The sequence below is a fragment of the Hordeum vulgare genome, chromosome 7H (assembly GCF_904849725.1).
Source record: "Hordeum vulgare subsp. vulgare chromosome 7H, MorexV3_pseudomolecules_assembly, whole genome shotgun sequence".
NCBI lineage: Eukaryota > Viridiplantae > Streptophyta > Magnoliopsida > Poales > Poaceae > Hordeum > Hordeum vulgare.
This window is the reverse complement of record NC_058524.1, coordinates 89,720,457-89,792,545: the sequence shown is the minus strand read 5'-3', so window position 1 is coordinate 89,792,545 and position 72,089 is coordinate 89,720,457.

Below are 72,089 nucleotides of genomic sequence, written 5' to 3'. Positions count from 1 at the left end.
ATCTATCCGATGTAATCTTCTTTGGCGGTGTGTTTGTCGAGATCTGATGAATTGTGGATTTGTGATCAGATTATCTATGATATGTATTTGAGTCTTTGCTGATTTCTTATATGCATGATTTGATATCCTTGTAAGTCTCTCTGAGTCTTGGGTTTTGTTTGGCCAACTAGATCTGTGATTCTTGCAATGGGAGAAGTGCTTGGTTTTGGGTTCTACCATGTGGTGACCTTTCCCAGTGACAGTAGGGGCAGCAAGGCACACATCAAGTAGTTGCCATCAAGGGTAAAAAGATGGGGTTTTTATCATTGGTTTGAGATTATCCCTCTACATCATGTCATCTTGCTTAAGGCGTTACTCTGTTCTTATGTACTTAATACACTAGATGAATGCTGGATAGCGGTCGAAGTGTGGAGTAATAGCAGTAGATGCAGAAAGTATCGGTCTACTTGTTTCGGATGTGATGCTTATAGAAGCAATCATTGCATAGATATCGTCACGACTTTGCGCGGTTCTATCAATTGCTCGACAGTAATTTGTTCACCCACCGTCTACTTTCTTTCATGAGAGAAGCCACTAGTAAACACTACGGCCCCCGGGTCTATTCACATCCATCGTTTTCACCTCCGCTTTTACTTTGCTTTGTTACTTTGTTGCTTTCAGTTCTCACTTGGCAAACAATCTATAAGGGATTGACAACCCCTTCATAGCGTTGGGAGCAAGTTTTTGTGTTTGTGCAGGATCTTGAGATACTCCTCCACTGGATTGATAGCTTGGTTCTCAAACTGAGGGAAGTACTTACCACCGCTACGCTACATCACCCTTTCCGCTTCGAGGGAACACCAACGCAAGGCTCCAAGGACACAGGGGAAATCCTTTGCATACTTGCCTAGGAAGTCCCTTAAGGCGTAGCCGCAGCAGAAGGATCAAGCCAAGTATTCTCCCGTCGACGTGCCTATTTCTGGCGCCATTGGAAGGTCTTTTGTTGAAGTAGCAGCCCTCCCCGAGGTTTTCTTTTCTTTTTATTATTTCAGTTTTTAACAGAAACTTTGACTGTTTATATCTTTTGATCTACAAGTCCAAATCACTTGATTCTTTTTTGCATTAGGTTTGTATTGAAATTCTTTACAACCTGGTAAATTTTGGTATTTTTCCCACACTCATAGAATTTCTGGTTAATAAAAAGGTAATGAGTTTTATTTTTCTTTTGCTATTTCAAATATATTTTCAGAGGGAAACTTTGGAGACCAGGAGTATTTGAACAACCCCACTGACCAAGGCAAGCCATTATATCCATGTGGTGTAGTATTGCATAGCATGGCATATACTTTCATGATGATGATGATGATTATTCCTTTGACAATTAAAATTAGCTTATTAAGTCAATGATGATAAATCTCTACTACCATGATTCTTAAGTTGATAACACCTAGCTGGTTGATCAGAGTCACCTGTCCGGGCATTATCGTGCAACCACATTCTACCGGTATGGGACGGGTGTGTCTTGAGCTGATTGCGTGATCGCTCTCACCGGTACATCCAAAGAGGGAGGGATATGCACACGTGCTACCCTGATCAGGTAGGTGGTGATAACCCTGTGAGCCCAGTTGAGATGATAGGGCCCGTCCCCGATTGGGACAAGTTTAGTTTGGCCATGACGGTGGCAGGTGTCATGAGGACACAGGGCCACCCAGGGCAGGACTCCAGAGAGGGAGTGGTTGCCGGAGGTACGATGAGGGGTTCACGATTCAGGAAAGTCTAGTGGAGTAATGCTGGTCCACCCGAATGGGATCACGAGGTCAGTGCTCCAGAGTGTGGGTAAAGTTTGCAACCTTTGCAGAGTGTCAAATCTATTCGAATAGCCGAGTCCACGGTAATGGACAGCCGGAACAGACCTCAATAGTGGGTCAACTCTGTTGATATTAGTAGTGATGGAAGAACTCTTCATGTGGATGAATGTAAGTAAACTGGGTGTCGTGTGACAGCCCGGTCCCGAGTAAGTTGATCTTTGGTTCATTTGATACATGACCATGGTTGTTATGCTTTGTTTGCTGCATTACTTGGTTATTGTGAGCTTGCGAGTACGTTCAAAGTACTCACCTGGCGTATCATGCCAGATGCAGGAGAAGCCGCGGACAGAGGTCCCGATGGTTCGTTCTAGGAAGTGTCCACAGCAGTGTCCCTGTGTGTGGAGTTGCCGCTACATTACGTTACGTCGTAGAAGTACTTAGTAGTTTCGAGGCCCAGGATGATGTTCCATAAATAATGTAGAAACTGTTGCAGCATCGAGAGTGCCTTTGGCCTCGCCAGTATTGTAAGCTATGTATGTGACGCTATTAATAAAGTTTGCTTGTTTCTGTATCAAGTTGTTGAGTGTTTCCAGAAGACATGATCTCTGGGTTGGAAACACTGGTAAACCGGTTCTGTGAATCGGGCTGCCACAGAGGTATACAAAGACCGGAAAAATTATAAATCATCAGCAAATCCACAATATTGTAGCAGTAGCAGCTCACAGCAATGATGTACTCTTCTTAATGTAAGAGACAATAACAAGACATACAAATGTTGCACATATGATATTAATTAAATATGTGTATTTTGCCTTAAATACCATACTACACTACAATGACGAGAAAAAACACAACCACATGGCTAGGCGTTTCTAAAAGACGCCCGAAGGTGAACAAAATCAAATATTCATTCCAACAAGTCAATTATTAAGGTAGACCATGCATCTTTCATAGCGTCACATACAAGATCAGTAGAACGACTACATACCCATTATCGACATACACATAAAAAACTTACAAAACCACCTAACTAAGGTTACGAGGTCATTAGTAGTATACTCATAACTAAATTGGAAGGAGTATATTAACTACTACGCCTATATCCAATGCATATAAATCTGGAAATGGCTATACATCTATGACATGAAAAGCGAGGTCATAAATAGGATATTAGTGTCGAAAACTTCCACGGAAAAGGGAGTCAACAGATCCCACATCATTAAAAGCCTCAAAACTATCGGATAGAGATAATATGCTAGCAAAAACATTCATAATGGTAAGGGACAGATTCAAAGAAGGTGACTCTTATGACGTCAAATTGAAAATAATCAATAAATGGCAAAGAGATGCCAACCAGTCTAACATGCAATCAACATCTAAAAAGGGAGCACTCGTTGTCAATGATACAGCAGAAAATAAAAAAGGGCATGGCACCATTCTTCCACACGAAGACATGAATCCGAAAAGAATATGCGAGAACCATCCAAAAATCCTAGAAATGCAATATCCGTTACTATTTCCCTATGGCCAAGATGGGTATGGAGCAAAATACTACACATATTCAAAGAAGGTGATACAGGCGAAAGAAAACATGGCAAAATGCTCGAGTATTATGCATAAAGGCTACAAAGGCACAACAATGAATCGATGCTTTTGTTATCACGTGGAGAACGAACAGTAAAATATGTCATCCATGCCCCCGCATGCGTATAGTGCAGGCTTAACTAGAGCAAGCGACAGAAAGGACGCCTAAAAATAGATCTATAATTCCTAGGAAATAATAAAAGATTTTGAAATAAGGGCGGAGAAGATTTGTTGATACAGAGCCGGTCCAATTTTACAATTGATCCCATATTATACATCCCAAAGATCATACAACCCAGATAATGGTATATGATGAAGAAACTAACAAGAATGAGATGCTCGAAAAATAATGTACAAAGGTTGTTATTTTTGGGAAGGTAAGATAAAGATGTGAACTCATTGGCATTGTTCAAAATTCCAATTTTCATTATTTTAGTGTTTGCTAAATTAGATATATACGAACAAAAGCTAAGATTTCTCATTATTTGCATACTTTCTTGTTACTATCATCTATTGGGTATACGTGGGCTGGGATGGCTAAAAGTTGAGTAGGCAAAAACACAAATGTTTCTAAAAAACATCAATCATACAAAACATGGACAACATATATAATCTGCTATGTTAAGTTTATTACAGTAGTCCAACCCGATAGGGCCTTCATCACCATGTCATCATATTAAATATGTAGAATCAAGCAGTTATTAAAGTTTAATTCGCCTTTGTGAAAAGAAAAAACTATGATTAATCACGATGATGCTTTAGGGAGGTGTAACACTGCCTATGTCGGTCCCAAGCCCTAAAAAAGTCAACGGTGCATAATCAAAGTAATATCTAACACTAACATGGAGTACCTCAAGTAATTATATTTATCATGTGGAATTGCTTGCTTGGGCGATCCGGGAGAAGCAAATGAGAAAGGGATCAAGTGATGTCTCATTTTTATTTCTCCAACAAAGAAACAACCGTATGTATGTTTTTTCCCTTTGACATGAAAGACGTGTGCAAGTAAGCAGAGACTTTTTTGCATGTTCCGTATTGGCTAAAGCCCAACTGATCATTCCAAAATAAAACGGATACTACTTTCACAAGTAAATCATGCCGTTAATATATTATATGTTGCGACTTATAAGCGATATGCACATGAGCCCACATTATAGGTAACTATTTCATACGATGAAAATAAACAAAAAAAATCTTATAGGTGGAAAACGGATTAGTCTAAATTATATAACTTATACACTCCGATTTATTTGAAAAACGTGCGAAAATGTAGTACATGACAAGGAGAAGAAAAACTCTAGCCTGTACAAAACACTCATATTTGAATTGTACATAATACATGGAGCTGCCATTTCATATCAATCTCGCACTATAACAGTAATACTATCGTGCAACCACTGAAGTCAAGCCTACACCCACTGAAGTCAAGCCTACACGTTAAAGCAAATCACCACCAAAAAACAATGTAAAATGAATTACTCCTACTTAGAAAATAAATACAAAGTATATCTAAGAGTGTGAACAATGGGAACTATTAGATATAATAGTGCTCGCCCTCGCATTTGCAAGGGCCACCTTGCTAGTTTGTTTAAAATAATGTTGATTATTGACATCTGACTATGATGTGGAAAATAACTTGATGAAAACTTGGTTGTATGGAATATCCCGAAGGTTGGTTCTACCACCTGGATTTCGCTTATTTTATTATGCCATTTCTATGTTCTCGCTGAAACGTCCGTGTTGGGGAACGTAGCATGGGAAACAAAAAAATTCCTACGCACACGCAATACCTATCCATGGTGATGATCAAGAGGGGAGAGTGAATCTATATACCCTTGTAGATCGCTAAGCGGAAGCGTATATAATGCGGTTGATGTAGTGGAACATCTTCATGATTCAAATCGCAGCCCTCATGCGATCTCATCACGATCCGTCCCGTGATCCCATCACGTTCCATCCCGATCTAGTTCCGAACGGACGACACCTCCGCATTCAGCACACGTACAGCTCGATGACGATCTCCGCCTTCTTGATCCAGCAAGAGGGGCGAAGAGGTAGATGAGTTCTCCAGCACGGCGACATGGTGGTGGTGGTGGTGGAGCTATTCCAGCAGGGCTTCGCCTAAGCACCGCTGGAACTAGACTAGAGGAGAAACATATCTAGAGAGAGAGGGCAGCACGTGGCTGCTTTTGTGTGTCTCAAAAACCCTCAAAACCTCTAGTATATATAGGAGGGAGGCAGGGGAGGAGGCAGCCTCAAACCCTCAAGGTTTTGCCAAAATTGGAGGTGGAGGAGTCCTACTCCAATTATACTAGGAGTAGGATTCCTCCTTTCCACTTGGAAACCCTTTCCACCTTTTCCACCTTTGGGTTTTTTGCCTCTCAAAATTGATGGGCCTTAGTGGGAGCTTATGTCAGCTCAATAGGGGATGGTTTGTATCCTCCCACACCCCATAAGGCCCCTCGGGGCGTGACACCCCTCCCGATGGTCTCCGGTACCCTCCCGACACTCCCGATACACTACAAATGAGCCCGAAACTTTTCCGGTGACCAAAATAGGACTTCCTATATATCAATCTTTACCTCCGGACCATTCCAGATCTCCTCGTGATGTCCGGGTTCTCATCCGGGACTCCAAACAGCTTTTGGTTACCAACAACTATAACTCAACTATACCAAAACATCACCGAACCTTAAGTGTGCACACCCTGCAGGTTCGAGAACTATGCAGACATGACCGAGACACCTCTACGGTCAATAACATATAGCGGGACCTGGATGCCTATATTGGCTCCTACATATTCTACGAAGATCTTTATCGGTTGAACATCTATGTCAAGGATTCATTTAATCCCGTATGTTGTTCCCTTCGTCCTTCGGTATGTTACTTGCCCGAGATTTGATCGTCGGTATCTCAATACCTAGTTCAATCTCGTTATTTGCAAGTCTCTTTACTCGTTCCATAATAGAAGATCATGTAACTAACTCCTTAGTCACATTTCTTGCAAGGCTTGTTGTGATGTTGTATTACCGAGTGGGCCCCGAGATACCTCTCCGTCACACGGAGTGACAAATCCCAGTCTTGATCCATGCCAACCCAATAGACACCTTTGGAGATACCTGTAGAGCACCTTTATAGTCACCCAGTTACGTTGCGACGTTTGATAACACACAAGGTATTCCTCCGGTGTCTGGGAGTTGCATGATCTCATGGTCATAGGAACAAATACATTGACATGCAAAAAACAGTAGCAATAAACTGACACGATCATATGCTACGTTCATAGTTTGGGTCTTGTCCATCACACATTCTCCTAATGATCTGATCCCGTTAGCAAGTGACAACACTTGTCTATGGCCAGGAAACCTTGAGCATCTTTGTTCAACGAGCTAGTCAACTAGAGGATTACTAGGGACAGTGTGTTGTCTATGTATCCACACATGTATTTTAGTTTTAAATCAGTACAATTATAGCATGGATAATAAACGATTATCATGACCAAGGAAATATAATAATAACAATTTATTATTGCCTCTAGGGCATATTTACAACAGCCCGACTGTGGCGAGTATTTATCTTCTTATGCCCTTTGTGTGGTGTCGCTGAGACACCCGTCTATGGCGAGTATTTATTTTATTATGCCCTTTCTGTGATGTCGCTCGGACTCCCGACTATGGCGAGCATTTATTTTGTTATGCCCTTTGTGTGGTGTCCCTGAGACACCCAACAGTGGAGAGTATTTATTTTATTATGCCCTTCTGTGGTGTCGTTGGGACGCCCGACTGTGGCTTGTTAATTTATTTTTAAGCCATGTATGTGGTGTCACTTAGATGCCCAACGGTGGCCATTAATTTTTACCTGTTAACCTTTCGAGGCGTTGCTTCAGATAGTAGATCGGTGCCCTTTTTATTTTCTGATATTTCGGGAGGACTACCGCCAACTTATCACTATAACTCAACTTATTGTTAAATTTATTTACCATGATAATTGTGATAACTAACCATGTATATGAATTGTTGCATTAATCTTATCTTTTGTGCAAATTTATTGCGAGTACTTTCAAAGTACTCACTGGTTTGTTGATGTGGCCAAATATGCATGAAGGAGACCTCATGGACAAAAAGTACGACAGTGAGTCTAACGCCTAAAGGAGTCTCAGTCAGTCTTGGAAGCATGGAGTCCATCTTTGTATTATTTCACCGCTTCTGCCATCACGAATAAATCGTCAAGCCTCACTCTGACGCTTGATGCGTGGTAGTACTTAAGCCATGTCGCCTCACTATGATGTGACATGCCCACCTTTTATGCGAGCAGCAGAGTTACCCCATGACCACTCTGGTATATCTGCCCTTATGCTAAAATGGGTGTGTTTGTAATAAAATATTGAGCGGCCTCCGCTCTAACCTTTTTAATATTAAGTACTACTAGTTTTCTATATCAAGTTGGTCTACGAGTGTGAATTATTTTCTATGCTGGATGACATTCATAGCTGATTTACGATAATTAAGATTATTTGGAAATCGGTCCTGATAGAGCCTCCTCAGAATGTCAAGGAGCTTCGAAGCTTTCTTAGACTTGCAAGCTATTGCAGAAGATTCGTTGAGAACTTATCCAAGATTGCTAAGCCGCTGTCCAATCTACTTCAGAAGATCGTAAAATATGTCTGGTCTCTCGAGTGTTATTTGGCTTTCAACACACTCAAGGATAAGCTCACCTCAGCTCCGGTTCTAAAGCTTATACCTCGCGTCAGTTGACGCCAAGGGATAAAAAACTAACCCACTCACGATCTTGAGTTGGCGGCAGTTGTCCATACTTTGCTTACTTGGAGACACCTCTTGTTGGGAAGACATGTTGAAGTCTACACTAACCACAAGAGTTTGAAATATATCTTCATTGAACCGAATCTCAATCTTCGTCAAACACATTGGGTGGAGATGATCCAATATTACAACCCATGCATTAACTATACTCGAGGCAAAGCAATTGTGATTGCAGATGCTTTGAGCAGAAAGGCTTATTGCAAGAATCTCATTCTCAAGCCATTCCAGCCTGATCTGTGTGAGTCTTATAGGAAGCTCAACCTTCAAGTATTTCCTCAAGGGTTTCTTACAAACCTTCAAATTTCTCCTACCTTGGAAGACCAAGTCCGCCAAGCTCAACTTCTTGATGCTATGGTGAAGAAAGTGAAGATAGGCTTGGCAAAGAGCATTCCAAAGTATAAGTGATTTTGTGTTGATGACAAAGACACTTTGTTCTTCGAGGACCGTCTAGTGGTTGCAAAAGGGGAGCTCAGAAAAGTTATATGGGCGAAGCTCACAATTCTCTCCTCTCGATACAACCAAGCATTTGTAAGATGTATCAGGATCTTAAGAGAACCTTCAGGTGGACTCGCATGAAATGTGAGATTGCTTAGTTCATGAACGAGTGAGATGTGTGCCGCAGAGTGAAGGCGGAACATCAACGATCAGCAGGTCTTGTTCATCCTTTGCTTATACCTGAGTGAAAATTCGATGACGTTGAGATGGATTTTGTCACTGGGTTTCCAAAGTCCAAGAAGGGCAACGGTGTCATCATTGTGGTCATTGACAAGCTGAATAAAGTTGCCCACTTCCTTCTAGTCAAAGAATCTACTTTGGCATCTTAGCTGGCAGAGCTGTACACTTCAATGATAGTTTCTTTGCTCGGTGTTCCTAAGCTTATATCTTCATATCGAGGCAGCATCTTTACTTCCAAGTTTTGGGATTCCTTCCAAATTACAATGGGCACCAAGGTCCATTTCAGTACAGCCTTCCATCCTTGGACTAGTGGTCAAGTGGAGAGAGTCAATCAAATTCTTGAAGAAATGCTTAGAGCGTGTGTTATATCTTTTGGCATGAAGTGGGAAGACTACCTCCCGTTTGCCAAATTCTTCTACAACAATAGTTTTCAAGCAAGTTCAGGCAAGGCCCCATTGAAGATTCTCTATGGCCGGAAGTGTCATACCCCGCTCAATTGGTCTGAAACAGATGAGCTTCAAATTCTTGGGAATGACATGATCACTAAAGCAGAAGAAATGTGTCGTGTCATTCGGGATTATCTCAAAGCTTCTCAATCCCGTTAGAAGAGTTACTATGATAGCACACATCGTGACTTGGAATTCCATATCAATGATTTTGTCTATCTCCGGGTATCTCCCATGAAGGGTACTCAAAAATTTGGCATCAAGGGAAAGCTTGCACCATGTTTTGTGGGTCCTTTCAAGATTGTGGGCAAAAGATGTGACCTTACTTATCAAGTAGAGCTTCCTCCAAATTTCTCCAATGTGCATGATCTCTTTCATGTATCTCAACTCCGGCAGTGTTTCAAGGCTTCTGAGAGCGCCGTTGACTTCCAAGACATTGATCTCCAGCCAGACCTTTCTTATCATGAGCATCCAGTTGCTATTCTCGAAGAGACAAGCTCAAGACTCGCAACAATTCTATCAAATTCCTCAAAGTTGAGTGCTCACGCCATTCCAATAAAGAAGCCACTTTGGAACGCGAGGACCTTCTGTGTTTCGAATAGCCCAAGCACTTTCAATCCTAGATCTCGGGTCGAGATCCTCTTGTAGTGTGGAAGATTTGTAGCAGCCCAAGTGCACTTTCCAAACCTTGTAATATTTCCATGTGTGAACCTTCCATGTTATGCCACCTTGTGGTTTCAAATAATAATATTTGCATCATGACTTCATTGCATCATAACATCATATCATCATGTACGCAACATTTTATTTTCTCCTTTGTGTACTAGTAGTTGAATTGAAGTATGTTGGTGTGATGGGGTGCTTTGCATCCAAGTGTTGCTTGTGATGTGAAAAAACCTCCTTTCAAATGCTTTCGTATCTCCCTCTCTTTAATTCAAAATCTGGTGATATGGTGAAATATTGCCTTGGCCAACACCTTCTTTAAAATGTCGCAAAATATGTAATAATTCTATTGGTAATTTAGAAATAATTCTCAGGTTTGCTCTATTTTCCTGCTATTTTAGAACTTCAAAAAACAGTGCTAGATGGTCCAAAGTGGCATTTATTTTTCTGTCTCCAAAATTCCCAGACCCATTTTATTAAATAGGTCATAATTTTGTGAGTTCAAAACATATTTTATTTTCCTAAAACCCTTGCAGTTTCTATTTTTTAAAGGGGAAAGGGATTCCCTGGGAGACAGAGAGCCAACCTTGGCTACTCCTCCATCATGACCAACCAACTCCCTCAGCATGCAACACCAGCCCAGTGCCCCGCGCGGCCCAGCAATCCCTCCACACGCGAGTGACATTGTCCCTTTGTACGGCAGCACATCCAGTGACACAACGTCGAAGGCTGGTTGATACGGTCGACGGTGCCCCTAGGCTCCTATAAAATGTATCACTGATGCTCTAGGGGCTCCCCTTATCCTGTTCCTTCCCTCTATTCCCACTTCTGCCGTCAAGTAAGCCTCTCCAATATCTCGCCAACGCCGTGACCATGATGCTCCGATCGAGCCTCTGCTCGTGCTCGAGGTGACCTCATCGCCTCGCCTCCGACGCCCTGGTGTCGCGGGAAGGAATCCTCATGGTGCCTTCTCGTTCCTCGCCATCCCGAGCAGCTCCAAGGCGCATATCAATGATGCCCCGGCCGTCTTCTTCCTCTGCTTTGCAAACCAGGGACATCGCCGCGCTCCGTCAACGTCTCCATCAGCCTTCCGGCCACACCTACATGTCGAGTGGACACTAGGTGAGCGTCTCCTCCCCCCTGCCCTTTCTTGTGGTCTGATGTGCCCTATAGACGACGTTACGTCCATGCCATCTGCGTGCTCCCGGTGCTTCGGTCTAGGTTCTTTTTTCCTATTGGTTCTTGTCGTCGTAGCCCCCTAGTTGCTCGTTCCGTCCTCGCGCTCTCCCCCCTTTGCGCAATAACCCGCAGCTCCGCAGCCTCGCGCCCACTTTTAGCCATCGCCACTGCCAGACCGCACTACATGGCCACGCCATGGCCGGGAGTGACATTCTCATCGTGCCCCTGCCACGCCGCGCTAGCCCCGGGAACAGGTTCCTCGAAGGATTCCACAGCCCTGCCGCTGGTCACCAGATCCTGTGATGGCCGGAGTGCCCGCCGTGACGCCATCGTCTTCCCTGCCGTAGGGAGGAAAGAGATCTCACGTCGTGGCTGGGTCAATAGACCGAGCCCCCGTAGACGAGATGGTCCGACCAAGCCGACGCGACCGAGAGGACATGAGTTTGATTCCTCCGGTCGCACCACTAAGCTCCCTTTTCCCATTGGGGAACGCTTTCTATCTATAGTCCGGTATGAGGGCTTCGTCAGACCTGTGGGCTGCCGTGGGTTCTATTCCAATCTCACAGTCATAGATACGTCTTATCCGGTTGCTTAAAAAAATGTCGGCTCACCTAACACCCGTGCCCTCCACATGTAACCCCTCCCCTAACAACACGCATGCAATCCCTCCCAGCTTCCACCTGATTTCGCTTCCTCATTCCCATCGTTCCAAAATTCAATCCAGGAGAACATGTCAACAAGAGAGGTGAACCAGGAGGCGAGGTAGAGTAACAGGCTATGGAGCTACTATTGTACCTCGCCTTGTCCAAGCAACTTCATGGAGGCAATTATTTCCTCTTTCATCCTTATAGATTCCTAGTTTCCTATCCAGGGGAACTTCTCCGATCACCATCCACAACACAAGCAGGTAAGGGTTCTCCTCCCTGTATTCATGTATGATTGGGATGCTTCTTAGAGATGTGTCTGTTGTGGAATTTTTGGTTCATGAATTGCATGTCAAAATTTTCCATGTCATATAGATTCAAGCCTGATCAGATTAAACGTACTATCCATGCATTTTGTTTCTCGTATATTGCACATTGGTTCGATACATACAGTTGTCAATCATGCATGTGTATTTCTCACATATGTTTCTGTTGTAGACCACCACAAACAATCTCAAGTGGTTGCGGCTATTTGTGCATTGTTTGTGATGAATTATTTTGCTTCAACGATTTTGGTTGACAGGTGTATGCATCAACCATTTCAACATATGATTCTTGTGGTGAATTATTTTGCTTCAACCACTACTTACCATGCTTCACTATGTGTGAATGATGTTTTTGTAATACATACATTTTTGCAGCAAAAATTTGTAGCTAGGCACACATCAAGGATATTGAATGATGTCTAGAGCATAATGACCAAGATGAAGCGCTACACTTTGTCGAGCGGATTCCTTGTTGGTACAAACTAGAAAATATGCAGAGCTCTTCAACAACATTGATACAATGCTACTAGATTGGACTGAAAATAATGGTGTACGCTTTTTTTCTTGTTTTTTGTTGCAAAAAGAATTGTCAGTGGCCATTTTTTGTACTTTGCGGAACATATGTCATAATTGTAACAGGGTTACAATTTTTCACTTTTGATGATAACAAATTGCTATTTGGTTGGAAACAATTATGTAGTTGATGTAAAAAAGAGAGGGATGCTTCTGAATTATTTTTCTCTTTGATGGAAGCAGACTACTATTTGATTGGAAGCAATTTTCTATTTGGTGGAAACAAGAAGTAGTGTTTTCTAAGAAGGTGGAATTGTTTTTATTCTCCACAAAAGCATACTAATATTTTACTGGAGGAAACTCTCTAGTCAATGCAAACAAAATGCAATTCTTTCGAGGCAAAATATTTTGTCGGGCATAATTTTTACTAATCAAACATACTTCATTCACTATGGAAATAAAATCTCCGGTTAATGGAAACAACATTGCTGCCTTACATATGATTCCTTGCTTCATGAGTACATATAGCACCAGTAGTTGCTTCCTACCTTGTATACTGATGTATTGCTTAAACGTTGTACCAAGAAAACTGCAAGCATATCACATGGATCATATATGAAAAAAGGAAGCACACGAGACATGATAGTGCGTCATAGAGAAAAATATTCTAAATTATGAAGCGGGATTTCTAATTCTGCAAGCATAAATTTTATAAAATGGACACAACTACAGAATTATGAAGCACTAATTCAAGTGTCTGGAAACATGCCTTTCATATGATGGAAAAAAACGTATAAAGGAAGCATTGTGTCTAGTAAGGAAGCTAGCTTGTACTGCCTCCAATGGAAGCAAACATGATTATAAGGAATCTGATCTTTATTTGGCGTGAAAATCGGAAGCTTTTTGGAATGTGATTAAAAGGTGGTTGATTTGCTTTGTAAACCTACAATAAAGTGGGCCGGAATTTTTGGGGTTATAGGTCCGACGGAAAACAATCAATTAATGAAGCACATCAAGGAAAGCTCGTGCGGCCAAACTAACAAATCTGACGACCATCATGCTTTCGATCGGACGGCTTATGACTAGTGTGATAGGAAAGAAAATTTCAGTTGTCTCATGTCTAGTAGTCCCCTTTCCCATTTGTTTGGGAGCGTACAGGTGGTCCCCCTTGTCATTCACCCATGGCATAAGTGCCACTTGCTAGTGGGCCCTGAGAATTTTCTTTTTATTTTATTTATTTTGTTGGAGGAATAGTCTTATTTCCTATTATGGTAATATTCCATTTAGAGTAATTCCATTTCTGTCATTGTCCATATAAGGAATATGCCAAATTTGGCATATACTAGGTTATACCTAGTGAATTGTATTTTTGTTTGTGGTTTGTGGTTAATTTTTCTACTGAAACACATGCGTATGATATAAGAATTTCGGGTAGAAAAATCCAGGGAATCCAATGGTGGCATTAGTTTTGTCTGTTGAGCAAGTTGATGTGCATGCTATTTTACACCATGATCCCTAATTGTTATTTTTGCGTGGAGCAATCCTTGCACCCTTTGTCAAACTTCCCAACATGAAAGTTGTAGTGTTTTGGGAGTGCTAGAACCTGGTCATTTTACTTGCCATGAAAACCTTGTATATTTGTGGCTTTCGTGCTGAGAACTTTTCATCTCTATGTTGCTGATTTGGTATGTTGAAATATGACTATGTGTGAAAACATTTTCAAGTAGTTCTGTTTCCATCATGATTCCCAAGCATCTACATCGGGTAGTTAGGTCTAAATTAATAAGCATATTGCCTTGTGTTAAATTGTGCCATTACTTTGCAAAATAGGTTTTGTATCTTAGCTATTCTTCCTGTCAAACATGCCATGTTGATGTAAACTGCTGTGAATTCACCTTGTGAAATTTGGCTTAGTCTTAGAATCTGTTTATGTCATCTTGCCATATTGGGTGGATGATATCATTGATTATGTCCACTATTATCTCATGGTTAGTGGGAGTGAATTGATGTATTTGTTGCCCAATATCACCCTGTTTAATTTCATGCCATGAAAGTTATTGTAGCATAGTCTTAAAGCTGTCAAAATGCCATCATGATAAATGTGCTTGTGTAAAACTGGTATTTTCACTAAGTCCTATTCTGCTATATTATTGCTATGATGTGAGCTTAATTGCCATTGAACCAAGATGATATATGTGTTGTTGTTCGTTTGGGGTTGTAGTACTCCTTGTTGACTTCATACCATGTCTTGGTTGAAATTCATAGGTGGTTGTAGCTGTTAGTTTTAATATGTGCAAAGTGACATGTTGCTTTTTTGGGCAGATTGCTTTGTGCGTTGTGAGAGTTGAAACCCTTTGTTTTGCATGAACTTTAGGACTATTTCACATAGAATTTAGTTTCCAATCCAGTGGCATACTTCGGATGCCAAGGAATTGCCCACGACCTCTCTCAAATGTTGTTTTATCAGCATAGCCTTCCGTACCTTGTAGTGACAATTCTAAGAGATCCATAACTCGGTTTGCGACGTTTTTATATGAATTTGTATCATTTTATCATGATGCATTCATTTTTTTTCATGTTCATGCATATCCAACCAATTAATCTTGAGGTTCTATCCATAAAGGTAATAACTAAATAATTGCATGAGAAAGATGACTAGTATAGAATTGTCATGCATCATTCACATCATATTCATGCATCATATTGTTTGAGCATTGAGCCTTGCATGTGTGTTCATTGGATGCTGTATTATCTTTTGGGTGGTGTCAGTGCTGAGTATGAGTACGAGGATCCCGTTGAGAACGTTCTTGAAGAGCAAAAGTTTTATCCTTCAGAAGAAGTGGCATGCAAGATGATCGTTGACCTTGATATTGTTTCTAAATTGGTATGCTTAGTTGCCTCGTTTCAACCATTTATTATCGCTGCCTACCACCTGAATTTCAAGCCTTCAGAAATTCCATGATAAAACATATAACCCTCCACATCCTAGCAAAACATTGATTGGCTAAGATAGCGCTTTCTCAGCCCTTCTTATAGCATTTTAGTTGGAGGTGCAGGTTGATCCATGTGTTGACATGGATATTTTGAATATCATCTTAATATTGTTATTTAAATTTCGTGCACTTATATACTTGGTAAAGGCGGAAGGCTTGGCCTTTTGCTTGGTGTTTTGTTCCACTTTCGTCGCCCTAGTTTTGGGATGGGAGAGATGATGAAAGAAGATAAAGGAGTGTCAAACGCTCAAGCTTGGGGAGGCCCCCATGCACCCCAAGAAATATTTAAGGAGACTCAAGCGTCTAAGCTTGGGGATGCCCCCCCCCCGTGCATCCCCTTCTCTATCAACAATCACCAGGTCGTCCATCTCCATGCTATATTTTTATCACTTCATATGATATGTGCTATGCTTGGAGTGTCCAATTATTTGCTTTTTAGTTTGTTTTAGTTTTGCTTGTTGTTCATAACAAGTCAGAACACAGCCTACCTTGTTTGGGAGAGATACACGCTCCATTCCACTCTAGAACACAACATAGGTTTTCATGCTTATTCTTTTTGTGTGTTCTTCATCTTTTCGTAGCTACTATCATGCTTAGCTCTTAGATTTCATGCTTATCTTCTTAAGAGATTTTACTTAGGTTGATTTTGGAACTCTCTTAAGTTATCATGCTTATCTTGTTTAGAGAGTTGGCTTGTTGCACTGAGTTGTGTGTCTTGCATAAGTAGGAAATTCAGGTTGCTATTTAAGTATAGTAGTAACTTGCAATAGTTTTGAGGTATTGATTTGAGTAATGTTTGGACTATTGGTGCCAAGAGCTTGAGACTATTAGTGATAGGTGTCGTATTTTGGGAAATCCGTGTGATTTTCAAAAATAAAAAAATTAGTTGAGAACTCTAGCTACTAAATTGATCGCTAACCTCTGGAGGGGGTGGAATATATAGAGTGCCCTCACGTTACCATGAGTCGAGGATGCGCAAGGATAACCAAACCCCCAAACATTCCTCCTTGTGGTACTTGTATTTTTGTGAATTTCCTAACTAGATAGAGAGTTACCGACAATAAGTGTATGAGTTCTTCAGACTAATGTGAGTATTTGATTGTTGGCACTTCCACCATCCATATTTTGCTAGCCTCTTCGGTACCATGCATTGCCCTTTCTCACATTGAGAGTTGGTGCAAACTCCGCTGGTGCATCCAAACCCATGACATGATACGCTCTGTCATACATAAGACTCATTATATCTTTCCTCAAAACAGCCACCATACCTACATATTAAGGAATTTCCATAGCCTTTCCGATATACATTGTCATGTAACATCCATCATCTCATGACTTGATCTTCATGTCATACATGCTTTTGCTTGATCATAGAGCCGCATGCTAGTTGGGCCTTGCCCTCTTTACTGCTACATGACGCGCTAGTATCATTGCATATCCTGCTACACTGGCAGATTGTTGCCCTTAAGAGAGGAAAATATCCCAAAGAGGACAAACAAAAGATCCCAAAGAGGACAAATGATAGATAAAAAGAAAGAGAAAAAGAGGCCACAAAAAGTAAAAAAGAAAAAGAAAAAAAAGAGAGAAGGGGGCAACACTACTATTCCTTTTGAAAGATCCACAGTGGTAATCCATTACTATATTGGTACTACATAGAGATTATCATTCATGCATAACTATGTGGGGATCCTTACACTATAGAACTTGGTTCGCATATTCCAATGATGAGCCTCCTCAAATGAGGTCTAGGTCTTCATGAGCAAACAAGTTGGATGCACCCCTACTAGTTCCATTGGAGAGCTTACCTTAGCTCATATGTGCATCCATTACATGGCAATCCCTACTCCTCACATCATATCTATCATTTGGCTTTCTCTCGCCTATGGTTGTCCTCATTGATGTGAGCCTTTCACACCGTTTTGTCTTCCTTCCCCATGATTATTATATTTTCCATCCTAAGTTCCAACATATCTTGCTTATGCTCATCCATTGCATGAGTGCTCAAAGTCGAAAGGGAGAGGATCATTTTGACTTGTTCGTGACAAGTGGTCTGGGGATGAGTCAAAATAAGATTCCAAAGGAGACTAAGTTTCAGTTTTAGTAGATTGACTTCTCAATTAAAAAAATATTTTATCTCTAAACCCATCTCCCACTTCTTGCACGCAAACACCATTTGGAGACATTCGAGTCACGGACAGTGAGAGCTCTTGGACCTTTATGTTCTTACTTTGCTAAATTCAATACTAGATATAGACTCTTGCTTGTTATTGTCTTGACTTGAATTGCATATCTCACTTGCTTTACTTTGAAGTTCTTATATGTGTGTTAGCATGTCACCACAGAAATTATTGTGTTATCATTTATCTACTCGAGGACGAGCAGAAATTAAGCTTGGGGATGTTGATACCTCCCAAACGTATCTATAATTTCTGCTTGTTCCATGATCTTCTGGGTGACATTGTTACATGTTTTGCTACACATTTATATCATTTTACACATATTTGACTAACCTACTAACTCAGTGCACCCAGTGCCGGTTTATGGTTGCTGATGTCTTTTTTGCAGGGGCTTTTACCCAATTTTCCGAAGCCCGAAAAAATCCAGAAAAATATATCAAAAATCAGCGAAACACAAGCTTCGGGATCACCGAAGGAGGGCCAGGAGCCTCCCAGGCGGTCTGCTGCCACGACCAGGCCTTAGGCCGCGCCAGGAGGTCGCCTGGGTGGGCCCCACCTCCTCCGGTGCCCTTCTTTGTCCTATATTTAGTGTTCCGGGAGGAAACCCTCACAGACAGTCAGGAATCGCGAATTTCTCCATCGTTCTGCCGCCACAACATTTCCGAGATCGGGAGTGTCAGGAGACCTCTTCCCGGCACCCTATCGGAGGGAGGATTGACCTCCGGGAGCTTTTCCATCGCCATGGATGCCTCCCGGATGTACCATGAGTAGTTTCCCTTCGACCTTGAGTCCATGACCAGTAGTTGTGTGATGTATTCTCTCCAATCTTGTGCTTCAATGGTTAGTCCTTGTGAGCTGCCCTACATGATCAAGTAATCTATGTAATTCTCTTGCTATTGCTATGCTCAGTTTATTGGGATCCGATGGATTATGAGATTATGTTCAGATTTTTATGAGTTATATATTTTATTATCCTTTTATATTATGTTCCTTAGTGATTCATGCATGTTCTCCGTTGCTTTTTATTGCTTTGGCCAAGTAGTACATCGTAACTCCAAGAGGGAGCGTTATGCATGATTGTGGGTTCGGGCCTCTCGATGTCTAGCTTGAGTGACAGAAACATGAGACTAGGGGATGTGCTTGTTGCCACCAGGGAGAAAACAACGGTGCTTGTGACCAAGGTTGCAAGGATTGTTTACCTTACGCTAGTTCGCTAATGCAGTTGTCCATTGCTTTTAGTTTACACTTTGAGTGGGTCTCGCAACTTAATACCGGAGAGATGTTCTGGATAGATATCTCAAGGTGGATGATAAGTAAGTAGATGTTGATGAATAAACGGTCTACATGTCTTGGCGTATTGTCCATTACTATTGAACCTCTAACTATCAAGGAGCATAATTAGCATTGTGGTGCGATCATAATTCCATCAATTGCCCAGTTGTGATTTGTTTACCCTAGCATAGTTCTTTATCGTCTTTTGGGACAGAGACATCACTAGTGAACTTCATGTGACTCCGGTCCATATCACCATCATTGCTTACACCTCCACTATTTATCGCTTTATTTACTTTTCCGTTGCAATCACTATTACCTTCCCGCTTGTGTTTTGATCCTTTGCAAACTACAAGGTCGGAGAGATTGACAACCTCTCTGTAATCGTTGGGAGCAAAGTTGTTATTTGTTGTGTGTGCAGGTCCACGTCTTCTGCTAGCGCCAAGGTGGAAGACACCTACTTGTTGAGCCTAGGAGACCTCTTGGTTCAATAAACCTTACAGTCTCCGTGTAAGGGAAATTTGCTGCTGACTACATCTCCACCTTCTACTTGGGGTCCAACAAGGGGAGAGAAGGATATACATCACCTCGTCATCAAGCGAATTTCTGGCGCCGTTGCCGGGGACTCCACTCTTCAAGATAGGGGAGTTGCACACTATCTTTTACCTTTGCTTTTTAGTCTTGTTAGTTTGCTTTCTAGTTTTTGCTTTAGAGTCCTATACCAAAAACCACAAAAAGAAATTAGTTGCTTTGCTCTTGCTAGTTGCTGTTGCTATGGGTTCCACTCAGAACACCAAGTTGTGTGACTTCACTAGTCACAACAACAATGACTTTATCTGCACTCCTATTGCTGCTCCCGCTAGTGGAGCCACGTCCTATGAGATTAAACCTGGTTTGCTGAACCTAGTTATGAAAGATCAATTCTCCGGTGCTGGAGATGATGCTGCTTTGAACTTGAACAATTTTGTCGAGCTCTGTGATATGAAAAAATATAAAGAAGTAGATGGTGATATTGTTAGACTTAAGCTTTTGGGATAAGTGCAAAGATGCTTTTATTAGGAAGTATTACCCGCCTACTAAGATTATCCAGATGAGGAGTAACATTATGAATTTTAGGCAATTGGATAATGAACATGTTTCCCAAGATTGGGAACGAATGAAATCTCTTGTTAAAAATTGCCCTACTCATGGTTTGACTACTTACATGGTTATCCAAACTTTCTATGAATGATTGAACTTTACCTCGCGGAACCTGTTAGACTCGGTCGCGGGAGGAACCTTTATGTCAACTACACTTGGTGCTGCACAAAACTATTGGATGAGATGATGACAAATTATTCTCAATGGCACACCGAGAGAGCTCCAATAGGTAGGAAGGTAAACTCTGTTGAGGAGATTTCCTCCCTTAATGATAAGGTTGACATGATCATGACTCTACTTACTAAGCAAGCTCCTATTGATCCTCATGATGTTCCTTTAAATTCTTTGGTTGCTCAAGAAATAGAGAAAGTGGATGTTAATTTTATTTCTAGGAACAACTTCAATAACGATGCTTATAGGAGTAATTTTGCTAGCAATCCTAGACCATTCCCATCCAACAACTATGGGAATAGCGACACTCCTAATGATAGAAGAATGCCTAGTTATGAGAAACTTTTAGAGATAGAGAAGGCTACAAAGGATTATATGCACACCCAATACGAACAAAACAAAGTCTTCTCTAGACAATTAGATGAGCATACTTGTATTTTGCAAAACATTGGAAGACAACTTGAGAGCTTGAATAGTGAGATTTCCAACCTCCAAACTAGACTTACCACCTTGGAGACCCAAGTTTCCAATATGTCTCACACACAAGCCACTTTGTTAAATCAAATGGCAGCCAAACCCGATGTGATTGTACCTCTAGGAGAGGAAGAGAGAATTAAGAGCCTTCCTACAAACACTACCATTGCTACTATACAAGTTGTTGAGGATCTCAAAACTTTTAGATTACAAGATGAATGAGAATAGCTCAATCGATGAGCATGTGCTCAGATTGTCTGGGTACTACAAACACTTGAATCAAGTGGGAGTTTATCTTCCACATAAGAGAGTGATTGAAATAGTTCTCCAAAGTCACTGCCACCAAGCTACTGGAGCTTCGTGATGAACTGTAACATATTTGGGATGGAGATGATCATCCCTGAGTTATTCGCGATGTTTGACACCGCGAAGGTAGATGATACGTCTCCATCGTATCTACTTTTCCAAACTCTTTTGCCCTTGTTTCAGAATCTAATTTGCATGATTTGAATGGAACTAACCTGGACTGACGCTGTTTTCAGCAGAATTGCCTTGGTGTTATTTTTGTGCAGAAATCAAAGTTCTCCAAATGTCCTGAAAATTTACGGGGAGCAGTTTTGGAAAATAAGAAAAATATATGTGCCAAGTTCCACCTCAGGGGGTGGGCTAGTGGGCCACAAGCCCTGGCTCCGCCACCACCGCCCTGGTGGCGGTGGGCAGGCTTGTGGGGCCCACACAGCTCTGCCGCCCCCAATCTCAGGTCTATAAGATCCCTTTCATCCCAGAAAAAATAAAAAGAGAAGTTTTCGTCTCGTTTTCGATACGGAGGCGCCGCCACCACCTGTTCTTCATCTGGAGGGCAGATCTGGAGTCCGTCTTGGGCTCCGAAGAGGGGAAATCGTCGCCATCGTCATCATCAACCTTCTTCCCTCTCCAATTTCATGAAGCTCTTCGTCGTTCGTGAGTAATCTATTCGTAGGCTCGCTGGGCGGTGATGAGTGACGTCAGCTGTGCTTCCCCAGCAATAGTGCGAGAAAAATGTTGATCCTGCAATCTCGATTGTTAGCTAGACGAATTCTTATGACAACGAACCTTCTCCAGTAACAGCGCCAGAAGAATGCTGATAGCACTCCCCGGTAATGAAACTAGAAGAATGTTGTTGCTGGCCCACCAGCGCGTGGGTTCACAGCAGTTTTCGAGGGTAGAGTATTCGACCCAATTTGTTGGTTTACCAGTCGGGAGGTGAGAGTATACTCTCAAGTATTAGCAACTGAATTTGTCAGATTCAACCACACCTGAAAGATTAGTATCTGCAAGCACAGTAGTAACAGCAAAGTAGCGAGTAACGGCAGTGTAACGAGCAATAGCAGTGACAAGGAACATCAGTAGTGATAGCAGTAGCAAGTAGCAACAGTAGCAAGCGACAGTAGTAGCAGCAGCAGCAGCAGAACAAGACAAGTAACAGCAGTAGCAACAGTAGTAGCAGCAGCAGAGCAAGACAAGTAACAACAGTAGCAACAATAGTAGCAGCAGCAGCAGAGCAAGACAAGTAACAGCAGTAGGACAAACTAGTAGGCAATGGGTCGGTGATTTGTTTAGATGATATTCATCATGAAACAGCTATAACACGGAGAGATATGTGGCTAGCTCCCGTTCGTCAATGTGATGTAGGCATGCATTCCGTGTGTCATCATACGTGCTTAGGGAAAAGAACTTGCATGACATCTATTGTCCATCCCTCCCGTGGCAGCGGGGTCCAAAAGGAAACTACGGGATATTAAGGTTCTCCTTTTAATAAAGAACCGGACCAACGCATTAGCACTTGGTGAACACATGAACTCCTCAAACTATGATCATCACCGGGAGTGGTTCCGTTTATTGTCACTCCGGGGTTGCTGGATCATAACACATAGTAGGTAACTACAAGTTGCAAGATCGGATCTAAAACACACATATATTTGTGACAACATAATAATTTGAGATCTGAAATCATGGCACTCGGGCCCTAGTGACAAGCATTAAGCATGGCAAAGTAGTAGCAACATCAATCTCAGAACATAGTGGATACTAGGGATCAATCCTCATCAAAACTAACTCGATTACATGATAGATCTCATCCTACTCATCACCGCCCAGCGAGCCTACGAATAGATTACTCACGAACGACGAAGAGCTTCATGGAATTGGAGAGGGAAGAAGGTTGATGATGACGATGGCGATGATTTCCCCTCTCCGGAGCCCAAGACGGACTCCAGATCTGCTCTCCAGATGAAGAACAGGTGGTAGCGGCGCCTCCGTATTGAAAACGCGACGAAAACTTCTCTTATTATTTTTTCTCGGACGAAAGACAACTTATAGAGCTGGAGTTGGGGGGGGAGGTGCCTGTGGGCCCCACAAGCCTGCCCACCACCACCAGGAGGGTGGTGGCGGAGCAGGGGCTTGTGGCCCACTGGCCCACCCCCTGAGGTGGAACTTGGCGCAGGTATTTTTTATATTTTCCAAAACTGCTCCCCATAAATTTTCAGGACGTTTGGAGAACTTTGATTTCTGCACAAAAATAACACCAAGGTAATTCTCCTGAAAACAACGTCAGTCCAGGTTAGTTCCATTCAAATCATGCAAATTATAGTCCAAAACAAGGGCAAAAGAGTTTGGAAAAGTATATATGTTGGAGACGTATCAACTCCCCCAAGCTTAAAACCTTGCTTGTCCTCAAGCAACCCAGTTGACAAACTGAGAGAGAAAGAAAAACTTTGAGAAACTCTATTTGATCTTGTTGTTGCAACTATGTCTAACTCATAACGAGAATTTCAGCAAGATCACAAGTTAACCACATAAGAAAATGACACAAAGGTCTCACGGTAAACAAATATCAATGGCACAATCAGCTAACGAGCAAATAATAATGAGTTTCAAATACCAACACTTCAATCAAAACAAGCATGAAGCAATATGAAGAGGTGGTATCTCGCTAGCTCTTTCTGAGACCGCAAAACATAAATGCAGAGCACTTTCAAAGATCAAGGGCTGACTAAACATTGTAATTCATAGCAACGAAGATCCAGTCATACTCATACTTAATATCAATCAAAAGCAAAGCATAAAAATGATAGAGGTGCTCTCTAATTGGTGCTTAAAGAAGAGGAGGATGACTCAACAGGAAAATAAATAGATAGACCCTTCGTAGAGGGAAGCATTGATTTGCAGAGGTGCCAGAGCTCAAGCTTTGAAAACAGAGATAATAATTTTGGGTGGCATGCTTTCATTGTCAATGCAATGACCAAGAGTTCTCAATATCTTCCATGCTACTCATGCTATAGGCGGTTCCCAAACAGAAAAGTAAAGTTTTAACTCCCCCACCACCAATCAATCACACTCCACGGCTAGCCGAATCCACGGGTACTGTCCATACTAACATCAATCCGGGGAGAGTCTTGTTTTACAGTTATGTTTTCAATTTAAGCATGGAACTGGGCATCCCAAATACCGGCCCCTTTCTCATGAAGGACCGTCAATAAACACATGTCGAGGATCACACTCCTAGCATGGAAGATACCAATAGCCCTCTGTCACGACATGAGCGGTTCGGGCATGCAAAACAGATTTATTTCTTGAAGGTTTAGAGAGTGGCACATGCAAATTTACTTGGAACATCAGGTAGATACCGCAAATAGGTAGGTATGGTGGACTCTCATGGAAAAAAATTGGGTTTATGGAAGTGGAGGCTAACAAAAGACTGGGAAGCGACCAACTAGAGAGCGACAACGGTCATCAAGATGCCATCAGTTTGACTAACATTGAATGCAAGCATGAACAGGATATAAATCACCATGAACACGAACATCATAGAGGCTATGTTGATTTTGTTTCAACTACATGCATGAACATGCGCCAAGTCAAGCCACTTGAAACATTCAAAGGAGAATACCATCCTGTCATACTACATCATAGTCATCTCAAAATCTATGTTGGCAATCAAGACAAACCATTATAAGCTCTCAGCTAAATAAGCATGGCATCAGAAACTATGATCTCTAAGTTGTCATTGCAAACATGGTTCTCTCATAACAAAGCTAAATCTGGGTCGACAAGCTAGTCATATTTACAAAAACAAAATAGATAGAGTTCATACCAGCTTTTCAGTCTCAGTCACTTCATCATATATCATCATTGTTGCCTTTCATTTGCACGATCGAACGATGAAAACGATAATAAGTGCATTGGACTAAGTTGAATCTGCAGGCAAACACAAAGGAGAAGACAAAGTAATATGGCTCTTTGAAAGCTAAACAGGGAAGCATGTAAGAACCAGTAAACATTGTAACCAATATCTTCTACCTTGACACAAAGAAAAAGAAAGCTATTTACACGGGAAAGCTCCCAACAAGCAAAAGAAGAAAGAAAAATCTTTTTGGGTTTTCTCAAAAGGACACAAAACAAGAAAACAAAAAGAAACTAGCATGGATAATACAGTGGCAAAGTGTAAACACCGGCTAACAAAGTGAAAGCATAAGCACGAATGTAAAGTCGGTGAGAACACGTACTCCCCCAAGCTTAGGCTTTTGGCCTAGCTTGGTCTACTCCCATGGTGGGAAATAACCAGCTCCAGGATACTCTCGAGCAGACTGTTGATGCCACTGCTGTGCAAGCTCCTCTAGCTCCCACTGATAAACTGGCGTGTGGTACTCGACTGGCGGCTCGGGCACGGGCGCCTGTGGTTAGGCCAAGCCCCAATATGCGTAGATGTCTGCGGGCATAATAGTATACCTTCCTGCATGAAGATAAAACAAAGAAGGAGCAGGCAAAGTAATAGTCTCTTGAGTACCATGACTAAACACCAGGTTATAAATCATCTGTCTACTAGCATCTCTATCCAGAAAATCATGGCGAACCATGCTATCATAATCCAGATATCTCTCAGGGAGGAGCATCTCTCCTTCCTCTCCCAGTCTAATGGGTATCTCAAAGTGTCTGGCAAGACGGTAGCATAGATACCTCCATAGACAACACCCTTAGAACGGTTCAGGTTCAACCGTTGAGCTAGTATAGCGCCCAAGCTATAAGTCTTATCATTATAAAGGCCTTCACGCAGAATCGCAAGGTCTGGAGAACTAAGCGGTCCAGCCTCCCCACGGCCAATCAAACATTTCCCACAAGTAGTGAGAAGTACCAAAGCACAGGAAAATGCATGCTAGCAATTCTAGCGCGAGACACTCCTCTCTCCTCTCCAACAGCAATAGAACCAATGAAATCCTCCAAGTCCCGTGGACGAGCGTCACGGATATCCCCAACATAAGGTAATTTGCATACATTGCAAAAATCCTGTAGCGTCATGCACTGGGGAACATCGTATATCATGAACTCAACCATGGGAGGATTGTTCCTCGGATAAAAGTTGAAGCTTTGAACGAAAATATTGGTGAGGAGGAGATATTGTGGGCACTTATCTTCAACGAACGCACTAAGACCTGCGTTCTCCACCAAGTAATAAAAGTCTTCATAAAGTCCGGCGGCGCGCAAAAATTCATCACTTGGCCACTCGCACGGTCGAACTTCTGTGACTCGAGGGACTGCATACTTGGGGTGATTCTTCTCGTCCTCCTTGGGGTTACGGCTTGAAGAACCTCTCAAGAACCTCCTCATCTCTTCCTTTTTCTAGCTCTGAAAAATTCTGAAATTTTTAGAGACTTCGAAAGAAAAGTGAACAAGGATCAACCCAACTTGTAGCAACTACTCCTACTAGTGCCTAGAGACCGTATCACGCGCTAAAACTACTTGGGACCAGCTCAAATCTACATTTATAGCTCAAGAACAGGGTAACCAAGGTAGCAAGAATTCGCGAAGGATAAAGCACTAGAGAAAAAACTAATTGGACCAATGGGGGAGTCACTTACCAAGGAGTAATTTCCCCAAAACAGTTCAAAGAATGGTGCTTTGAGCAAGGAGATCAAAATGACAGCCAAATGAGCAAGAACACGGGTTTGAGCTGCGAAACAATTTTTTCTGGAGTTGGAAGAAGAGGCTGAGAGCTGGAGTGAGTGGAGGGGGTGCCTGTGGGCCCCACAAGCTTGCACCCCGCCACCAGGGGGTAGGTGGTGGTGGGGGGGCCTGTGGCCCACTGGTCAGCCCCCCTGACCAGCTATCAGGCCCAGAAATTTTCAAAAATTCCATAAAAAATCATACTAAATTTTCAGGACCATCGGAGAACTTCTATTTTCGAGGTATTTTTCTCCAGGACGCTAAAACAGAAAACAGGAAAAGCTAAACTAATTCCACCATTTTTCTTCTAAGCAACAGAAAAGAAAAGCTCAAAACAGAGGTATGTGACTCTTTGATTAATCCGTCTCATGGTCATCGAAAGAAATCCATCAATGGGGTTGATCAAGTCCTTATGACAAAACCTTATCGAATCGCAAGAGAGAACGGAGAATTTTCGAATAGCCACTAAGTCACCTTTATGGGGATATGGATCTCCCAGACAAGCAAATCATATTTCATCTTGACACAAGAAATAGGGCATTCAAAGCTCCCAATGAGAATAGATGAAGTCTTTTCGATAGCACTGATGCAATGTACTGGATATCGTTTCCTCGGGAAGTGCACGGTGTGCTCATTACAGTTGACATGGAAAGTGGCATTGCCTTTGTTGCAATCTATAACAGCCCCTGAAGTGTTTAAAAAGGGTCTTCTGAGGATGATAGCCATGGCATAGTCCTCGGGAATATCCAAGATAACAAAGTCTGTTAAGATAGTGGTATTAGGAACCACAACAGGCACATCCTCGCAAATGCCGATAGTGAAAGCAGTTGATTTGTCGGCCATTTGCAGAGAAATTTCAGTGGGTGTCAACTTATCCAACTCAAGTCTATGATAAAGAGAGAGCGGCATAACACTAACACCGGCTCCAAGGTCACATAAGGCAGTTCTTATATAGTTTCCTTTAATAGAGCAAGGTATAGTGGGCACTCCGGGATCACCAAGTTTCTTAAGTTCCACCTTTGAAAGTGTAATTGGCAAGCATGGTGGAGATCTCAAGATCTGGTATCTTCCATTTATTAGTCACGATATCTTTCATGTACTTGGCATATGGAGACATCTTGAGCATATCAGTTAACCACATCTGCAGAAAGACGGGTCTTATCATCTCAACGAAGCGCTCAAAATCCTCATCATCTTTTTTCTTGGATGGCTTAGGAGGGAAGGGCATAGGTCTCTGAACCCATGGCTCTCTTTCTTTACCATGCTTCTTAGCAGCGAAGTCATTCTTGTCGTATCTCTTAGGTTGTGGATTATCAGGATTAACCGTAGGTTCAATCTCCACATCCTCATCATTGCTAGGTTGAGCATTATTACGAACATCACTGTCCATATTGTCACCAGGTTCATGTTCATCACCAGATTGTGTTTCTGCATCAGACGCAGAAATATCATTAGGTTCATCAGGTGTGAAATTATTTGGTGAACTGGCATACAGGTTTCTATCATCCTTCTTCTTCTCCTTAAGATGACTGGGTGTATCAGTATTGAGTCCTTGAGAATCTTGATACAAAGGTTTCTGAGTCATTTTGCCTCCTCTAGTAATGACTCTGACAGAGTTGTCATTTAATTCATTGAGCATGTCATTTTGAGCTTTTAAGTACTTGTTCTACCTGAGTAGTAATCATAGAGGCATGTTTACTCAGAAGCTTCAGAGCATTGACATTTCTGTCTACACAAGCACTTAAATGGCTAAGCATACGAGTACTTTGTTCCAAATGTCTGCTAACATAATCATTGAAACTCTGTTGTTTGGCAACAAAGTTGTCAAATTCATCAAAGCATAGGCTAGCAGGTTTATCAAAAGGAATATCACTCTCGTCAAACCTACGCAGAGAATTCACTTCTACTACCTGTATAGGGTTATCGAGACCATGGATCTCTTCGATAGGTGGTAGATTTTTGACATCTTCAGATCTAATGCCTTTCTCTTGCATAGATTTCTTGGCTTCTTGCATATCTTCGGGACTGAGGAATAGAATACCTCTTTTCTTAGGAGTTGGCTTAGGAGGTGGTTCGGGAATAGTCCAAGCATTATCGTTGATCAAGAGGTTATTCAGTAGAGTCTCAGCTTGTTCTACAGTTCGTTGCGTAAAAACACAACTGACACAACTATCTAGGTAGTCTCTAGAGGCATCGGTAAGTCCATTATAGAGGATATCAAGTATCTCGTTCTTCTTAAGAGGGTGATCAGGCAAAGCATTATGTAGCTGGATGAGCCTCCCCCAACCTTGTGGAAGACTCTCTTCTTGGAGTTGAGCAAAGTTGTATATTTCCTGCAAGGCAGCTTGCTTCTTATGGGCAGGGAAATATTTCTCACAAAAGTAATAGACCATCTCCTGGGGACCACACACACATCCAGGAGCAAGAGAGGTGAACCAGGCTTTAGCATCATCCTTTAGAGAGAAAGGAAACATCTTAAGGATATAGTACTGGCGGATCTTCTCCTCATTAGTGAAAAGGTTGGCTATTTCGGATAGTTTGGCAAGATGGGCTATGACCGTCTCAGACTCGTAACCATGAAAAGGATCATATTCGACTAGAGAGATTATCTCAGGGTCGACAGAGAATTCATAATCCTTATCGGTGACAAAGATAGGCGAAGTGGCAAACTTTGGGTCATTTTTCATCCTAGCTTCACGAGATTTTTTCCTTCCACTTGAGAATTAATTTCTCAGCGTCATAGGTATCCTTGCACGCAAGAAAATCCTCAGCTATCTCTCCCTCCATAACGTAACCCTCGGGTATATCAGGCAATTCATATCTAGGAGAGCTAGATCTAGCAGGAGCAAAAGCAGGTTCTATCTCAATAGCATCGGCAATTTTAGAAGCATCACGAGCATTGGCAGTAACTCTAGCAATATGAGCATCAAGGAACACTCATAGTGGAACATCAGGCAAAGGAGTATCTCTAGCAGTATCAAGCATAGCATCATTAGGCAAAATAGCATCTCTAGCATCATCAGGCAAAGCAGTACCAAGCATAGAATCTCTAGCAGTATCAAGCATAGCATCAAGCATAGCATCATCAGGCATAGTATCAAGCATGGCATCTCTAGCAGTAGTATCACAAGCATCATCAAGCACAGGCAACAAATGAAGATTTCTAGCAGGAGGTGAAGTCGCAAACTTACTCATAACTGATGGTGAATCAAGTGCAGAACTAGATGGCAATTCCTTACCTCCCCTCATAGTTGAGGGCAAGACTTTGGTCTTCGGATCCTTTAGATTCTTCATAGTGATCAGCAGATATAAATCCCAAGTGACTCAGAGAATATAGCAATAGCTCCCCGGCAACGGCGCCAGAAAAATGCTGACGTCAGCTGTGCTTCCCCAGCAATAGTGCCAGAAAAGTGATGATCCTGCAATCTCTAGTGTTAGCTAGACGAATGCTTATGACAACGAACATTCTCCTGTAACAGCGCCAGAAGAATGCTGATAGCACTCCCTGGTAATGAAACTGGAAGAATGTTGTTGATGGCCCACCAGCGTGTGGGTTCGCAACAGTTTTCGAGGGTAGAGTATTGGACCCAATTTGTTGGTTTACCAGTCGGGAGGTGAGAATATACTCTCAAGTATTAGCAGCTGAATTTGTCAGATTCAACCACACCTAAAAGATTAGTATCTGCAAGCACAGTAGTAACAGCAAAGTAGCGAGTAATGGCAGTGTAACAAGAAATAGCAGTGGCAAGGAACAACAATAGTGACAACAGTAGCAAGTAGCAACAGTAGCAAGCGACAGTAGTAGCAACAGTAGCAGCAGCAGTAGCAGAACAAGACAAGTAACAACAGTAGCAACAGTAGTAGCAGTAGCAGAGCAAGACAAATAACAGCAGTGGCAACAGTAGTAGCAGCAGCAGAGCAAGACAAGTAACTGCAGCAGGACAAACTCGTAGGCAATGGGTCAGTGATTTGTTTGGATGATATTCATCATGCAACAACTATAACACGGAGAGATATGTGGCTAGCTCCCGTTCATCAATGTGATGTAGGCATGCATTCTGTGTGTCGTCATACGTGCTTAGGGAAAAGAACTTGCATGACATCTATTGTCCATCCCTCCCATGGCAGCGGGGTCCAAAAGGAAACTATGGGATATTAATGTTCTCCTTTTAATAAAGAACCGGACCAACGCATTAGCACTTGGTGAACACATGAACTCCTCAAACTATGATCATCACCGGGAGTGGTTCGAGTTATTGTCACTCCGGGGTTGCCGGATCATAACACATAGTAGGTAACTAGAACTTGCAAGATCGGATCTAAAACACACATATATTGGTGACAACATAATAATTTCAGATCTGAAATCATGGCACTTGGGCCCTAGTGACAAGCATTAAGCATGGCAAAGTAGTATAAACATCAATCTCAGAACATAGTGGATACTAGGGATCAATCCCCATCAAAACTAACTCGATTACATGATAGATCTCATCCTACTCATCACCACCCAACGAGCCTACGAATAGATTACTCATGAACGACGAAGTGCTTCATGGAATTGGAGATGGAAGAAGGTTGATGATGACGATGGCGACGATTTCCCCTCTCCGGAGCCCAAGACGGACTCCACATCTGCCCTCAGATGAAGAACAGGTGGTGGCGGCGCCTCCATATCGAAAACGAGACGAAAACTTCTCTTTTTATTTATTCTGGAACGAAAGACAACTTATAGAGCTGGAGTTGGGGGCGGCAGGTGCCTATGGGCTCCACAAGCCTACCCACCGCCACCAGGGTGGGAGGTGGCGGAGCAGGGGCTTTTGGCCCACAGGCCCACCCCCTGAGGTGGAACTTGGCACAGGTATTTTTGATATTTTCCAAAACTGCTCCCCATAAATTTTCAGGACGTTTGGAGAACTTTGATTTCTGCACAAAAATAACACCAAGGCAATTCTGCTGAAAACAGCGTCAGTCCAGGTTAGTTCCATTCAAATCATGCAAATTATAGTCCAAAACAAGGGCAAAATAGTTTGGAAAAGTAGATACGTTGGAGACGTATCAATGAGTAGGATGAGATCTATCATGTAATCGAGTTAGTTTTGATGGTGATTGATCCCTAGTATCCACTATGTTCTGAGATTGATGTTGCTACTACTTTGCCATGCTTAATGCTTGTCACTAGGGCCCGAGTGCCATGATTTCAGATCTGAAATTATTATGTTGTCACCAATATATGTGTGTTTTAGATCCGATCTTGCAAGTTGTAGTTACCTACTATGTGTTATGATCCGGCAACCCCGGAGTGACAATAACCGGAACCACTCCCGGTGATGACCATAGTTTGAGGAGTTCATGTGTTCACCAAGTGCTAATGTGTTGGTCCGGTTCTTTATTAAAAGGAGAACCTTAATATCCCGTAGTTTCCTTTTGGACTCCGCTGCCACGGGAGGGATGGACAATAGATGTCATGCAAGTTCTTTTCCGTAAGCACGTATGACGACACATGGAATGCATGCCTACATCACATTGACGAACGGGAGCTAGCCACATATCTCTCTGTGTTATAGCTGATGCATGATGAATATCATCCAAAAAAATCACCGACCCATTGCCTACGAGTTTGTCCTACTGTTGTTACTTGTCTTGCTCTGCTACTGCTGCTGCTACTACTGTTGCTACTGTTGTTACTTGTTTTGCTCTGCTGCTGCTACTACTATTGCTACTGATGTTACTTGTTTTGCTCTGCTGCTGCTGCTACTGTTGCTACTACTGTCGCTTGCTACTGTTGCTACTTGCTACTGCTGTCACTACTGTTGTTCCTTGCCGCTGCTACTGCTCGTTACACTGCTGCTACCTGCTACGATCTTCATTCGTTGATCGTATACGGGAACTGACAACTTCCATCAACGAGGCAACTTGGCGCCATTGATACAATCGTTAGGAATAGTCTGCCGTCAACAGATCGTTTCTGACACCGTTGTTATCATACTACTTTGCTACTGATACTTTGCTTGTAGATACTAATCTTTCAGGTGTGGTTGAATCTGACATATTCAGCTACTAATACTTGAGAGTATCCTCTCACCTCCTATAGGCGAATCAACAAATTTGGGTCGAATACTCTACCCTCGAAAACTGCTGCAAACCCACGCGCTGGTGGGCCATCAACAACATTCTTCTAGCCGTTGCCGGGGAGTGCTAGCAGCATTCTTCTGGTGCCGTTGCAGGGGAAGGTTTGTTGTCATCAGCATTCGTCTAGCCATCGCCAGAGATTGCAATCAGTAGACAACAAGAAGGATCATCAAGTGTTCATGGTTAATACAACCACTAGTTTCAAGAAGGGTAAGGGCCCAAAGGGGAACTTTGAGGATGATAAGCCAGTTGTCGCTCCAGTGAAGACACCCAAGGTTGAACCCAAACCCGAGACTGGGTGCTTCTGTTATGAGGGGAGTGGTCACTGAGAGCGGAACTACCCGAGATCCTTGCAGATATGAAGGCTGGCAATGTCAACAAAAGCATATTTGATATACATGTTATTGACATGTGCCTTATTAGTGCTCATTGTAGCTCCTAAGTATTTGATACAGTTCAGTTGCTAATCTCTTATTTACTAATTGGAGGCACCTTTCAAGACTTCTAATTAATCCACATCATTAAAATTAAGTACATTGTTGGATTGTAAAATTAACGTCCAAGATAAGAAAAAAACTTCTGTGACATAGATGGTTCCAGGCGTCCAAAAATATGGAATATGACACGGCCAACTTTATGAAGAAAACATCCATGTGGTCTTTTCAAAAAAAGATAAGACTTTCGTAACAATACTACATGATTCAGATTTGTGAAAGTTTTTTTTTTACATGCAGGATCCGTGAACCCCTTCTACCAATTAAAAGAGGAAATACATATGTAACATCCCAAATTTTCAATTTGGAATGTTATACAATAGATCATCATTGCATATCATATTTTATTGCATTCTTGGTTGATCCTAGAAATTCTACGCAACTCAAGGACCCACGGAGAGAGTTGGGAATTTCGTTATTTTCATAATTGAGTTTTCCCAATTTTTGAAAAGCGGATCATTTGGTTTTAATTATTTTCTCTTCAAGTATTTCTAAATATAAAATAAAAGAGAGGGGATAAAATGACTTCCCCAAAATAAAGAAATATTGGAGGAAAAATATTAAAATCAAATAAGAATTTTATTCCGAGTTTTATTGCTATTTTATTTGAATTAGGAAAAATGTGTTTTTTCAAAATTGCATTAGAGACCCAAATAAATGTTCACCTTGTCCGGCATATTTTTAGAGGACGGGGAAATTTTATTTCAGGATTTTTGGAGTCCGTTTGATATTTCTTTTTATTTATCTTCTGCGTGTCAGAATTATTTATAAAAAAAGTCAAACCGTTTAAACGGGCCATGTCTGACCGGGACTCTATCCCGTCGGCCTTTATAAGCCCAGCCGGGGCGCCCCAAACCCTAACCCTAGCCGCGCCCAACCGCCCCGCCGCCTCACCGCTCAGCCGCCTCGCCGTCGACCCCGCCCCGACGTAACCGGCCGGTTTTTCCCCAAAAAAACGATGTTTTTTTAAAAAACCCTAGATCTTTTTTCAGGTCGGTTTTATTATTTTTTTGGTTTATTTAATTAACGGACGTTCGTCCATACATTCGTTTTAACGAACGTTGTTCATCCGTTAGTCACACACAGCGAACGTTCGTTCGTTAGCCTGTTCGTCAAATTTTCTTCTTCCACGGATTTCCCACGATTATTTCCGATCGCGATTTCTACCCTCATCTTCATTTTAGTTTATCTTTTCGCTCGTTTATCGGAATCAGGTGATTCAAACACCCAGATCTTCGTCTCGAAACCCTCTTTCTGTTTAACCAACTTGAACAAGATTTTAGTACTGTAAAATTTGACTCCAGTTCAAATTAGTAAACGGATCTTGTTTCTTTCGCATTTTGGGTTTCGTTGCTTCGTTTGTTTTGATTCTTTTTGCAAACCGGAGTTCTTCAGTTGAACTTTCTGGTTAGATCTCTTATTTGAGTTTTACCCGTGCATCAAGTTTGAGTGCTTATGTATGTTATTGTTTGTTTACGATAGAGTACCCAGAGTGCGAAACAAGCTACTACGAGTCTCTAGGTTTTGCGGATCATCAGCAAGGCAAGTAACACTTTGATCATACCCCTTTATTACCCAGTTTTATTGCATTAGATCAACCCTCAAACATTGCATGGTTAGGATCTGATTAACATGTGGGTATTGGGAAGTAGATGATGAGGTAGAACCTATTGTCATGTTTATTATCAAACCTTTGGGAGTTACTTCTACGTTATGCTTATATTGCTATGCTATGCTCATAGACGTGGATTGGGTGAGTGTATCCATGACAGATGTGAGTATTGTTAATTAACGGTTCACTTAATGTGGCTACTTAAAATCACATCTGGGTGGATTGGTTGTTAGGGCACCTCGAGAAGTCCAGTGTTGTCCAAGGATATCCCGGAGGAACCGTGTGATCATCCTATGGTCCGCCACCCAGTCTCACAGGGATCATAAGACTATTCATGCTAGAAACTTTCGTGTGCATCCACAAGCCATTATGGGATCTAGCATAGTTGAGTAAGTTGTGTGAAGCTCTTGAAGCGGTAGACTAGCAGATGTAGTGGGTTGTAGGTGGTACGGTCTAACGAGAGTAGAGAGTTAATGCTTCAAAAAGACCGTGTCTCGAATCTCCGACCATGGATGTATTTCGAGTCTTCTGGGAAAAGTGCACAAATCTCTGCAGAGTGTACAAACTAATCATGATTAGCCGTGTCCCCGGTTATGGACATCTTGAGTATCTGGTTCTTGGATTATCATGTTGATCTCATCACTCTAAATTAATTTGTTGGGTTAATGATGAAACTTAATTGGGATTGAGTTGGAGGAACCTTCTCAATGTTTAACAACAACCATGATAGTTAAATAAAACTTATTCCTTTGTTGTAGGATAAAGATTGGCTTTATGCAAAACTGTTAACCATAGAGCTTTCCACCGGCCATATATGCATGTAGTGATAGCAGTTATTCTGTTCATTACTCTATGTGTTACATTGCGAGCATATTCCATGTGATGACCCGTTTCGGGCTGCAATATTTCATGTTGCAGACTTTTTAGACGTCGAGTAAGGTGTCATAGGTCGTTGTGTTTCACTCAGCTATGCCGTTGGAGTTGATGGTCTCACTTTATCTACCAAGCCTTCCATTGTTATCGTTTTAGATGGCCTTAAGCCATATTATTGTAATAAGTTCTCTTTTGACACATTCGATGTAATAAGTGTGTGATTGAAACTCTGTTATAATTCCTCAAGTACTGTGCGTGTCAGCATTATCGATCCAGGAATGACACAGATGCATAGAGACTAGACTGTTTGAGGTCTGGTCGCTACAACATCGGTCATTAATGCATAGAGAAAACATCTCCCTCGCTCCTGTACAATTTTTTAGCAACCTGGGCTTTAAAGTTATCCATCCGTTCCTTTAAAGAGGAGGCAACCTACGTCTCAAAACATCTTATCCGTGCGAAGCGCGCTACTCTGAGTCTCTAGGTTTTGCGGATCATCAGCAAGGCAAGTAACACTTTGATCATACCCCTTTATTACCCAGTTTTATTGCATTAGATCAACCCTCAAACATTGCATGGTTAGGATCTGATTAACATGTGGGTATTGGGAAGTAGATGATGAGATAGAACCTATTGTCCTGTTTATTATCAAACCTTTGGGAGTTACTTCTACGTTATGCTTATATTGCTATGCTATGCTCGTAGACGTGGATTGGGTGAGTGTATCCATGACAGATGTGAGTATTGTTAATTAAGGGTTCACATAAGGTGGCTACTTAAAATCACATCTGGGTGGATTGGTTGTTAGGGCACCTGGAGAAGTCCAGTGTTGTCTGATACGTCTTCAACGTATCTATAATTTTTGATGGTTCCATGCTATTATCTTGTAAAACTTTGGATGTTTTGTATGACTTTTATATCCTTTTTGGGACTAACTTATTAATTCAGTGCCAAGTGCGAGTTCCTGTTTTTTCTGTGTTTTTGACCCTTTTGAGAGGATGATTTTAAACGGTGTCCAAACGGAATAAAACTTCCGAAAAGATTTTTTCCATAACAGAAGATACGCACCAGACTTGAGAACCAAGGCAGGGGCCAGCATGGGACCCCACAAGCCCCCTAGGCGCGGCCAGGGGGCCCGCGCCTAGCAGGCTTGTGGGCCCCTTGTGGCTCGTCTGCCCTACCTCTTCCGCCTATAAATTCAAAAAAAATCCAAAACTGCCAAGGAGATCCACGAAAATAATTTTCCGCCGCCGCAAGCTTCTGTCTCCGCAAGATCCCATCTCGGGCATGTTCTTGTGCCCTGCCGGAAGGGGGATTCAGATACGGAGGGCTTCTTCATTAACACCATGACCTCTCTGATGATGCGTGAGTAGTTCACCATAGACCTTCGGGTCCATAGCTAGTAGCTAGATGGCTTCTTCTCTCTCTTGGATCTTCAATACAAAGTTCTCCGTGATCTTCATGGAGATCTATCCGATGTAATCTTCTTTTGCGGTGTGTTTGTCGAGATCCGATGAATTGTGGATTTATGATCAGATTATCTATGAATCTTATTTGAGTTTCTTTTGATCTCTCTTATGCATGATTTGATATCCTTGTAATTCTCTTCAAGTTGTGGGTTTTGTTTGGCCAACTTGATCTATGATTCTTTCAATGGGAGAAGTGCTTGGTTTTGGGTTCATACTGTGTGGTGACCTCACCCAGTGACAGAAGGGGTAGCGAGGCACGCATCGTGTTGTTGCCATCAAGGGTAAAAAGATGGGGTTTTCATCATTGGTTTGAGTTTATCCCTCTACATCATGTCATCTTGCTTAAGGCGTTACTCTGTTCGTCATGAACTCAATACACTAGATGCATGCTGGATAGCGGTCGATGTGTGGAGTAATAGTAGTAGATGCAGAAACTATCGGTCTACTTGTCTCAGACGTGATACCTATATGTATGATCATTGTCTTAGATATCGTCATGACTTTGTGCGGTTCTATCAATTGCTCGACAGTAATTTGTTCACCCACCGTATTATTTGCTATTTTGAGAGAAGCCTCTAGTGAACACTATGGCCCCCGGGTCTATTCCACACCATATTTTCAGCCTTACAATTTTACTTCGTTGCACTTTCCGCCTTCAGATCTCACTTTGCAATCAATCTTGAAGGGATTGACAACCCCTTTATAGCATTGGGTGCAAGCTCTTTTGTGTTCGGGCAGGTACTCTGGACTTGACGTGATTCTCCTACTGGATGGATACCTTGGTTCTCAAACTGAGAGAAATACAACTGCTCCTGTGCTGCATCGCCCTTTCCTCTTCAAGGGAAAAACCAACGCAAGCTCAAGAGACGACAGAAGGATTTCTGTGTCGTAGCATTGTCCTAGGATATCCCGGAGGAACCGTGTGATCATCCTACAGTCCACCACCCAGTCTCAGAGGGATCATAATATTATTCATGCTAGAAACTTATGTGTGAAGCCACAAGCCATTATGGGCTCTGGCATAGTTGAGTAAGTTGCGTGAAGCTCTTGAAGCGGTACACTAGCACATGTAGTGGGTTGTAGGTGGTACGGTCTACCCAGAGTAGAGAGTTAATGCTTCAGAAAGACTGTGTCTCCAATCTCCGACCATGGATGTATTTCGAGTCTTGTGGGAAAAGTGCACAAACCTATGCAGAGTGTACAAACTAATCATGATTAGCCGTGTCCCCGGTTATGGACATCTTGAGTATCTGGTTCTTGGATTATCATGTTGATCTCATCACTCTAAATTAATTTGTTGGGTTAATGATGAAACTTAATTGGGATTGAGTTGGAGGAACCTTCTCATTGTTTAACAACAACCATGATAGTTAAATAGAACTTATTCCTTTGTTGTAGGATAAAGATTGGCTTTATGCAAAAATGTTAACCATAGAGCTTTCCACCAGCCATATATGCATGTAGTGATAGCAGTTATTCTGTTCATTACTCTATGTGTTACATTGCGAGCATATTCCATGTGATGACCCGTTTCGGGCTGCAATATTTCATGTTGCAGACTTTTCAGACGTCGAGTAAGGTGCCATAGGTCGTTGTCTTTCACTCAGCTATGTCGTTGGAGTTGATGGTCTCACTTTATCTTCCAAGCCTTCCGTTGTTATCGTTTTAGATGGCCTTAAGCCATATTATTGTAATAAGTTCTCTTTTGACACATTCGATGTAATAAGTGTGTGATTGAAACTCTGTTGTAAATCCTCAAGTACTGTGTGTGTCAGCATTACCGATCCAGGGATGACACAGATGCATAGAGACTAGACTATTTGAGGTCTGGTCGCTACAAGATGGTATCAGAGCATACGCTGACTGTAAAACACGACCACTAAGCTAAAATCATAGGTCACCCATCTCTCCTCATTTCTGACTTCTCTCCCTTTCTACTCTATAGGATGGCGGATGCAAGGAACAAGTTCACACAACCGGATGAAGATACACCTTTTGGAAGACACTTGAAGGAAGTTACTAGGTATTTGAACATCGGGATACCAAGCTTCACCGGGACCTACATCGCCACTTTACCAGAAGAGGAGCGTTGGAACATTCAAGTTCAAGTTCCAGGAAGGACGTTCATGCCAGTCCCGAGCCCATAGAGTTTTCCTTTGATGCACCAACCTGGAGTCTAGGAAAGAGCATGGCAGCCCACGTCACCATGGGACGCATTGGAGAAGTTTACCACAATGATCTCAAGGATACTATCTACCAGATTTGTGGGCGCCGAGACGAGCAATGGGAGATGATCAGCACCAGGAGTGACAGATCCATTGCAGCTTTCATCCAGGAGTTAAACCAACACGTTCGACGCGAGGAGAACCAGATGTGCGCAAGCATGAATGATCTGAAGAAGGCAATGACCAGGATCACGGAGCTGGAGGAAGAACTCAAGTCTACACACGATGGATACGAGGAGGAGGTGAAGATACTTGTGGAGAAGAATGACGATTTGACAAAGAAGCTAGAAGTATTCATGGTAGACCCCGCGCCAAGAGGAGATGAACACGATTCCACTTGTCCGGAAAACTACATCATCATCGACGACACCGACTCAGATCCTGACGATAGCGATGATGACTATGTTGATGAAGCTGGAGCAGATATCATGAGTCTTCCACCGATAAAAACTTCTAGTCGACCACCATATCAGTAGTAGTATTTCCCCATGTATATAGTATAGTCTGAGCACTTCTGTAACGGTAGTTAGACCGTTTGTGTGCCCTTGTTTGAATTGATTGAAGTGATATGATTGTGTTTGTCTCATGAGCATATGGGTACTGTTTTCTCTTTAGACCTCATTATATTCTGTTTTCTCATCTTTTCTAAACCCCTCAGATGCCTCCGAGACGTGACCCTGGATTTGCTTTCCCGCCAGAGCTCACTCAGTTGATCCAGCAGCATGATACCCTGATGCAGCTACTAGTCCAGAATTAGAACCAGGGGAACAACAACAACAACCCACCGCCACCACCACCACCTGTTGATCACTTAGCACGTTTCTTAAGGCTAAATCCGCCGGTGTTCTCTAGTAGCACCGAGCCGATTGTGGCAGATGATTGGCTCCACAAGATTGGAAGGGAGTTGACCACTACATGATGCACGGATGCGGAGAGAGTGCGTTTTGCCGCACATCAGGTAGATGGACCCGCAACATCATGGTGGGAGAATTTCACAGTCACCTACCCCATCGACACTGTCACATGGGTCCAGTTTTAGCAGGCTTTTCGCACCGCCCATGTTTCAGCAGGAGCTATGGCCATGAAGAAGCGCGAGTTTCGCAACTTGCGCCAAGGAGGACACTCAGTGGGCCAGTATGTGGATGATTTTAGTAAGTTAGCACGTTATGCCCCGAATGATGTCGCTACAGATGCTGCTAAGCAGGAGAAGTTCCTGGAAGGACTGAATGATGAGCTGAGCATGCAGTTGATGGTGGCAACCTTCAACAACTATCAGGAGTTGGTAGATAGAGCTCTCATGATTGAAGGTAAGCAGCAGCAGATTGATAAACGCAAGAGGAAGTATGGACAAGGGAAGTACAATTTAGGAGCTCAGCAGAGGCCCCGATTTACCCCAAACTCGGGAGAACACATTCACCAAGTCCATCATTCCCATGGAGGGAGTTCACATAATCATAATGGCCCCAAGAATGGGAATGGGAATGGAGGAAGCAACAGAGAGAACCGTTCCAACCCAGCAACGCCCGCCAAGAAGGATCTAAGTCACATTACTTGTTTAAAGTGCGGGAAGAAGGGACATTACGCCACGGAGTGTACTGAAGCAAAGAATGGAAATGGCAATGAAAGCTCTGGGAACAAGCCCAACCCTTTCAACAGGGGACAAGTGAACCACGTTAGCATGGAGGAGGTTGAAGCACAATCCGATGCAGTAATAGGTAAGTTTTTTGTTAAGTCATTTACTGCAATCGTTCTTTTCGATACTGGTGCATCGCATTCATACATATCAAGGGGATTTGTGGATAAGTAAAACCTGCCAACCCAAGCCCTTAGGTCACCCATGTTAGTAACCTCGCCAGGAGCAGAGTACAAGGCTAGCCTATGGTGTGACCGGTTACCATTGAGGATTTGGTAACTACGTGTTCCCCTTAGACCTAATAGTATTGGAGTCACAAGGACTGGATGTAATATTAGGCATGGATTTTATCACGGGATTGCTCACGACTCGTTCAGGCTATGACTCGATTTGGGTTGTAGTCGATTGTTTGACGAGGTAGCTCATTTCATCCCAGTAAAGATCACTTACACCTGTGCTAAGTTGGCAAAGATATACATGACCATGATCGTGTGTCTGCATGGAGTTCCGAGGACCATTGTATCAGATAGAGGAACCTAGTTTACCTAAAAGTTCTGGAATCAGTTGCATGAAACTTTGGGAACCAGGCTAGAGTTTAGTACAACCTTTCATGAACAGACAGATGGACAGACCGAGAGAGTCAATCAGATTCTGGAGGACATGTTGAGAGCTTGTGCGCTAGATTATGGATCTAGTTGGGACGACAATTTGCCATATGAGGAGTTCCCTTACAACAATAGTTATCAAGCCAGTTTGAAGATGGCCCCTTTCGAAGCCTTGTACGGAAGGAAGTGCAGGACACCGTCGTTATGGGATGAAATTGGAGACCTTCAGTTGTTTGGACCAGATTTGATTAAAGAGTCTGAAGAGAAGGTTAAGTTGATTCGTGATAGACTCAAGGTAGCCCAGTCCAGGCAGAAGAGCTATGCGGATTCAAAATGCAAGGAGATAGTTTATGAAGTCGGAGACAGAGTTTATCTTCGTGTGTCCCCATTTCGAGGAGTTAAGCGTTTTGGAGTTAAGGGAAAGTTAGCACCACGTTTTGTGGGACCATACAAAGTTTTGGAGCGTATGGGAGAAGTTGCTTACAAGTTGGAATTGCGAGAAGGATTGTCAGGAGTTCATGGTGTGTTCCATGTTTCCTAGTTGAAGAAGTGCCACGCAGAGATGGCCGATATTCCTGTGAGAGATACAGTGCCACTGGAAGCGATTTAGTTGGATAGCAATTTGACATACGAGGAGAAACCATTGAAGATTCTCGAGTTTGCCAGCCGAGTCACATGCAGCAAGGTTATCAAGTTTTGCAAGGTTCAATGGAGCCACCATACCGAGGATGAAGACACCGGGGAACGAGAATAAGACCTATGGAAGGATCACCCGCACCTATTCTCTAGCCAACGCGAATCTCGAGGGCGAGATTCATCTTAAGGGGGGTAGGTTTGTAACATCCCAAATTTTCAATTTGGAATGTCATACAATAGATCATTATTACATATCATATTTTATTGCATTCTTAGTTGATCCTATAAATTCTTCGCAACTCAAGGACCCATGGAGAGAGTTGGGAACTTCGTTATTTTCATAATTGAGTTTTCCCAATTTTTGAAAAGTGGATCATTTGGGTTTAATTATTTTCTGTTCAAGTATTTCTAAATATAAAATAAAAGAGAGGGGATAAAATGACTTCCCCAAAATAAAGAAATATTGGAGGAAAAATATTAAAGTCAAATAAGAATTTTATTTACAGTTTTATTGCCATTTTATTTGAATTAGGAAAAATGCGTTTTTAAAAATTGCATTAGAGACCCAAATAAATGTTCACCTTGTCCCGCATATTTTTAGAGGACGGGGAAAATTTATTTCAGGATTTTTCGAGTCCGTTTGATAGTTCTTTTTATTTATCTTCTGCGCGTCGTAATTATTTATAAAAAAAGTGAAACCGTTTAAACCGGCCGCGTCCGACCGGGACTCTATCCCGTCGGTCTTTATAAGCCCATCCGGGGTGCCCCAAACCCTAACCCTACCTGCGCCCAGCCACCCAGCCGCCTCGCCGCCCCGCCGCTCAGACGCTCGCCATCTCGCCGCCCCGAGGTAACCGGCCAGTTTTCCCAAAAAAAGATGTTTTTTTAAAAAAAAACCTAGATTTATTTTCAGATAGGTTTTATTTATTTTTTTCGGTTTATTTAATTAGCGGACGTTCATCCGTACGTTCATTTTAACGAACGAGGTTCATCCGTTAGTCACAGACAGCGAACGTTCGTTCGTTAGCCTGTTCGTCAGATTTTCTTCTTCCAGGGATTTCCCGCGATTATTTCCGATCGCGATTTCTACCCTCATCTTCATTTTAGTTTTATCTTTTCGCTCGTTTATCGGAATTAGGTGATTCAAACGCCCAGATCTTCGTCTCGAAACCCTCTTTCTGTTTAACCAACTTGAACAAGATTTTAGTACTGTAAAATTTGACTCCAATTCAAATTAGTAAACGGATCTTGTTTCTTTCGCATTTTGGGTTTCGTTGCTTCTTTTGTTTTAATTCTTTTTGCAAACCGGAGTTCTTCAGTTGAACTTTCTGGTTAGATCTCTTATTTGAGTTTTACCCGTGCATCAAGTTTGAGTGCTTATGTATGTTATTGTTTGTTTACGATAGAGTACCCAGAGTGCGAAACATGCTACTACGAGTCTCTAGGTTTTGCGGATCATCAGCAAGGCAAGTAACACTTTGATCATACCCTTTATTACCCAGTTTTATTGCATTAGATCAACCCTCAAACATTGCATGGTTAGGATCTGATTAACATGTGGGTATTGGGAAGTAGATGATGAGGTAGAACCTATTGTCATGTTTATTATCAAACATTTGGGAGTTACTTCTACGTTATGCTTATATTGCTATGCAATGCTCATAGACGTGGATTGGGTGAGTGTATCCATGACAGATGTGAGTATTGTTAATTAACGGTTCACTTAATGTGGCTACTTAAAATCACATCTCGGTGGATTGGTTGTTAGGGCACCTGGAGAAGTCCAGTGTTGTCCTAGGATATCCCGGAGGAACCGTGTGATCATCCTATGGTCTGCCACCCAGTCTCACAGGGATCATAAGATTATTCATGCTAGAAACTTTTGTGTGCATCCACAAGCCATTATGGGATCTGGCATAGTTGCGTAAGATGCGTGAAGCTCTTGAAGCGGTAGACTAGCAGATGTAGTGGGTTGTAGGTGGTACGGTCTAACGAGAGTAGAGAGTTAATGCTTCAAAAAGACCGTGTCTCGAATCTCCGACCATGGATGTATTTCGAGTCTTCTGGGAAAAGTGCACAAATCTCTGCAGAGTGTACAAACTAATCATGATTAGCCGTGTCCCCGGTTATGGACATCTTGAGTATCTGGTTCTTGGATTATCATGTTGATCTCATCACTCTAAATTAATTTGTTGGGTTAATGATGAAACTTAATTGGGATTGAGGTGGAGGAACCTTCTCAATGTTTAACAACAACCATGATAGTTAAATAAAACTTATTCCTTTGTTGTAGGATAAAGATTGGCTTTATGCAAAACTGTTAACCATAGAGCTTTCCACCAGCCATATATGCATGTAGTGATAGCAGTTATTCTGTTCATTACTCTATGTGTTACATTGCGAGCATATTCCATGTGATGACCCGTTTCGGGCTGCAACATTTCATGTTGCAGACTTTTCAGACGTCGAGTAAGGTGTCATAGGTCGTTGTGTTTCACTCAGCTATGCCGTTGGAGTTGATGGTCTCACTTTATCTACCAAGCCTTCCATTGTTATCGTTTTAGATGGCCTTAAGCCATATTATTGTAATAAGTTCTCTTTTGACACATTCGATGTAATAAGTGTGTGATTGAAACTCTGTTATAATTCCTCAAGTATTGTGCGTGTCAGCATTATCGATCCAGGAATGACACAGATGCATAGAGACTAGACTGTTTGAGGTCTGGTCGCTACAACATCGGTCATTAATGCATAGAGAAAACATCTCCCTCGCTCCTGTACATTTTTTTAGCAACCTGGGCTTTAAAGTTATCCATCCGTTCCTTTAAAGAAGAGGCAGCCTACGTCTCAAAACATCTTATCCGTGCAAACCAACCTGTGGTTGGATGGTTAGGAGGACTGTGGTATCCCCTGCCCACCAGAGTTCAAGTCTCAGACTTGATGTTGGTGCTTGCATTTTCCTGGATTTATTCCAGGTCTTTCGGCGATGTGCTTTCAGTGGGAGGAGACGTTTCCGTCGACAACGAAGGCGTCAGTGGCGACTTCGTCAATCTCAAGATGATGTGCCGACTTAGTCTCTCGAAGATGCTCATAGGGGTAGGGTGTGCGTGCGTGCGTTCATAGGGGTGAGTGTATGCTTGTGTATGTGTGCGACTTCGATTGTACTCTGCTAAATAAAACATCTTATCCGTGAAACTCTTCTTCTTGCCAATTAAAAATACGAAAAACATATGTCTGTAAAAATGAGAGAACATCTCCATTGGCTCCTGCATATGGCCAGACCTTTCAAGCCTTCTCACTAATCGCAATGTTTTGAAGAAAACATCCATGTGGTCCTTTAAAAAAATGATAAGACTTCCATAACAACACTACATGATTCTGATCTGTGTAAGTTTTTTTGACATGCAGGACCCGTGAAACCCTTCTACCAATTAAAAGAGGAAATACATCGGTCATTAATGCATAGAGAAAATATCTCCCTCGCTCATGTACAGTTTTTTAGCAACCTCGGCTTTAAAGGTATCCATCCGTTCCTTTAAAGAAGAGGCAACCTGCATCTCAAAAACATCTTATCCGTGAAACTCTTATTCTTGCCAATTAAAAATACAAAAAGCATATGTCCGTAAAAATGAGAGAACATCTCCATTGTCTCCTGCATATGGCTAGACCTTTCAAGCCTTCTCATCAGTGATTGCTGATGTAAATGTATATCCACGTCATAAGAACTAACTACACCACTGATGTAAATGTATGACAGAAAAAAAAAACTTGCCGAACATAGATGGTGTTGCCCAAATAATGGCATGTGACACCTCCAATGTTATCAATAAAACATCCATCCATTCCTTAAAAAGAAAAAATAGTGTCCTTTGAAAAAAAAAACTCTACCGGTAAAAAGGAAAAATAAGAAATCCAGTTGATGACCCACAAAACTCCATGAATAAAAAAATGTATCGAAGATTTTAAAAAAGAAATAAAACAACTCGCTCGGAACCTGTACATGGCTCATGACTCCACCTCCCCTTTCAGTCCTACTCTCGTACATATAGTTGATGTTGGTTATTTCTTTAAGCGGTGGATGTCCCAAACTCCCCATCACCATCAAGTGTGCTCTCCCACCTACAAGGCCAGCATCACACCACAAAGGAACCTGAAACCAAGTGTTGCGAGGTATGTCACGAGATCAACGGTGACCCTAAGCGGCGATAGAACTTTGTCATGGTTAGTGTCCCAGCATCTCCCTCCATCCACCCCATGCATCAAATTACACACACTTTTATCGTATATAAAAGGCCTATTATCAAGTACAACCTCTACCACGTTCATATGGCTTGATGTTCCAAGAAGACTACAATATAACCATGATAATAATGGATTAATGGTCAATGCAATGTAAGATGAGGTGTACAGATCATGGTCTAAAGTAGATTGTGTTGTTGTGCTAATTGGTAAACTCGCCATCGAAGAACTAGGAAGCACAACGATTTATCTTTGTAATGTCGTTCATCGCTGTTTCTCCAACTCCACATACAAGTAAAATCTATCATGGAGTTTTTCAATGCGCGATTAGTATTTTGGTGTGTCAATTAGTATTTCGCATATGCATAGTGCGATTTTTTTAAATATACAGTATACTTTGTGGCTCGCATTCGATTTGTGAATTACAAAGATTCACATAATTCTATTCAGATGCAGATTGCAAATACATATCTGCATATATAGTGCATATGCATGTCTTTATTTTGTCCTTAGAACAAAGAGAAACTTAGCTATTAATGCATCTCTAAATACATGTAAATTACGGAAGCAATAAGAAAATCTTAATGTATCAGGCGCCACGAAGATCTCATATTAACACATGATTATCTATGTGATATAGATATGTATAAACTATAGATAGAAAATGTTAAAAACTAGCATCCATATAAAACATAATACAAATTCTTAAAGAATTTCTTGGTTCAGAGGAGAACTTCAAATTTGAATAATCAATATAACAAGAATATACTACAATATATTGTTCGCCATAACATAATGATAATATTGATAAGGTTGTCACACAATTGGAGGCAAATACTCAAATGAAAAAATAGTCTGAAGCAATGTAACACCGTTGAACCTTATGTCCAACAAAGATAAACATGCACGTGTAACAATAATAACCCATATCCAAATATTCATATTATTGTCTGACATATCTTATTCGGAACAACTTTGTTGTATCTAACATAAAAAATACTAGCTCGTGCAAGTGCATGGGTTGACCACTAGTTTTAGTAACTTGAAACAGGAGTTGCGGAATAAACATAGACTAGCTAAGGGAGAAGTGTTGATGTATGTTGGAAGTGTTTCCAAGGTTGATGTAATCACCATCACATGCTCCATCGACCTTCGGGGATAATGTACACCTAAATAAATGTTATTTGGTGTCCGTGTTGAGCATGAACATTATATTATTATTTTTATTGCGAGACGATTATTCACGTAAGTTAGAGAATAATGGGTTATTATTTTTACATGAATAATATCTTTCATGATCATGGACCCAATGTGAATGGTTTATTGAATCTCGATCGTAGTGATACACACGTTCATAGTATTTATGCCAAAAGATTAAAGTTAGAATCATAGTACCACTTACTTGTGGCACTGCCGCTTAGGTCATATTGGAATAAAACGCATGAAAAAACTCCATGTTGATGGATCTTTGGGCTCACTTGATTTTAAATCGTTTGAGACATGCGAACCATTCCTATTGGTGTAAAACGCATGAAGAAACTCCATGCTGATGGATCTTTTTGACTCACTTCATTTTGAATCGCTTGAGACATGCAAATCATGCCACATGGGCAAGATGACTAAATGCCTCGTTTTTAGTGAGATGGAACGAGCAGGTGACTTATTGGAAATAATACATTTTGAAGTATGCGGTCCAATGAGTGCTTAAGCATGAAGTGGATATCGTTATGTTCTTACTTCATACAAGATTTGAGTAGATACGGGTATATTTACTTGATGAATCACAAGTCTGAAATGTTGAAAAGTTCAAACAATTTCAGAGTGAAGTTGAAGATCGCCGTGACAACAGGACGAGATGTCTACGATGTGATCGTAGAGGTGAATATCTGAGTTACGAGTTTGGTATACATTTAAGACAATGTGGAAATTGTTTCACAACTCATGCCACCTGGAACACTATAATGTGATGGTGTGTGTGAACGTCGTGGTCGTGCCCTATTGGATATGGTACGTACTATGATGTCTCTTACCGATTTGCCACTATCGTTTCGGAGTTATGCATTAGAGACAACCACATTCACTTTAAATAGGGCACCATATAATTACGTTGAGATGACAATGTATGGACTATGGTTTGGCAAGAAACCTAAGTTGTCATTTCTTAAAGTTCGGGGCTACGATGCTTATGTCAAAAGGCTTCAGCCTGATAAGCTCGAACCCAAAGCGAGTGAATTCATCTTCATAGGATACCCAAAATAGTTGGGTATACCTCTGATCTCAGATTCAAAGGCAAAGTGTTTGTTGCTAAAAATAGGTCCTTTCTCGAGAAAGAGTTTCTCTCAAAATAATTGAGTGGGAGGAAGGTAGAACTTGATAAGGTTATTGGACCTCCACTTCAGTTGGATGGTAGCATGACACAGAACGATGTTTCTACGGCGCCTACACCAAATGAAGAGGAAGCTAATGATGATGATCATGAAACTTCAGATCAAGTTACTACCAACCTCGTAGGTCGACAAGGAAACGTACTGCTCTAGAGTGGTACGGTAATCCTATCTTGGAGGTCATGTTGTTGGACAACAATGAACCTTCGAGCTATGGAGAAACGATGGTGGGTCCAGATTCCGACAAATGGTTGGTGGCCATGAAATCCGAGATAGGATCCATGTATGAAAAAAAAGTGTGGACTTTGGAAGAACTACTTGATGGTCGTAAGGCCATTAAGTACAAATGGATCTTTAAAAGGAAGACACACGATGATGGTAAATGTCACCATTTAGAAAGCTCGACTTGTCACAAAGAGGTTTTCCACAAGTTCAAGGAATTCAATACGATGAGACTTTCTCACCAGTAGTGATGCTAAAGTCTGTTGGAATTATGTTAGCAGTTGCTTCATTTTTCGATTATGAAATCTGGCAGAGGAAAATGCAGAGATGTTCTATTGCTCCTTTTTCGCATCATTAGGGGATTGTTGCAACATATGTAGATATTACCATGATTGCACAATTTGTCATAATATATAATAGTTATTGCAACACAATGAAGGTAAGGCAAAAATTCGTTGTATTACAACCAATACATGTTTTGTTGCAATACGAAGCCATTTTTTTGCAACAATGTCTACGTCTAGCGCCTCATGTCGAAATTGTTGCAATATGCGCCGGAATATTACCACAAAGATTTACTTTGTTGCAATACCTAAGTCTCTATCGCAACAAAATGACTAATTTCCGCAACAAAACTTATCTGTTGCAATGTCACTACCATATTACGACGGTGATACAGTTTGTGGCAATACACGACTTCTATTGCAACAAAAGGAGTGGCTAGCGAGACAAAACAGAAATGTGGCAATATGTAGGGCATATTACCACAAACTAGAAGTTTTTGGTAATATAGCATTTTATTGCCACGAAAGATGGTTGTATCAATAAATTTTGTTGCAGTAGTCTGTAATCCTTGTAGTGATTGTTTCCTTAATGGTTTCCTTGAGGAAAGGTTGTATGTGATACAACCAGAAAGTTTTGTTGATCTTAAGGATGCTAAAAGGAATGCAAGTTCTAGAGATTCATTTATGGACTGGTTCAAGCATCTCGGAGTTGGAATAAGTGCTTTGATGTGTGATCAAAGCTTTTGGTTTATACAGAGTTTATGAAGAAACTTGTATTTCCAAGAAAGTGAGTGGGAGCACTATAGAAATATTGTTGATTAGAAATGATGTAGAATTTCTAGAAAGCATATAGGGTTGTTTGGAAGGAGTTTTTCAAAGGAAACCTGGATTATGCTACTTATACATTGGGCATTAAGATCTATGAAGATAGATCAAGACGCTTGATAAAACTTTCAATGAATACATACGTGACAAGATTTTGAAGGAGTTCGAAATGGATCAGTCAAAGAAGAAGTTCTTGCATGTATTGTAAGGTGTGGATTTGAGTAAGACCCAAAGCCTGGCCATGATAGAAGAAAGAGAAAGGACGAAGGTCGTCCCCTATGCCTTAGCCATAGGCTCTATAGTATGCCATGTTGTGTACCGCACCTCGTGTGTGCGTTGCCAGGAGTTTGTCAAGGGGTACAAGAGTGATCCGGGAATGGATGATTGGATAGCGGTCAAAGTTGTCCTTGGTAACTAGAAGACTAAGGAAATGTATCTCGATTATGGAGGTGATAAAATATTCATCGTAAAGGGTTACGCCGATGCAAGCTTTGACACCAATCCAAATGTCTCTAAGTAGCAAACCTGATTCGTATAATGGAGCAGTCTTCTAGAATAGTTCCAAGTGGAGTGTGGTAGCAGCATCTACAGTATGATATAGAGATTCATAAATTAAACACGGATCCGAATGTTGCAGACCCGTTGACTAAAACCTCTCTCACAAGCAAAACATGATCAAACCCTAGAACTCTTTGGGTGTTAAGCACATAGTAATGTGAATTAGATTATTGACTCTAGTGCAAGTGGAATACAGTTGGAAATATGCCCTAGAGGCAATAATAAATTAGTTATTATCATATTTCCTTGTTCATGGTAATCGTTTATTACCCATGCTAGAATTGTATTGATTGGAAACTCAAATACATGTGTGGGTACATATACAGCACACTATCCCTAGTGACCCTCTAATGGACTAGCTCGTTGATCAAACATGGTTAAGGTTTCCTGGCCATATACATGAGTTGTCATTTGATAACGGGATCACATCATTAGGAGAATGATCTGATGGACAAGACCCAACCTATGAGCGTACTATATGAACGTGTCAGTTTATTGCTACTGTTTTCGGCATGTCAAGTATCTATTCCTATTACCATCTGATCGTGCAACTCACTGACACCGGAGGAATACCTTGTGTGTATCAAACGTCGCAACATAATTGGGTGACTATAAAGGTACTCTAGAGGTATCCTTGAGGCTGTATCTTGAGTTGGCATGGATCAAGAGTGGGATTTGTCACTCCGTGTGACGGAGAGGTATCTCAGGGCCCACTTGGTAATACAACAGCACAACAAGCTTCCAAGCAATGTGACTAAAGATTTAACCACGGGATCTTTTATTATGTAACAAGTAAAGAGACTTGCTGGTAGCGATATTGAACTAGGTATGGAGATACGGACGATCGAATCTCGGGCAAGTAAAATACCGATAGACACAGGGAATTGTATACGGGATTGATTGAATCCTTGACATTGTGGTTTCACCGATAAACATATTTGTATAATATGTAGGAGCCAATATGGACATCCAGGTCCCACTATTGGTTATTGGTTGGAGAGTGTCTCGATCATGTATGCATAGTTCTCGAACCCGCAGGGTCCGCACACTTCAGGTTCGGTGACGATTTGGTATTAGCGAGTTATGTGTGATGGTAACCGAATGTTGTTCGGAGTCCCGGATGAGATCATGGATGTCACTAGGAGCTCCGGAATGGTCCGGAGGTAAAGATTTATATATGGGAAGTCATATTTTGGCTACTGGATAAGTTTCGGATTTTTTCCAGTATTGTACTCGGAAGCTTCCAGAAGGTTCCGGAAGCTTCGAGAGGAGTCCGGAAGTCCACCAAGGGTTCTACCACGTCCCAAGGGTTTTCATGTGCTGAGGAGAGACATCATGGCCTTATTGGGCCAAGCGTACAAGTTCTTCAAGGCCCATGCAGTTGGGACAGGTGGAATGTCCACCTTTGTATGAAAGGGAAGGAAGAGTACTAGAATTCCACCTCCTCCCCCCTTGGTTGCGCTCTAGGTATTGGAGGGAATGTTCCCCATGCCCCTCCACCTATATATAGAGGGGAGTGGGCTCCCCAGGAGTACACACGAAGCCCTTGGCGGCCCTCTCTCTCCCTAGATCATTTTCTCCTCCGTTCGTGGTTTTGGTAGCGCTAGGCGTAGCCCTGCTGGGATAGCACAAAAACCACCGCGACCACGCCATCGTGTTGCCGGAGAACTCATCTACTACTCTGCCCTCACTTTCTTGATAAAGGAGGTGGATACTTCATCGAGCTGTACGTGTGCTGCACGTGGAGGTGTTGTCCGTTCAGCGCTCGATCAGGGGTTCGTGGGACGGATTGTGATTGGATCGTGAAGACATACCACTACATCAACCGCGTTCTTTAATGTTTCCGCTTAGCAATCTACAAGGGTATGTATATACAATCTCTTCTCTCATAGATGTGCATATCCTAGATTGATCTTGGTGAGCGTTGGAAATTTTTTGTTTCGCATGCAACGTTCCCCAACATTCACATACTACTCGCACTTGATCCAACTCAATTCCCGACAAACAATTTACCTAAGGGGCTTGAGTGGAGGTGGGGTTGGGAACATACTTGACTTCGACTCCCTAGCTAGATATTGATCATGGTAATAGTCCGCTTGGTACAGTCGAGCAAGCCTTTGTGCTTGGTCAACCAATCCATGCGAGGATCACATCCAAGCCTTGCCACTTCAGGGTGATAAGATCTGCTGGGAAGTCTACCCAAGATGTTAATCCCAACATCTTTACATCCTATCTTGGTCCTCATAACTGATCCCGGGTTCTGTAGCAACAACTAACTACCCAGGGGTGTAGTCTTCATACCACTTTCTAGTGCAAACTTTTGGTTAACAAAAGAATGTGAAGCCCCACAATCAAACAGAATGGTTGTTGGTGTTGAGTTGACAAGGAACGTACCTAGTGTAACACCCGAGTGTTCCTAGTCTTCCTCAGCGGTGACGTGATTCACACGACCTTTACCATTGTTGGCCTGGTTCTGGGGAGATTGGTTCCGGGGTGTCCTTGGTTTGGCGCATTGGGGCGAGGTGCATCTGGCTTCTTGTTGGGGCACTACTATGAGATGTGTCCAGGCTAACCACACCCCAAGCATGTGACCTGCCCAAAGTTGTTGGTCTTGCCACCAATGTTCTTATTGTGGTTGTTGTATGGTGGCTTGGGGTTGCCATACTGCTCAGGCTGGTAGCTTGGACAAGGTGTAGGAGTCCTGGCCTGCTCAAGCTGATAGTTTGGGTTTGCTGGGGATGGTTGCCACGGGCAAGGCTTTTCGTTGCTGGAACTGCCCTTGATGATCATCTTGCACTTGCGAGTTTCTTCGAAGGCACGACCCTTGTCTTCGAGCATGAGGGCTTTGTTCGCCAGGTCGAAGAAATTCCGGCAGTCGTAGACAATGAGCTAATACTGTAGGGCTTGCTGGAGTCCTTCCATGAAGCATTCTATCTTGGTTGTCTCAGTGTGACATATTCAGGTGCATACCTCGATAGGAGGTTGAACTTTTGCATGTACTCCTTGATAGAGCCACTTTCTTCCTTTAGCGCTCGAAATTCCCGCTTCTTGATTGCCAAAATCCCAGAAGGAATGTGGGTTGTGTGGAATCCTTCCTTGAAATCAGCCCAGGTGACCACACGGTTGCTTTGCATGACCTGGAATCCATCCCACCCAACTTTGGCGGGACCCCCGAGGCAGTGAGAGGCATAAAGAACCTTCTCACGGTCCTCATTGCAGTTGTCCAAGGCAAGGAGGTCCTCGATGGTGCGGATCCACTCATTGGATCCAGAGGTTCGGCAGTCTCAGTGAAGGTAGGGGGTGAATTTCTCATGAACTCCGATAGACTAGAGCAGCCATTGACGTTCATGCCTTGTTGCTGGTTATTCACAATGACTTGATCCATCTGTTGGATGGCGATAGTGTTGGCTTGGTGTTCCTCCCAGAGCCCATGGAGAAACTGAGCTATGGTCATGTTCTCTGGTGGAGGTGGTGGCGGGGGAATGTCGCCTTGTGGCTGCTCCTGGCTAGAGTTGTTGGCGTTGGGGTTGCCAAAAGTACTGGTACGGTTTGCAGTCACCATCATGTTTGGAGCAACCAAGTCAAACAACCGAGATAGACGAGAGGTAAAGCAATAAGAGAGAAACACGCCTAAGGGGGTTGGTATAGTGCATGTGTGTACAAACAAAAGTCAAAAGACCAATCATATAACATTAAGATAAGATAGGAGACGTAGTCGCTGACATGTTGCATAAGGAAAAAAGTGCAACTTGCATCAAAACTCAAACAACAAAACAAACAACAGGCACACATGGTTTCATAAAGAGCATTACACGGACTCAACTTCACATAAGGGGTACATGACTTATCCTACCCTAGGGGTTCTCAGACTCAAGTGGTGGAGAGCTCGGCCTCATACTCATGCTCCTCTAGGTCTTCCTTCTAGTTATCATCCGTATGAGCATCGTCCCCAATCGAGGGGGCAAAGGACGAGGAGGTCCATCCTGACTACACTTCACCGATGGGTGGGTGAAGATGGCATGGTACTTCTTCGCACTCTTACGACGTCGATGTGTGGGTACATATCTAGCTGGGTGTACTCCTCCTCTATTTTCAGTAGTTGGTCATCCCTCGAGAGATCCATCTTTCTTTATCCTGTCTGGCTTCATCTTGGCTAGTCGAAGTAGCTCGAGGGTGTGGTAAAGTTCCTTGCAGAGCTTCACGGGCTCCTTAATCAGGTTGTGAGCCAGACTGTCGGCAGAGAGGCTAAAGTAGGTCTACATGAGGGGTTTTCCATCCTCCTTGGATGGAACCAACGTCCAACTCTCGCCAATATCATCCTTCCTAAAAGGAAGGCGGCGAGTAGACGTGTCGGTGTACTAATAAATGGTGTCCTTAGCACCCAGACTTAGGCACGGGCAACCGCGACCCTCAGGACGACAACTCCTTGCCGAGCTCACACCAACCCTTGGAGCAAGACAAGGCCAAGACCGAAGCGAGGTGGCAAGAATCTCATGGTAAATAAAGCCGCCCACAAGCAATGCCCGTCAAGATTCCAGCCCGTCAAGACACCACTCCACCTCACCAGGGGGCTGATTGTCTACATCAGCTGAGGTGTCGAGCAGGTAGGCAGACAGGCGGGGCTCACAAGGGCGCGTGGCCACAGTGGCGGGCATGTTGCAGCTTTAGTTACACCCGTCCCATGGTGTGGCAGAAGAATAGGAGGTTGATGGGCGAACGACAGATAAGGAGAGGCAATCCTTGTCGGGGAACATCGCCAGCGCGCCACCTCATGGTGCATGTCCTAGTTTATCAGAGTTAGGTATTTCCCACTACCTATCCTGACAAGCAGTCTCTATAGCTACAGTACACACTGTACACGTAGGAAAAGACCATTATAGCCATTGTAGTGACCCCTTGAACTATAAAAGGAGGCCTGAGGCCACCTTTTAGGAGGTCGACACCCTATTCAATTGCACGCGTAGCTGCACCTCTCGAGCAGACTTGTCGGGTTGTTGCGCTCCTCTACTTGAACTCACATAATCAACGAAACACAGACAAGACGTAGGGTCTTACGCTTCCGAGCGGACCGAACCTATATAAACCCCGCGTGCAATCTGATCGATTGATGCTCTTTGCACACTCGGCGCCCCTGCATAACCGTAAAGGGGCCCTGTAGGTCCCATAGATCATCGTGGATCTCACGCCCCGACATAGTTGGCGCGACAGGTAGGGGGTCTTTCGGTGCACGAATCTTCATTGATTCCCATGGCGCCCAAGAGGGCCATAGGAGGCTTGGTGGCCGCCCCGTTGACATCCAAGCTGCCCATGTTGGCCACAGCACGCAACAGCGACTAGGACGGACACCATGCACGTCGCATCGGCAAGCGCAGCCACAACACCGTGCGAAGCTCCACAAGCCACGACCTGGACCCTGCCATTGTGATAGGGCTAAGCGTGTGGGCGGTGGGCGGGGTGACACCACGGCAGCGATCGTAGCGGCAATGGTCGTGGCTGCGATCGGACCTCCACCGCGCCCTTCACGAGACAACCGCGGCCCGCACCCACGAGATGATGACCCGGGGCGGCGCGCGGACAAGACCCTTGCACAAGGGGTGCAAGACCAAGCTCAACCACCTCCCCCTGGTTAGGATGGACAATGACGCGGTAAAGTGCTCCTTCTAGCACTGCCAGGAGTAAGAGCACTACACGCTGCACCCTGTCCGATCCCTAAAACCACGGGGGAAGCTTTAGCGTAGGCCTAGTTGCTGCTGAACTTTCCGCCTACACCAAAGATGATGGAGGAGTGGAGGGTGACCATACAAAGCTTATTAAGCTTTGCCAACAACAACAAGCCACACATGGAGGGTTCCTCGCGTGCGCGGGACACGACTCCCGCGGGGCCCAGTGGCAGAACACACATGGTGCAGTCACGCCCACGACAGCAGCAAACTTCCGTCGAACTGACATACAAGACGAGTTATCTCAAGCCTCAACGGACCCATCGATGAAGCGATACCAGCGCCAATTATTGAAGGACATGCGGAAGGAGGACGGGTGCACCACAATTGAGAGGCAAAGGGAAACACATCGCTAATTCGATGGTCACACAAATCTAGCCTTCGACGAACACGCACGAGGGGCACCCGGTAGCTTACCTTATGAGGTGAGATGCCAAGCGTTCACCCGCGAGCTACCGAAAGTCCGTTGTCCCTCCACTAGGGCTTTCAAGCCGGAGTTGCCAGACCAATAAAATGGCGATATTAGTCCATCAGAGTTCCTGGGCATCTATACTATTGCGCTGCAGGCTGCCAGGGGATGATAAGAGAAGGTGCTCGCCAAGTACTTCTCGCTGGCACTCAAGCCCAACGTGAGGAGTTAGCTGATGAACTTGTTGAAAGGCTCCATCTCCTCTTGGGTAGATCTGTGCAACCAATTCATCGGATCCTACCATGGGGACGCAAGCTGCCGGGGCAGCCCAGTGATCTGCACGTACTCCCCTAGTGAGACGGTGAGACCCTCCACAAGTACATCCACACATTCAACCGCATGCAACACAACATCCCACACATCCACCCTGCCACGATGATCACTCCGTTTCACACGAACATACGCAATCGCCAAATGCATGAGGATATGAGCACCAACAAGGTGTGGGACGTCGCCGAGCTCTACGCTCTGGCTAACAAGTTTGCATGGGCTGAAGAAGGAAGAAGGCTCCCGGGGCAGATGCTGGCACGGAGGTCGACTCCGACGATGACGAGAATGCGTCCGCCTCCTCAAAGAAGGGACGCAAGCGTAACAAGAAGTGCAAGGGCAAGGCCGTGATGGATGTCGAGGTCTTCGGCAAGCCTAACACCGGAAAGAAGCCCAAATCCGAGAAGTCTGACAAGGACGTTACCGTTTTCTCCGGAGATGATGAGGCTATAGCAGGCGAGATGACCGGCAATCCATAGTACAAGATCCACCTCACCAATGGCCACGACATCACCGGATGCCGTCAAGTAAAACAGCTTGGTGAGAAGCAGAAGAAAGAGTACGAAAAGCACGACAAGGGGAATGGCTGACATGGTGCCGGTGGATCCGACAAGAAGAGCCGCAGTGGCTGAGGAGGCCTCCGCGGCAAGGCCAAACAACAGAAAGAGAAGCCTGCTAGAGGCTAAGACGACAATTCTAACGGTGATGATTACAATGACGAGGATGACGAGGGATCCGACGGGCAAGAATTTGAGAAGGCCATAAATGCTATGCGTGTTGACATGGCGCATCTTTGTACTCCTCACATAGGCAGCTTAACAAATGGGCCCAAAAAATCAACACGGCACAACCGACGGCATAAGAAAGGAAGCCCCCCAAGTGGTCCGACACTCCAATCATCTTTGATGCCTAGGACCACCCTGATCGCATCACCGCGGTCGAGTGCATGTCGTTGTTGGTCTCACCAACAATTCACAACCTCTGAGTCACGAAGATGTTGGTTGACAGTGGGGCCGACCTGAACCTGATTTCGTCCGATGTGATCAAGCGACTGCAGCTCCGCGATTTGGAGCTCAAACTAATGGGATCGTTCCAAGGAGTGGACGGGGCGAGATCTCAGCCAAATGGGAAGATTACCCTTTCGGTCACATTTGGTAGCAAGCTCAATTCCAGGACAGAGAGGGTTGACTTAAACGTCGCCAAGTTGTCATTGTCGTATAATGGAACCATGGGTCGTCCAGCACTGGCAAACTTCATGGCAGCGTCCCACCACGCCTACAACACACTTAAGATGCCAGGGCCGATGAGCATCATCACCAACCATGCCGACAAGAAGGACGTAGTCCTCTATGTCGACAAGACCTACCAGGAGGTAGTTGCGGCATCCGCCAACGAGGCACCCACTCATACAGGCAAGTCTTTGGGGGAGAAAAATCCAAGAGCTCTGGCAAGACTCGTGATGAATCCGGGAAGCGCGCCGCTGAGCGCAGCACACGTGTTGATGACTCACCTGAGACTTCTACCATTAGGAGCAAGACGTGACAAATCCAAGGAAGCGCGCTGCTGAGCACAGCACGCCCGTCGATGACTCACCTGAGACTTTTGCCATCGAGAGCAAGAAAAGTAAAGTGACCATCCCCAAGACGAAGTAAGTGGATGCACGAGAGGACATCGAGGGGGCACTTTCACCATAAGTGCCACCCTCGACGGCAAATAGGAAAGAGCGTTTATCTCCTTCCTGTGGGAGAATGACGACGTGTTTTCCTGGCAACCATCTAACATCCACGATGCTCCCAGGGAGGTGATTGAGCACCGCCTTGTTGTCTATCCTCATGTGTGCCCCGTCAAGCAGAAGGTCCGCAAACAAGCACTAGGGTGGCAAGAATTTATTGCTGAAGAGATTGCGAAGTTGGAAGCAGTAGGGCTAGTCAGGGGTGTGCTCCACCCAACATGGCTAGCAAATCCCATGGTGGTGCGCATTGCAAATGGGAAGTGGAGGCTCTGCATCGACTTCACAGATGTCAACAACGCTTTCCCAAAACACCCCTATCCCTTGTCGCGCATCGACCAGATAGTGGACTCAACCGTCGGTTGTGACCTATTGTCGCTCCTCGACGCCTACTCCGGTTATCATCATATCTTCATGGTCGAGGAGGACGAAGAGACAACAGCATTCATCATGCCCTGCGACATATACTGCTTCAAGCACATGCCTTTTGGCCTGAAGAGAGCGGGTTCAATGTTTGCATGGGACATCTAGATTAGTCGTGGACCAGAACTGCACACAAATGTGGAGGCCTACATGGACGACATCATAGTCAAGACCAAGGACAAATCCACGTTGGTCCAAGATCTGGAAGACAATTCTGTGAATTTGTGCAAAACCAACTTGAAGCTCAACCCCGAGAAGTGTGTGTTCGGGGTTCCACATGGGAAGCTCCTTCGTTTCATCATATCTCGGCATGGGATAGAAGCCAACCCCTCCAAGATTGAGGCGGTCGAGCAACTGGAGGCACCAAAGTGTTTCAAAGACGGGCACCGACTAGCGGGTTGTGTCGTTGCCCTCAGCCGATTCATCTCCAAATCTATAGAGTGCGCTCAACCGTTCTTCAAGATCTTGAAGAACGTAGGCCCAATGGCGTGGAGTTCGGAAGGAGAGGCAGAATTGCAAGATCTGAAGGAGTACCTGTCCTCGGCACTCGTCCTAGTCGCACCAAAGCCTGAGGAACCGTTACTATTATATTTGGAAGCAACGAACCAGGTGGTAGCGTTGCACTATTGGCAGAAATGGAAGCTTGGGACGGCGGAAACAAAGGCCCCTGAACCAACAGCCAGTGAACCCGAGCCAACCCCGATGAGCCAAGAAATCAAGACGGAAGCAGCGTGGGAAGAAGTGAAGAAGAAGAAGGTGGTGTAGCGACCGGTGTGCTTTGTTAGCTTTCTCGTGCACGGGGCTCGGTCAAGGTACTCTGGGGTTCAGAAACTGCTCTTCGGCCTCCTCATGACCTCCCGCAAGTTGCGCCACTACTTCCAAGTGCACCGCATCACAGTCGTCACCCGCTTCCTGTTACACGGGATCCAAAGGAACCATGAGGCAACCGGTCGGATTGTTGAGTGGGCCCTCGAACTGGCTAACTTTGATACGAACTTTGAAAGCAGAGCGACCATTAAGAGACGAGCATTGGGAGAGTACATTGCCGAATGGACGCCAACGCGAGATGAAGAAATCTCAAAAACAACCCTTCACGGCAAGGAAACACCCGAGGCATGGGTCATGTACTTCGATGGGGCTTTCTCACTACAAGGCGTCCTTGTCCTTCGATGGGTTTAGTTTGCAAAGGGATCAAACAAGTTGACACCAAAGTTGGAAGGCCCTTACTGGGTAGTACGAGTCACCAGTCCTGGCGCAATCCGCCTGGAGACCGGGGATGGCACCCCGGTGCAAAACTCATGGAATATCGAGCATCTTCGTAGTTCTACCTGTGAGGCATGGTTGTCGGGCTCCCCGGCAACCACTTTTGCACAAGTCTCGTAGCAATGTGTGTAATCCTTTGTAGAAAGCCAGGTGGTGACCCAGTGCATAGTTAATAAAACTAGATATCCCGCCACTTTTTCTTCTCTCCAAGTGCATATTTGCATTATGTTTATTATGCGGATTGTTGCGGTAGTTCATTGCCGGTGTAAGGTCGTTTTCGAACCGCTAAAAGCCCCTAGTGCGTCCTATTTTCTGTTCTTTCTTTTTCTCAAAAAAGCAGGGTTCTCCTGGAAGGGCGCTCCCGGCGCACAAGTCATCCCAGGGGAAGGAGGAGCGATGGGGGCAGATGCGTTTGAGGCAACCAACTCACGGCACGAATGTCGGTAGAGGAAGGAAAAGATAAGTAAATTATTTCCCTTCTACATAGTTACCGCCTATATGAGAGGACCTGCGTGCGGTTGGGCCCCTGTCAGAATCATTGGGCACCGAGGGTTGGAAGCATGCCCAACACCCGGGTGGTCGCGACAAGGATGACAAGTCAACCTTCTCAGGTTTAGCACCGCCGAAAGGGTGCTCGGGATCTATCCTTAGAAGCACCCCGCAGCGAGATAGTGCGCACCAACAAGTGTTCCCGTTGAGCATTGAGGTCGGAAAAACACCTGGGAGCGACCTTTGCGTTTGGATGGAAGTCAACACACATAGATGCAAAGAAGCAAGACAAATCCTTGACTTACTAGTGGTACCCAATGTGTTTCTTTGAGTTTCTTTCAGGATTACATTGGGTACTGTTCAAGTACGAAAAGAGAACCCCGAGGTCAGTGGCGATGGTAACAATTTCCTCTAACATCACCGTCGGCATCACCGTCGGCATCTAGGAGGAGATCTACCACTACGATATGGCGATTGACCCGGAAATGGCCCCACGAGTGGGGCCTTGCCTTCCGGATACCTCTACGGCGCCATGCGTGCTACTCGGAGTAGCCACCATCAAGCTTGACTCCGAGGATGTTGTTGTCATCTTCGATGTCGCTCAAGGATTCAAAGTCGCCATCGCTCGAGCTTCCGGCGCATTACTACAGGCGGATGCTAGTCGCCCCTAAGAACTTCACGAAGAGGATGGCGGAGCCGTCGAACAAGAAGTGGAGAACATACGTGGTGACGAGTCCCCGGGAGTGAGCGAATGATGTCCACCCCCGCGTCAAGAACATGGCACTCTCGGGGAGAGGTCGACCTCTACCCACAGGGGGCCATTGCAGCAGCCGTCCACCCGGAGCCACAAACCACGGGGTCGGCTACCTTCGATGGACCTCACGAAAGGGTCAGGAAGTCGCAACCAGCTCTGCTGCTGTCAAGGGGCCACCATGACAAGCTCCTGCACCTCTTCCCCCGCATGGGAGGGGCGCCGCCACGACTGCCACGATTTGAGGGGCCGCCCATGTGCGACCTCTAGACACCGTCCTTCCACAAGAGCTGGAGCCAGCCCACGCCGCCGTCACCACAATGTGCATCAGGCTCTAGGGGTCGCCCCTCCTGCCATCCTTGGAACCTCGAGCGTTCCCACGACCCCTCACTATCATAGAGGGAGCACACTAGGAGAAGTGGCGGAGAAAGAAAATGGAGGCACTAAGCAATGGAGAGGAGCAAGAGACCACGGATGAGTTGCGCCCCCCTTCGATCCTTCCCTATTTAAGGTCCCGATTAGAAGGAGAAGACGAGGGGGCTGACTCCTCAAGGTCCAAGACGAGTGCGCATCAGCGCGCATGCGGCCCCATCGGCCGCCCTCTTCAACCAATAGTGAATCACGCGCGTAACTCGCGTCACCCAAGGCGTAGTCAAGACAAGAGGGGGAACAACGCCGTTTAATGGTGAAAGGTGGACGAGCGCCGCATCATTTCCCCACTACTTGCCCCGAGGAAGGCCTGGGGTTGGCCACCCATGTACCAATGTGACCGCCCGTTGCCAAGCGTGCTGCTTGGGCAGCTGACCCTCTCCACCAATCCCGTCCCTCGCGAGACTGAGCATCGTGGGAAAGGTTGGCAGAAGTCATCATAACTGCGGGAAATGTGGCCACACATGCTCGTGCACTATTTTGGGCCTATTCCAACAACACTGCATGCACGCGTGTCTGGCCCAGGTCTGGGGGCTACTGTTTGTGTACTAAGAAATGGGGTCCTTTGCACCCAGAGTTAGGAAAGGGCAACCGTGGTCCTCGGGCCGGCAACTCCTTGCTGATCTCACACCAACCCCCGAAGAAAACCAAGGCCAAGACCGAAGCGATGTGGAAAGACTCTCACGAGTCAATAAAGCTGCCCACAAGCAATGCCCGACAAGATTTCAGCCCGCCAAGCCATCGCTCCACCTCACCAGGGGGATGATTGTCTACATCAGTTGAGGTGTCGAGTGGGCAGGTGGACATGCAAGGCTGGCAGGGGCACGTGGACACAACGGCGGGCCTATTGAATGTTTAATGGCACCCATCCCATAGCATGGTAGAAGAATAGGAGGTAGATGGGAAGACAGTGCATAAGGAGAGGCAATCCTTGTCGGGGAACGTCGCCGGCGTGCCACCTCACGGCGCATTCAGTGCGCCTGTCCTAGTCCATCACAGTTAGGTATTTCCCACTACATATCCCGACAAGTAGTCGTTGTAGCTGCAGTACACGTTGTACACCTAGGAAAAGACCATTATAGACATTGTGGCGACCCCTTAAACTATAAACAGAGGCCCAGGGCTACCTTTTACGGGGTCGACACCCTATTCAATTGCACGTGTAGCTGCACCTGTCGAGCATCCTTGACGAGTTGTTGCGATCCTGTACTTGGACTCACATAATCAACCAAACACAGACATGATGTAGGCTCTTATGCTCCCGAGTGGCCTAAACTTATATAAACCCCGCGCGCAATCTGATTCATTCATGCTCTTTGCACACTCGGCGCCCCTGCAGAACCGTAAAGGGACCCCGTAGGTCCCATAGATTGTCACGAATCTCACGCCCTGACAAGTCGGCTCGTCTACCATCTCTCATATGATGTCTTGAAGGTGGATGAGTGCCTTTCGTGCAGCCATCTCAACTGCGATCGCCAAGGTCTTCATTTGTGGTCCTTCAAAGAACCAACTCGTTGGGGAGCCAGTTGCCTTCACGACCACATGAATGTGGTACTCCTTTGTGGTGGTATCGACCCAGTGCTCATGGTAGAGGCAAAATGGCACTTCTCCAGGCTATGCTCAAGGAGTAAGGGAAAGCTGGATGCTAGGAGGTCTTCTGGTATGACGACCATCTACAAGGTTTAATGAGAGGGTTTCAGTAAAGTTTGAAGCTAGAGTAGAATAGGTAAGAAGTGCAGAAACTCCTAAGTATAGGTACTAGGTATAGTTTTTGAAAAGGGATTTTATCCTAACGAACGTTCATGCTAACTAAGGCTTCCTACAGTTAGGATGGCTTTGATACCAGCCCTGTGGGAACCCTAACTCATAAGTCGTGATCACTGAATGCACGTGTACATTGATCCTAGAGATCAATGCTCACGGAACACACACAAGTTGAATAACAAGTGTCTTACATACATACATACCGTATGATACAAGTAAAGACAATTAAGGTCAATTCTTACATAGGTAGGGCCTCGAAGACCAACACACCAAACATAGCTAGTAGCGGAAACCTTGAAAGAAAGCGTGAACCCATGCCATCTGCCTTAACCCTACAAGCATTCTCACTAGGAAGTGTCCTAGTTCGCATGTTCGTCACCAACAAACTCTTCTTCATATTACTGCTCTTCCATGCTTGGCAAATTAAATAACCAGTGGAAAGCCTATGAGTACTTTGAATGTACTTGCAAGCAACCCATGTTTAGAACGAGGCAGTAACATTGCATGATATAATACTTAGTAGGTAAGTTGCAAAAGGCTAATTTTAAGTGCAATGACATGTTCAACTCAACTTGTAAAGCATGCATCAATAGGTTTCAGATACCTATATGAACAAGTTACAGATATCAATCATAAGCAGGGGATGAACATCTCATGTTCGACATCATGTCAAGTCTTCCAACTTAGCTCAAGTATCATCTTACTCACACACACACACACACACACCAAGTTTTTGAAAACATCAGGACATAGTTTAACAAGCACCACCCAACTATCCTTGACCATGGACACGGCTATTTGAATAGTGTTACACTCTACATAGGTTGCACACTTTACCCACAAGACTCGGGAAACATCCATGTCAATCCACGACTCGTGGTATTTTTGTACCCGAGGTAAGTACCCGAACAATACCTTTCCCATGATGATACTAACCAAGAGTCTACTCGTTGGTGCCATCTGTCATGATGTATACCACAAGTATCATCCACGAGGGCACACAACGGTGTGGCCAATGTTTATGAAAACAGCCCATGGTCGTCCTTTCCAGCATGACCCCGTATCGAGAGTGACCACGTCACTCTCGCCACTAGTAATGCAGGCTCTGAGCTAGTGCCGACCACAGTAATCAACAAAGCCTCATCCCCTAAGGGGTATCGTGGTTGTACATGTCAGGTTGGGAGCGGTCAACAAATCTTAAATCTAATCCATTTTCGAAACCACGCACCCACTTGCCTCGGTACACCGCTTCTTTCTCAAGGTGTTATCTAGATCAACATCATCTCCTTCGGGCATTAGTGACACCCGATGAGGTTTTCGAAAAGTCTTTGAAAACACCGTTGTTTCCAACACCATGTATAATACCATCCCATTTGCGTAGCAACTACATAGCATCATAACTACTTCCCACCCACACAACCCTCATAGGAAGGTAGGACCATGCTCAGTGAAAGTATCAACGAGGATTTATCGGAGACAACCCACCAATGTGGGCACCGATTCAACACGGTTCAAATGCAACGAAGTGAAATGGCATATGACATGCATAAAAATGGTTTTAAGTCATGGTCAAGGGGTTGCTTGCCTGGCTCAACAAAGTCTCCGAGGTCTTCAAAGTCTTATCGTCCAACTCCTTCATCAACAACGCAATCTATCGCAGTGATAATAATGGGGAAAAAATAAGACCATGGCAAAAGAGGGAAAACATAACACTGAGAAAAATGTCAAACCATTTTTGTAAAATGCTAGGTTGAATATTAGCTTTGTAAAAATTATTAGGTTTTTGTTTTTGAAGTTTTAAAGTGACAAAAAGTATTTTAACACATGCCACTAATATTTAAAACAATGTTTTAAATAAAAGCATCACATAGAATATTTTCTAAATAATGCACAAGTGGCATCAATAAATAGTGTGGAATGTTACATATTTTTAGAAATTGGAATCATCAAATTTGGACAAATTTTGCAACTTGGGGATTTTTTGGAAATAATGTCAGAAAAAGAAAAAGAAAAGGGTTAGTGTGCCCTCGGCTAGATCTGGCTGCAGCTGGGCCGGCCCTGAGCTGACGCAACCTAGCCGAGCCTGGCGCGCGCGCCGCACCACGTTTAAACCTGATGCACGGGCCCAAAGAGTCAGCGATAGAGGGAAGGAAAGAGAGAGGTGGGAGTATGACAGGCAGGCCTAGTCTGTCATCCCTAACCCCGCGACATGGGGGCAGAAGATCTCACCGGCAACGATGCATGGCACGATGAGGCTTGGGAGCGGTGGGAATGGACTCGGGGGGCGAGCCGGTGTTAGGGGGAGGTTGAAGGGTACGTTGGCATGGCCTGAGTCACCGATGGTGAGTGGATGTGGCGGAGGGATCTTAGTATGAGGTTGTCGGGGCCATTTCTGGTCGCAAGGTGGACAGGAGAGAAAAAGATTCATATCAAATAGTTGTGGCAGTCACGGATCAAGCAAGAAGAGGGGTTGATGAGGCTTGTACCTCCCGCTCTCCGGCAAGCCGCAGCGGTGGGGCTCGGCTTGACCCCAAGCACAGAGAGGGGAGGAGGATGAATGGGTGTCACAGGAGCTTGATTGGGAATGGGGAAGAGGGTCCATAGGGGAGAGATGGCCTCGAGGTGGCTTTAAATAGCCGGCGTGCGGCCCACCATACGCTCATGTGCCGGTGAGGACATGGCGGTTTCCAGAGGGCGTGGGGGCTCATGAGGCATGTCTGGGTGCTCATGGAGGTCCTCTAGGACCGAGGGAAGAGAAGAGACAAAGAGAGGGGTTGCACGCGTGCGAGCTCATGCATTGGCCGAGAGGGGCATCGTCGGGCGCACCCTGTAGAGGGTGAGAGAGGGGCGAGAGCTGGCTCCCAAAACGGTGGCGTGTCGTGAACGACCAGGGGCCTCAACTAGCGCAAGGGAGGGGCTCGAGGTGGCGAGAGGTATGGGTAAGGCCCGAGGTCAGCTCTTGACCTGTCCTATAGCACACTCAAGAGCGAGATTTTTGCTGGAGTGGGCGTGTCTGCATGCGTTCTAGTGTGGCCACTTGTGTCGACCATCTGTGAGAGGGAGTAATTTACTCAAAAAGGTCATATGATGCCCTAGGTGCTGGCTAGGAGAGAGGAAATCTGAGAGAGGGAGAGGAGATGTCTATCCAGGGGGTGCAAGTGGGGATTCCACCCCCTCAATCATGGATCTGGCCATTGGGATTGCTACTAGAGGTGGCTGGGGACCAAGAGGGGTTGTGGTAAAATTTACAGCCCAAGGTGAACACTTGAGGGGCCCCGGTTACTTAACTTAGGATCCCACCACAAGGTGTTTGGGATGGCAAAAGGGTTCCCCTTGCTACGAAACTTAAAAGGAGTGAAATATAGATATAAATAAGGTATATTGCCAATTTTTGGATTATGTGGAGGTGGGCATACTTGAACATGGCGTCCCACCTCCCACCTCCGCCACCACCCCCTATCGGCAACCTGCTCATCTGACCAGCAACTAGGGTCACCTCTTCGATCATCTTCTCAAGCATCTTCTAGGGATTCTGGATTCGCCCATCTTCAATGGGTCCTCCTGTTGGGTCTACCCTTGGCTTGGATTTCTCCAAGGGGTTGGCTTTTGAAGATGAGATCTACAGATCTATTGGGTTTTCCATCCATCATATGGAGGGTTTTGGATCGTTCACTTGATCGTCTCCTTTAGTAGACACACCTTCAGATTGAATGAAGCTTCAACAGCGGTTGTTCTCGAGTCATCCATTGGTGGTTCAGCCATTGATATTGGAGTGCTACAGGTGCAAGATAAAGTCTTTTCATTTAATGTCTCTTCCCAGCAAGTTGGATTTCTAATTGTGAAGCTGCATTCATCCTCTTGTTCGGCCTTGAAATGTTTCTTTCATCTCTCGGGGGGTGGAGGTCCTAATTGGACCAGAGAATTCCGCATTTGGAAGAAGGAATGTGACGCCGAATGTATCTTGATAAGTCCTTCCAAGAGTCGCGCAGCCATGGGATTATTGGCTATGCATTAACCTCCGGTGCGTTCGTCTTTCAAAAAGCTGGATTCTGTGAAGAAGTTATCTTTCGCTACCATTCGTAATTATCCTGTCTGCTGGGGTTATAGATATGCGGCGACTCAGAATGAAATTGATGTTCTTTCTAATGACACGGGCTATTCTTTTTATGCTTATGAACGGGTGATCATTCGTCCTCCTCCTCCTCCTGCAATCAATTGGACAACCTCCCGCCCACATACCGTGTTTGGATTGGTTTCCTCTACTATGCTCCCTTCTCCGGTGCCGGTGGCCTCTCCGGCAATGGTGGCCTCTCCGGTGAGTAGCCTGGAGATGAGGTCTTCCTCGTCCCCGGCTTTGGTAGGTGCGGATTTCGGCGGGAATGCGGGATTTTCAAATCATCAAACGGGAACTGGGCCTCATGATGGGTCAGGGTCTTCTGAATTGTCCCAAACATCTGTTACTGACGATCTTTTTATTCCGTCCACCTAGGAAGCGGAGGATTCTTTTAATAATTTTATTTCTGATATGGCTTCCAACGTTTTAACGTGTCGGGTTTGTTCGAAGGAGGGACACTTCGCAAGTAATTGCCCGACAGTTTTGATTTGCATGGCATGCTCCAAGGAAGGCCACCATTGGAAGTACTGCGCGACTCATGCTAGGGAATTGGGTCTTGGTTGAAGGGAGAACCTGCCCGAGCCGGATTTTGTGGGACCCACTTCCATTACTCCAACAAGGCATCTACGCGATGCTTCGTGCTCTTCCCCATCTAGTCCCATCGTTGGCCTTCCACAACCACCATCTTGCCCTCCACCGAAGACCCCCGCTCCTCCGTTGCCAGAAAAATCTTCAGAGAAAATGGAAAAGTTTTGGCTCAACCCCCAGCGATTTCTGCCGGCAGGGCAGGAGATCATAGATGGTCGCAACTTCCGACTCCCACGGACCTTTGTCACGCTTCCATCTGGAGTCCAGCAGCGACATAAGGAGTTCATCATTGCCGAGGTAATGTCGCTTCCTGCACCAAACGAGATAGCTTTTTTAGGGAAGTTGTGGTTCAGTTGCTGGAGCAGAGGGGTGACCAGGTGATGTCAACATCACCATGGATATCAGGTGTTGGTATGTTTAGATTGTGCGATGCAGGAGTGTGTTTTACTCTGCTTCAACTCCCTCCTGTTGCTATGGGGGATGACTAATTTGTCGAGTTCATGAAGCATGATCAGGGAGAGGGATATTGAGGGGCTCATGGCTTTCGTGATGGTTGTCCGATGTTCCTAGGAGTACCACTTGATTTGCGCATGACTGAGCATCTGCGTGCGACAGTTAACACTCTTGGGAAGTTTCACTATTGGGTTAATGATGATTCATACCTGGCCAGAAGCATTGTTTTTTTGCTTCATTTCCTGAGGATATTATTGTTCCTAGGGATGTGGGTTTTAGTGACTATGCTAATAGAGGAGGATCAAGGGTCTCTTGGACTGACCCCTATTATATCTTGGGGGCAAACTTTGTTGATCAGATGCGTGAGGATGAAGATCCAATGCCTATTAATGGTAACCCCCATACCCTGCTAGGACTGCCATTTCCAGAGAACCACAACTTTGTTCTTCCCCCTTACCCTACATTGGGTTGGAATGATCTACCACCAATCCCACCACCCATGAATCATCAGGTGGATCCTGACAACTAGGGTCATGGCCATTGGGGTGATAAGGAACATCAACACCAGCAGGAAGAGGATCAGCTTATTCAGGACCAAGAGTCCATAGTGATTGATCAACCATCTGCCACACTTTCCGAGAACAACTTGAATGAACAGCATGTGCATGTTCAGAATGATATAGTGCAAGAGCAAGTGCAACATGATCAAGTGCAAGTTGAGCCGGTGCAAGATGTGCAATAGTTTGATGAGCCTATGCAAGATGAACAACAGTTGGCAATTGTTCCCCACCAACCACCTGTGATTAATGAACAACAAATCTTTGTTGGAGCTGTCAGATTGGTTTATGGTCCTCCACTACCACCAGAGCTTGCTTGGAAGAGGACGTTCGAGACATTGATTCAAGATGAGATGTTTTTTGAAGTGCCCAAGCCTCTGTCTGTTAAACCTCTGTCCCCAGTCATCCTCTCCAAAAAGACATGGGCCCTTGCATTTGATGATATTCAGGTTCTATCTCGGATCCAGTGGAGAGAAGATTCTTCTAGCAGACCCATTTCTAGGCTTTTGTTGCCCCAGTTGGATGCCTCGTCTGATGCGCACATGGAGGAAGCAGCTGCTGATAATAACTGTCAGGATGATACTGACAGGGCCATTCGATTTGCTGCTCTTCCCACAAAGAAGGGTAAATCCAAGGCTACAACTCCTTTGGTGGAATCACAAGTTCGCACATGCATCAGGGGATCTGTTCGGAGGGACGGCTTCAAGCATGTGTTTGTTGATCTAACATCAGAACCAAAGAAGAAGAAGCCGTGCCGTAGGCCTATCCCGGATACCAACACTTCAAGGGCAGATCATGAGGAGGCAGAAGTGGCACTCCCCACACCAATCAAGACGCTTCAGGTGATTGGCCATAATCTTGGAATCGATGAAGGGAAGATTTCGATGGATCAGCTTATGGCTGACCCTGCAACAAAGCCAGATGCGGTCGCTGATGATTAATCTCGCTACTCTCCAATGGGTTTGGCGTGCCCATAAGTTTGCCGGTATATATTTGCCTTGTTTCTATGTTCGTGTAGCGACCCGACTCAAGACGAGTCAACCTCTGTGTATCCGTGCCATCCCTGGATCAGTATGCTGGCACACACAATACATCAATGTATATATCAAAGTGCAATCACATGGAAATAGCGTAAAACTGATATATATACCTTAAATATCTTAGCGGAAGCAGTCAAGGGAGTGGAGTCCCAATAAACACCAACAGCAAGTTGAGTGTAGACCGTAACCCTGAATCGTACTCTTACTCATCGAAGAAAATATCTGCAACATAAGACGTTGCAGCCGTGTAGGTCAGCATATTGAATATGCCGGCAAGTCACATATGAGAGGGGGTAAAATATCATCTAAACTATATGCATATATGGCAGGTGGTGTTGTAAGTTTTAGCGTAAAGCAAATTTTTTCCTACAACAAGAGAGGGGCTAAAAGCAAAATATTACTACGTAGTTGGTTGTTAATGAGATGGTTCCGCCATACAGTTCTCATACCCGAGTTATCAATATTACCCTCATCAAATATATATAATGGTGTTGAGAAATCCAGATAACTTCAGTTCCTTTGGCTCAAGTTGTCCATGACCGTGGACACGGCTAATCGATTAGGTTTGAGTACTCTGCAGAGTTTTGCACACGTTCCCCACAAGATTTGATCGCCTCCGTGTATGTCCTCGCACTTCAGGGTGTTTGAAGACCGGATGATCAAAACATGGTCTTTCAACGGGTCCCTCTGAATCCCTGTCGGTGCCCATCCATCCCTACCGTTCTTCTACATCTGCTAGCACTGCCTGTCCAGAGTCGCCGCGTTGTCCAACCAAGCCAGAGCCCATAATGACTTGTGGCTGTGCAGGTAAGCCTTGGGTCTTGAAAATATCCGTCCGTCTCTTTGAGCCTGCGTGAAGCTTTCCGCAGGATGTCATGGCCGTCTCCAGCATCCCGGGTCATCCACTGGTTTCTCCACGGAGCCGATCAACCGTCCTTCACCCGGAGTTGCATTGCATCACGAGGTCTTGAAAAGTCTTGACTTAACCGGTCTTGGTTA